Source organism: Apteryx rowi, unplaced genomic scaffold (assembly GCF_003343035.1).
Source record: "Apteryx rowi isolate R43461 unplaced genomic scaffold, aptRow1 scaffold_282, whole genome shotgun sequence".
Taxonomy (NCBI): Eukaryota; Metazoa; Chordata; class Aves; order Apterygiformes; family Apterygidae; genus Apteryx; species Apteryx rowi.
The window spans coordinates 680,190-752,278 of record NW_020449219.1 but is presented as its reverse complement, the minus strand read 5'-3'; positions in this window follow the sequence as shown (position 1 = coordinate 752,278).

Here is a 72,089-nt window from a genome sequence, read left to right as displayed (position 1 = left end):
TATTATAATACAGGCTCCTTCACTATTCCTATAATGATAGCAGAACAGAAAACTGCCTCCATCATATCCCCTCTAATATCTGTTTGCCTTCTTTCATGCAAACATATTTGGGAAAGATTTCTTGAATTTGTTCACCTCTATAACTATTTAGTCAATCATCCCAGAACCTACAGAAAAAGGATAATCTCATCCAAGAGACCTCAGCTGGAGATGATATCGAATAAACATGAATTATGTCAGTTATAAAAAAAGCAATATCATCCACCCTTTCTCTTGGGTATGTATTTATCATTAACCCCACTGTAATGGCCCAGACTTACTCAGTTTGTAAAAGGAAGGGTAGGAAGATTCAGATGCTGATGCTCACATCCAGTCAATCTGTACTTCCGTAGGACAACTTACATACAGGGAAGGATGGCTTGACATGGCTCTTTGCCATGTACAACATACATGACCCATTTATCTCCCTTAGTGCAGGCTGGGATGGCTCTAAGAGTCTTTTAACTGATGACCTGAAAGAAACCTGTAACTGCTGCAGCAGCTGTGGATTGCTGGACTAGGAGACTATGGCCAGGCCTCATTGACTTTGCTCTGCAAGTACCATACTAAGCCAGCTGTGATGGCTCTGTGCTGCTAGGAGTGTTGTCATCTAGCCATTTCAGCTAGCTTTCCATCACCGAAGAAGCAAATTTCAGGCCTTTCCAAAGCTCTGTTGTCTTTCTGTTTAGGAGTGAGCCAAAAAGAGTTGAAAACTTAGACTGGCCTTCTTCATCCCAACACAGTTTAATAGCATTTCACCTTATTAGTCCAGTATTCACCAACACACTGGCATGCTGAAAGGGAATTCTTCTTCCCCATATATCAAAGCAAGAACACTTCAGACAAAACAAAAGAAGCTTTAGAATTAGTAACATGTACTCCAGTTTGATTCCAAATTTGATTCCGCACAGATCTGTGAAGAATTTTCTACTGTCTCTCAAAGTAAAAAAATTAGAAATTATAGAAATACAGGATACAGGAAACCTCAAGAGGGACCATGGGTCTGTCCTTAGTGGTTAGGTACCACAGGATCACTTAGTCAGAAAGCAATGCTCTGACACAAAGAACAAATCTTTATGGAGGATAAGTAACATTACAGCAGTCATAACACCATGCTGTCTTCCACTTTTACAAACCTCACCCAAGCAATCAGACTCAAGATCAACAGTAAAAGGCTAAAAGCTACAACTGTGTGTCACAGGAAAAGATCAGAAGATATTGAAGGTATCTTCCTTTACCAGGATGGAATTTTTTAAATACAGCCCTGGGATGATCCAATAGTCCCTGTTTCTATAATCAAAGGGAAACAAAAAAATACTCTGAAACCCAAATCTGACAGCTATTTAATCTAGAGTACATCAGCAGGACATATGAAACGTGCTTCTATTATAGTTTAACTTACCAGAAGAACAAGAGTACCCTAATCACATCTTTTATCTTATTAAATTTCATCCTGTTTGAATCATTCCAGGAAAAACATCTAATTCTTTTTCTACAGTGACAGGTGCTCCCTCAATACTGGCAACAGTTCCAGTTTTTGTACCAACTGCCAATATGCATGTATTGTTTCTTACTCATCAGCCAAAAGTTAATTTATTAAGGAAGAGTGATTCTAGACTGTTTCCTAAGGAGCACAACAGATACACTATTTCAACCTGATATTTCAATTTACCTTAATACTTTATAGTTTCCTTTTTAGACGACTTATCTATTTTACAACTCTTTATTAAACAATCATTATAATTACTGGACTTAAAATGTCTTGCTTAAATCTAAATTGACTAAATTACTGCATTATCCATTTCTCAGAGTTTGCTGTCTATAAAAGACAAGAAATTAGTTTAACATGATCTATCTTTGACAAAATATGATGCTTTTCATTCAACTTCCTCTTTATTGTCTTGTCCTTTATTATTCTTTCCTTCACAAATTTATTCTAAGAGTTCTTCTGATACCACGATTAAATAAACAGCTCAACATTTGTTTTAATCATTTCCTCTCCTACACTCTCCTTCCCTCATAAAGAGGCATGAAATGTTAAAGATTAAAATGTCTAAACTCTTTGAAATGATGCACACCTTAAAAGAGTGAGAGTCCTGCTTCATATAATTAAGTTTCTTTCTACTCATACCTGTGTACCCCCAGGTATATTTCTATGTTATTCAGAATTCTGAAACAGTTAAAATAATTGAGGAACACTTGTAACCTATATTGATGAACACATCTACATCTCTAAGCAGTTGATATGAGCTCTAGAGACACCAGAGAAAGAGCTAAGCAGAACTATTCCAAGTGCATGACAGACTCCAAGCGCTGCGTGTCTAGAGCTTATACAGGCACTGTTTCCAAAACAGCTCTACCTTTGGTTTCTCTAAGCTCCACAGTGATCAGTCCCTGGGAATGAAGTGAGGTGAACCACATCTCTGAATGTGTAACTGGCTTAAAGCGGAAGAAGCACTGTTATTTGTAGAAAATGACAATGGAAATAGGAGACAAGGTTAACAGAACATAAATTCATTTGTATGATGATACAGTCTAAATAGCTGGCAGAGCAAGTCCTCAAAGCCACAGGTCAATGATGTGATATTGAGAAAGCCAGCATGACAGACAGGTGAGACAAGGCTGGTAGCACACCTATTTATGCTTTAGGAGTGCTGGAAAAGTGCAGTGTGATGGAGCAGGGAACAGTTCTGGTTCTTGGCAGATGTGTGAAATACTGTGTGCTCTATATGGAACCAGAGAATGCACAATGGACCTCTGAATTCTCTTAGACAGGGCCCAGACGCTCTCTGAAATAAAAACCGAGACATAGGTCTGTCTGCAAGCATTGGAACTAAGCTGAAAACACATGTGATTACTTGTGTAGGTAACAAGAGAAACTGGGGTATAAAATGTACTAGACAGCCAATAAACATGTCTTACAAACTTCCCTTTGTCCTCAGTCAAGAAAAAAAAGCTCAAATGTAGTTGAACATGGATGCCAAATGTTTAAGAAAAGACAGACAATTGTTGTTAGTTGTTTTCCTCCCCACAAGAAAGATAGTAAAAAAATATTCAAACTATCCAAAGAATTTTCCCAGCTCTACCCTAACTGTGCTTCCTATTGGCTCCTCTGGAAGTTAGCACATTAAAAGTTTCTTTATTTTTCACTACTGTCTATGTATTCTGTAAACTATGCTACAGGATTTGAGGGACCAGTCACACAGCTGTGTATTCCACCTTCTCTCCCGCAGGACAGAGTACTTCCCTACATGATCTTGGAAGGCTTACACAGCAGAGGAGTCCATTATCACTACAAGCATTCTGACACCAGATATAGGCATGAACTGTCTGAATGAAAACAGTTTAGAACAGGCCAGCCAACATTATTTTCAGCTACCAATGGAAAAGAAGTAAGAGAAAAAGGGAGAGAAATACAGGTAAACTGAATTTTTCACGGTCAACAAGTATTCCAGTTAAGACTATCAGAATGGTACCAGTGATTAGTGTTTGTGATGACCACAATGAAAATAAGAAGGGATCATTTCAAAGAGGCAGCTGGTAGTGCCTCTCTGCATCATGATCTCCATCAGCACCTTTTTCAACAAGGGAAATGATCTAAAACCATACCATATTCACTAAATTATAGTCACACAATGATTTGCAGGAGGACATGAGATACTTTCCACAAGGAATAATGCATTTCAGGTTTTAAAGCAGTTCTCTCAGCTTTTGTAGCAACACACTTTTCCAAAGCAGTAGGAATCTACGTAATATCTACAGGACATGAAATGACAAAATCACAGAATAGTTGAGGTTTGAGGGGACCTCTAGACATTGGCTTGTCGAACACTTCTGCTCGAAGCAGGATCATCTAGAGCAGGTTGCTCAGGGCAGTGTCCAATCAAGTTTTGAATATCTCCAAGGATGGAGACTCCACAGCCTCTCTGGGCAGCCTGTTCCAGTGTTCAGCCACCCTCACAGGAAAAAAAAAAATCTTATGTTTAAATGGAATTTCCTGTATTTCAATTTGTGATCATTGTCTCTTGCCTGGTCACTGGCCACCAGTGAGAAGGATTTGGCTCTGTTATCTTTATTTCCATGTTCAGGTATTTATACACACTGATAAGAGCCCACTTGAATCTTCTCTTCTCCAGGCTGAACAGTCCCAGTTCTCACAGCCTCTCCTTATATGGGAGATGCTCCAGTCCCTTTTTGGTCATATTTGCAGCCCTTTGCTGGACTTGCTCTGATAGGTCCATGTTTCTTGTACTGGGAGCCCAGAACTGGGCACACTGCTCCAGATGTGGCCTCACCAGGGCTGAGTAGAGGGGGAGGATCTCTTCCCTTGACCTACTGGCAACATTTTGTTTAATGCAGCCCAGGAGGCTTTTGGCTTTCTTTGTCACAAGGACATGTTGCTGGCCCATGGTCAACTTGTTGTCCATCAGCACTCCCAGGTCCTTCTCCACAGAGCTGCTTTCCAGCAGGTCAACCTCCAACCTGTACTGGTGCATGGGGTTATTCCTCCCCAGGTGAAGGACCCTGCACTTGCCTTTGTTGAACTTCATGAGGTTCCTCTCTGCCCAACTCTCCAGCCTGTTGAGGTCCCTCTGAATGGCAGCACAGCCCTCTGGTGTATCCGCCACTCCTCTCAGTTTTGTGTCATCAGCAAACTTGCTGAGGGTGCATTCTGTCCCTTCATCCAGGTCATTAATGAAGATGTTAAACAGTACTGGCCCCAGTATCAATCCTTGGAGTATACCACTAGCAACAGTCTTCCAGCTGGCCTTCATGTCTTTGATCACAACCCTCTAAGCCCAGCAATTTAGCCAGTTTTCAGGTCACCTCACAGTCCACTTATCTTGCCCATACTTCATAAGTTTGTTTATAAGGATGTTATGGGAGCCAGTGTCTAAAGCCTTGCTAAAGTCAAGACTGAGCTAGTCATCTTATTGTAGAAGGCTATAAGGTTTGCCAGGCATGGTTTCCCCTTCATAAATCCATGTTGACCCAATCACCTTTTTGTCCTTAGTATGTTTAGGAATAGTTTCTAGGAAGATTTGCTCCTTCACCTTCCTAGGGACCAAGATGAGGCTTACTGGTCTATAGTTCCCCAGATATGAGGAACTTGATTTGAACTTGCCTTTCTTGAAGATAAGAGTGTCATTTGCTTTCTTCCAGTCCTCAGGAACCTCTCCTGATCACCACGACCTTTCAAAGATAATTGAGAGTGACCTTTTAGTGACACTGGCCAGCTCCGTCAGTACACGTGAATGTATTCCATCAGGTCCCATGGACCTTTTGTATGTCCAGATTGTTTAAATGTTCCCTAACCTGATCCTCCTCCACTGAGGGTAAGTCTTCCTTTCACACTGGTTTCAGGGGCCTGAATTGCTGAAGATCAATCATACCAGTAAAGACTGAAGTGAAGAAAGCAATGAGTATCTTAGCCTTTTCCGTGTCCATTTGTCACCAGACATCCTGCCCCATTTAGCAGAGGGCCCACACTTTCCCAAGGCTTTCTTTAGCTGCTGATATACTTGTAGAAGCCTTTCTTCTTGTCCTTCATGTCCCTCAACAGATTCAACTCCAGACTGGGCTCTGGCTTTCCTAACCCCATCCCTACATACTCAGACAGTGTTTCTATATTGCACCCAGGACACTTGTCCTTGCTTCCACCTCCTGTATGCTCCCTTTTTGTGTTTGAGTTTCTCAGGAGTTCCTTGTTCATCCATGCAGACCTCCTGCCGCTCTTGCTTCACTTCCTGCTCATCAGAATGGTACATTCTTGACCTTGGAGCAGGTGATCCTTGAAAATCAACCAGCTGCTCTGGATCTCTCTTCTCTCCAGGGCTAATCTCTTGAAGCTGTAGGACCTCAGAGAAGATCCAGTCATTCTCTTTCTCATCGTCTCTGATGCTGTGAAGTCTGCTGGCCTCCCCCTGCAGGTTCATACTTGGCAACACAGATCCCCCACCAGTGCACACCTCCTGCGGGTGAGGAGTTCCTCTCCCCCAGCCCCAGCAACAGGCGTCCCTACAGCTCCAGGCCTGGACCACTGCATCTTCCCTTGAGAGCTTGGTCTAGTTCAAGGCCTCTGATGTTGCAGGGATAGTTGCTCCAATAGCTGCTGGGAACCTTGCCTTGTGCTGCATCTCCGCACCATGGCTAAGCACATTTACACTGTCCTTGGCCCTCCTGTACAAATTAATGCTTCCATCAGTTGTTTCCATGAACTGCACTCTAGGACAGCAGGCCTCTATAGGCCTCTCCCTGGCTGCAAGAGTGCCTGACCCTCCATTATCAGGAATAAGCTGAAACAAAAGCTCAAAGCATCCTTTGATGCAGAACTACTGACAAAGTTCTGTAAGTCATGGTCTCCTGGAAGGCCATTATCCTTTCCTAGCAGCAACAGGTGCCCTGAAGTTCCTTAAAGAGTTCCCAGAGCCCTCTGATAATCCCAGAAGTTCCCAGAAGATCTAGATCTCAAAGCAGGACCCAGAAACTGCTGCAATAACTGCTGTCTCTGTTGGTTGTGCTCTGATGAAGGAGGTGAAGGAGGAACCCAGTGGTAATCTGTAACCAAGGCTGCCATCTCTGGGATAGGAACTGACTTACAGATGCCTGAAGCTAGAAGTGAACTACTTTTGGATATGCTGGTAGATGCTCATCCACACTGTAAAATAACCACCAACTCTGACACAAATTTGCTTCTTTTCAGGCCAAGCGTTAGGAGCTGCTAAAAGATGAGTGTATCTTGCAAAATTTATGCCCAGACTTACAGTATTATTTGTCACACCTTTATACAAGTTCTAAAACTTACCACATTACAAATAATGCTTCTCACCTGGCAGTGAGGCATAGCTGGCCTGATTGGTTGAAGGCAGTCTGAGGACAGCAAAGGCAATTAAATAGATAGGCAATTATAGAAGAAATGAAGCAAAAACCCCCCAGCCTTGTAATAAATGGGTTCCCCAAAGAAAAACAGAGTGCTAAGAAGCTAAGGAAAATATCAGGATAAGAACTACATTCTCTACGGTAGGAACAAAACCTGGGCCACCTTTCGCTTCAGAAGTCCACATAGGATCTGTTGCACCTCCATGGTGATATTCTTCAGGTATTGTTCATGCTAAAGATCAACTCAGTATCGAAAATTAAGCAAGTTGCTTCAAACTTGCCAGATCATTGCCTGATCTTCCTAGATTTTGCAATGCTGTACAAATTAGTTTGCATGCCATAATATGTAAGCCTTGCTGTAACTACAAGCTGTTGTTTCCACTGTGAAAAGTAAATCCGTCAATGGACAAACATTTGCTCTCAAAGAGCACACTACAGAGCAAGGAGTGATTTCCGTACACCACATGTAGCAGCATATGAATGAGAGAGGAGTAATCATCTACTTTGATTTTGTGGATTCAGTTCAGACACTTAACATTAATGCTCCTTTGTATGTTCAGGCACAGTGCAGAAGAAAAATTCTAAGTATTGTGATAGAACAAGTATTGTGCATTGTGCAAAAACCAGCCCAGTGTGGTGTTAGTCATTAAAACATTGCCAAGCATCTCGCTCAATCTCACTTGCAAGTCTGAAAAGCTAAAAGACTTCTGCCATAAGGTCTATCAGAACTGCCAGTGCTCAGCTCCTACTATAATTCCAGGAGAAACAAAGAAGGAATATTGAGAGCAGGAGAAGCAATTGAAACTATGAAAGATTATTTATAGTTCCCCAGCATGGAAATGAAATTCAGACTGTCATAATGATTGAATTGTGCTTATTTTTTGTGTTGTTGCACTGATCTGGAATGGCAGCCTGCATATAGCTTAAAAAAAAAAAAAGTATTTTTCTTTTTGAATCCTGTGCTTTCAGCAATATAATATATGTATCTTTAAGACTCCTCAGTCCTTATAGGAATCCTGTTTATATTAGGATTGAAAGATTTGAAGCGCTTTCTGGATGAATGACTCAAGGGCAGCACTTCCTTTGCTCCTTTGTGCGGCTTCAAAGCAGGCTGGCAAGCCCAACTGCAGGGAGCATGTGGCAGTCTGCGAGGCGTGTGGGAGGGCTGGGGTGAGCAAGAGAGCAGTTGTTGCTGAAGGAGTGCCAGAAACGACTGAGTGTTTGCTGTTTGATGAGAGAAAAACCTCATCCTCAATTTTTGTGGATGAATAAGTGACATAACCATCTCCAAACTAAGGCAGTTTAACAGCAGCAGCTACCAGGTTTTTCTGACATACCTGAGCTGTACTCCTGCTGTGTTGAGGTACACAAAGTACAGCTAAACAAATTAAACCGGTCTCAAAGTCAGTCTGCTAAAAAACAATCTGCAGTATGGATACGCCCTTGGGTAAGGTCTCGATCCTCAACAAGACATATGTGCTGCGCTGGAAAATTTTGTTACAAAATTCTTTGGGCAAGTCATCCATGTATCCTCATACCATTTACCCATCTTCAGAGACGTTCATAGGCCTTTCTGCCCCATCCCAAGCAGAGACGGCTTCCCTCTCAGAAGTGCATGCAGCAGCTAATCCGCTCTACGGGGATACTAACTGCTACCACACTACAAATTAGTATTGAGTGCTGAGTATTCACATCTGCTGTTAACATCATTAGGAAATGCAGGCAAAATCATCTAACCATGAAAACTGTTTTGTAAGTTAAGGCCACCCAGGCTTGGAAAGTGTTGGCTGCTCTTTGCATCTATTTTTGTTTGCAGAATAATGTTGGATTCTCCTAACACGGGCTGTTAAATCTGTCTGAGATACTGAACTGCAGCCCACACTTCCCACTCTGGACTGTTGCGTTAGGGTTACTGTAGCAAAATGCTTTCAGCCTGAAGAAGGCTGCTGAAGGAATATGAATGAATATACATAATGCGCTTCTGAACGTAAATGACTTGCAGCACACTAAAGCCCACTTAAAGTATCCTTTGTGATCAACAGCAGCATTAAGTAGCTCAATAACAGAGAGTGCATTCAAGGGAAGAAAAACAGCTGCAAGAAGCAGAAGTTACTGAGGATCCATTAGTGAAGTTTAGACATAGGTCCAGAGGTACTTGGAATAAAGATGCCTTACAGTTTGTATAAAAGTAAAACCCATACAGAAAGCAGCTCTGCCCAGTAATGTGTGGATAATCAGGAGCACATAGGTTGTCTAGAGGGAAGCTTGGCACTCACCAAGGACTGCTGAATAAGATTATAAGAGACATTTCAGCTTCCTTCTCTCTTTTGCTCAGTTTAATAAAAAGAATTAGCCAAAGTAAAAGTACAAAATATTAAAAAAAAATACAAATATTATCTCCTTCCTAGCAACTACTGCTAGTTTCATCATAATTACAGATCTACTTAATCATCCCTCAGATGGTGCTCAAGAGTGCAATTCGGTTTGTGTGTATTGGGGGGGAGGGGGTTATGGGGTTGGGTTTTAAATATCAAAATATTTACTCTTTGAGAGTCCACATCAGGCTCACTGTAACTCACAGCTGCACAATAACTGGACCCATACTACCTAGGAACTTCAAGCCTGATGTGGGTATCACAGGCTATGATGCAATCACTGCAAAGCACCAGGGTTTTAATCATCTGTTCATTCTCATCCATGTCAAGTAATTAGTTACATTTGTTTGTAAAGGCCACCCCAGAGATAAGTGGTGCAAACAGAGGGTGCAAAACCATTTCAAGCTTAAAGAGACAGTCAGACTAAGCAGCAAACCTGTTTTCTAGGACAGCAGCAAATTAAGAGCTCAGAGGAAACTCCCTTTCCTAGAATTTCCTTCACTCTCATGCTAGAGGTAACCCACTTGGTTCACCAGTTTCCTGGACACAAGCTCCCTGTTTCTGTCCTAACCACTGTCTTCCTTTCGCCATTCAGGGAACCCCGGTTAACTTCAGTAACATGCAGCGGGTGTCTGGTGCTCGCCTCTCAACTCTGCCAGCTGCTGCATCACCAGCTCCTCCTCTCTCACCTCCAGCTTTCCCACAAGGCTCTTCAACTTTGTCCTCAGCATGGTACTTCCTTTCCTCACTTGCTTAATAGAGTTGCCTATGGGTAAGATATTGAACTTAAAGTGGTTTAGTGTGGTTTTTTGTTTGTTTGTTTTTGTGGGTTTTGGTTCTGTGGCCCTGCTTCACAAGTAGCAACAAACCACTGTTTGTGGTGCAAATTGAAGCTCACAGCTACTTACTTGGGGCTTCAGATAAGGGCTGAGTTGGCTCTGGCCGATGACCCTGAGCAAGTTTTTCTTGTATCCCTACTTGCAGTGCTCTTGGTGAGCTGCTCTAAGCCTAGTGCTGTGGTATTTTCAGTGGGGCAAGCTGATCTCTTCATTTTTTTTGTAAAAAAACTCTGTAATTACAGAATGAGCAGAGGCTTACTACTATTGCAGATTGCTGCTCCTGCCAAATGTAAGCAAATTTTGTATATATATTTGTTTATTATGTGACTCTAAGCTACAGATTTTTTATCTCACATCAAACAATTAAGGTAAAAATAGTGAGATTTATGTATGAGGTTGAGTTTTCAGGTGAAAACTGGGCAAGCAATCAAGGAATGCTCATATATTGGCTTAGAAGTGCATTCAAATTTCATTTCAGTCATTACCTCCTCCATATGTTATTTTCTCTGACATCTTTTTAATAAGCCATTTCTAAACTATCAATTAATACAGTAAGTTGAAACTCTTCTTAATTCAGGAAGGAAAAAAAAAATCCTGCTCCTGTTAATTTTATTTTAAATAATATTTGTTTGAACTATCATTGTCTTCTTCTGGATTGAGATCTAAGTTATGAGAAGCCTGTTTAGAAGAAATGAGATCAAAGTTGATTTCTAAAATATTCATTGTGATGAGTTTAGATGGAATTGTCTTCTTTCTCCCTCATCCCTCCAGGCTTCCACCAGACAAATGGATTTTCTAGGGGCCTTAAAGAGTTTCCCCATCCTCCCTTAACACCTCATTTCCTGTAATATGCATCTGTAACCTTTGAGTCTGAACCTTCAATGTTTTTAGTCCAAACAAATATGGAATTAGAGATTTTATTACCCAGAACTGACTGATAGCTAGGAATGAAAAGGAAGAAATACTCAAATCAATAATACTGTCATGGCCTTAATATTCATACCAGACCACATATAGAAATATATTTTTTTCTGTGAGCACAGCGCTCATATTAGAACAGTTAAAGCCCAAGTAGGTTAACAAAGTGGCATCAGCCAGGGTCAAGCTAGACTAAACACCTTGTATTGCCTCTGTCATTGCTGCTGTTGTTGGGAAGTTGGCTGCATGTTAACAGGGTTGGCAGTATCAGGCAGGAGATCTAGGAGACCTGACTGCCCAGAGGGAATACCGCAACACTCTGAACGCAGTGTACTAGTCAACATACCAAGATGAATTCACCGTAGGTGCAATATTATACTGATATTACTCATAGAGCTTCAACACCACAGTTGGCTTAAGCTAATCAAAGGCCACCGAAAGGTAATTACCCCATTTACCTCCCTTGTGCCAGTGCTAGAGCTTGTGCAGCCAGGTCAGTTCTAGGCAGAGACCGGCTGGGTCAGAAATTGCCCCCAGCAAAACAAAACAAAAGAAAAGAAAACAAAACAAAAGATGAGTTGTCAACAGAAAATGTTCTGTAGTGAGATGGTAGTGCAACCACAAGAGCTGAAGGGGCAGGAGGAAGAAGCAGGCTATAGTCAATACAGAAACCACCTTCTACTTCCCAAATCTCAGGCACGCAGGATGTTGTTGTCTCTGACTCCTTTGCAAGGAAGAAAAGCTGCCTCTGGGCTTCCCATATATTATGTGCTTCCCTCTCTCCTATCTGCTATATGTGACGTGTATGTGGAAACCTCAGTGCAGACAGAATCTGGGTAGAGTTCAACACTGGAATGGTCAGAAGAAGAAAAAAAAAGTGAAATTTCTTTAACTGAGACATTTAGGAAATGAAAGAGAACAGTCAGGAGTCAAGGGCTTGGGGAAGGTAACCAGACAGGCAGAAGATTTAGTGCCAGTTTCATATCTGGCTGTAATGTGCTATGTTTCCTCACATAAAAAGATAAAAATTGTTTAGATCCATAGCTGTGTAAGTCAGTATAACTGTCATTGGTAGGGAAAGGAAGTAAAGTTTATTTTTGTAAGGTGAAGATAAGTCTGTTTCAAATTCATGTACTTCCCAAAATGGGATGTTCCACACACCTGTGTAAATCTAACTTTTGGTGTAAGAACCATAATTTTGACAAATTTTCTCAGAATGGGTTCCAAAGCATATAGGGATTTGGGTTGGACTGATGCTTTAGGGGATCACAGTTGTATATTAAATACAAAGTCACCAAAGCTTTTTGGATCATTTGAAATGATATTTTTTTCCTTTCTTTTATTTAAAACTGAAGTTTTATTGTTGATCTATTTTTTTCAAGTAGAAGATGTAAATGATGAAGAAGGATAGAAAATTTGGCAAGTTAAAAGAAAGCTTTTGTAGATAGGTACAGTTTTCTATAAAAAGCCATTGATATGATAAATAGTGTTCCTTAAATTAGAAAGCAGTTTTGATTATTCAAAACAGTCAAACAATGATAGCACTAAGTACTACGTTATCTTCTCAGAAACATTACATATCTTCAGTCTGGTCTTGATCTGAGATTACTGGCAGTGAACACACTCACATTTTTAATTTTATTTTCTGTATATTCATTTTAATATCTTCACATTGATCTATTCACTATAGTTAAGGCTACCACATCATGAAAAAAAAATTTCTTCCTATTCTTTTAATTAATTCATGTATCAATGCTAATATGCTAGACAGCTAAAATCAAATTCAAAATTTGGGGAAAAAAAGAAAACCCAGCAAAGTTACTTTCTGCATTATTTGATTAATATCATGGACTAAATTCCTTTCTGCAGAACTCTCCTCCCCTCAGTTGCAGAGTGAAATTTGGAAGAGAATTTGGCCTATTATGGTTAATAAATGAGACAAGATTTTAAGACAAACATTTGCAGAAAATTCAGGCACCAGGTGTTCAATAACTATATATATAAACAATCAGGATTAGTGAAAATGACATTTAGTGCGAGAGAACCCTTTAGGAGGGGAAAAAAGCAGGGAAAAAATGCATTTAAGTCTCTGTTCAGCCTTCAGACAGCCACCATACATTTGTATCTCTGTATTCTTTTAAAATTTAGCCATCATTAGCTCTTGACCTTTTAGGGCCTTCACTTTAACTGGATGATTTAGAAAATTCCACATACACATAGCTATTAATTCACTGATAGTTTGATGCTTAACTTGAATAGTCCATTTGCCTAAGTGATTCTTTTTGATCCAAGGTGAGAGAAAGGCCTAGGAACAGAATTCAAGGCAGTTATGATCTAGAGAAATTAAGCATCTGTATGGATGACCTTCCAGACAGCTGGAAGTAAAATGTCAGAGGGTCAAGCAGCAGAGCAGAAGTTAATGAACTGAAAACCACAGTCATTAAAGCTATTACATTCAAGTAGGTTCATAGCTTTCCTTGCTGTGTGCAACCATGTCAAGCAATGTTAGAAAGGACGAAGAGCTGAGCTATATATATATTGGGTTCTCATTTCAGCCAGCCTACTAGAGGTGACCAGTAAGGTTTTGTGAGATACATTAGATATGAGCTTTGTTAAATACATTGAAAATGTGGCCTTCAACAGATTAATGTTTAAAGCAACTTTAAGTTGAGTGGGTGAGACATAAAAGATGCAAATGTTTTGAAAACACTTTAGGGATTGATCAGTTACGTGATTGTTTTCTGAGCAACATTAACTGAGATAAGATAATTTCCAAGTAAAACTTCTTTTTTTCTTCTTCTTTTTTTTTTTTTTTTTTAATAGCACTGCAATATATGTTGCAGATGAGTGAACAACCTTTCTTTTTTGGAAAATCAGGAAGATCTTAAGCCAGGCAGGAGATTATTTTTCAGGATCTGTCTAAGCAGCATTCAATAAGATTAGAGATTTCAGCCTGCTTACTGGTTAGTTTTTGGTTTACATTGCTAACACCCATTGCTGATTCTGAAGCCCAGCAGATAGAGCCCTCAGCTCAGAGAAGGGATTCCTGTGGTCCTAACTTAAGCTATTTTTGTCACTGTATTTGCTTGGATAGCACAGATGTTTCCTTAGGTTTCTGCATCATTGTTCAAACCTGTTATGAAGTGCTGGCAGTCTTTGCAGTAGGTCTGTGTGGCCCGCACCTACACTAAATCCAAGTCAGCTAGATGTGCTCAACGTCCACCCAGGAAGAGGGGCTGTGTGTTTCCTATACCCTCCTCATGTTCTTGAATCAAAGGTTTCAGCTTTTTTAAAAATAATACTTTTGCGGGGGGTGGAGGGGAGAAAGGCTTTAGGCATGCCAAACTTTCACCAGCATTCTTAGATCTTCAGATGCTGGTGGTTGAGCTGATTAATGAACACATCTGTAAGTTAAATTCTGAAATGCTGTTTTCAATCTGGCTGAAACCAGAAACTATTGGGAATCTAGTGTGAAAGTTTAAGATCCTCAGCTCAAAATCCAAAGCACACACATTTGTCTAAGTATCTAAATGGAAATACTTGAAACCGACAGATTGCCACCATCGGCCTTTTCATGTTTAGGGTAATAGAATTTATCAATTTAACATAGGCTTAATTCATGAGATAGAGCCACATTATGCACTGTACAGCCCAAACCACATGATAAGCATAAGGGATAGGGTTTTATTTTTATTTTATTCCTGAATGTGCCTTTAGTCTGCTTTCACTTTATGTGCAGCCTCATCACTTATGACGATCAAGAAATACGCAAACATTTGCAGTAGAATAAGTCAGTGGGTGGTTGGGGCATCAGATTATACTCCTGACAAATAAAGTAAAAGGAGTAATTGAAACTCCAAGTGATGCCAATATCTGAGCAGGGTTGATAAGTACTACACTATTGCAAAGAAGACGGATGAAAAGCTAACCCCGTTCCACTGGATAAAAACAAATTAAAAATATAATCATTTGCATTTTGTGCAATGATTTCATGGATACAATGACTTTAGAAATGTTAGGATAAAATGATTTTCCTTTTCAAATAAGCTTTTGGAAAAGTTACAAGAAAGACTGTTCTCTTCTAATTGACCTCGTTCCTTTTGCTGCATGTAATATTAAATAAAGTGGAAGTGTTACCTTCCCAAACAATTTAAGAGTATATAAATTAATACAGCTGCAATCTACAGTATAATCAGAGTCTTAAGGTAAGTTGATACATAAGTGTAAAGAAAGGAGACCACTTCTGATCATGTTTACTCACATACACGTGCACAGAATACCGCTCACCTAAGAGGATAATCTCTCAGGAAGATTCATATGAATAACACTAACAGAGCAGACTCCAAAAATTTATCTGAGCCAGTTGTGTTACCCCTAAATCTGTAATAAACTGCATGAAAAAAGACTTTGTGTGTTGGGAAGTGTAACTAGTTTCTCTCCATATGACCCTGACCGAACATTAGAAAGCACAGACAATCTGATGGAAGGATGGCACACTGGAATTTAAAAATATTTTCCCACGGTTGAACAGCTTATGAATCATAGGTTATCTTATCAAGTGCAGTTCTGCTTTTTAGCCTAGTTCAATACAAGATATGACTGGCTCCTGAGCTATGGACATCACCGGAAACATGCTCTCTCCAGAAGCTGTACTGTGTGTTTGATTGCACCAGACCTTTTTAAGTTTCATTTTTATCTAACTTCTTTCTTGCTACAAAAATCATGACAATATTTTCAGATCTCAGACTAAATGAATTACTCAAGAAAGATTTGTTTTTTCCCCTTGGAGTGCTGGCTAGCTTGTCCAGTGGCCAGATAAATCCAAACAGCCTGATAAATTGCCTAACTGCATGCTTTCCAGTCAGAAGCTTACCTTAACTTTCTTTAAATTCAAAACCTGCTTTTACAGTCTCTTTCAAGCTATAATGACAATCTCTAAAACTGAAAAAGGATCCAATTCTTATTCCCTCACTGAGATGAAGGTGATCTTTGCCTGTACAGTGGTGACTTCGGAGATAGGCATAAGTTTATCTAAACCACAAAATGAATCTGAGCAAAAAAATATGGACAAATTTATTAGAGAAAGCTTTACACAGGGAGCAAGCAGTATGTTATAGGTCTGAAAGTCCTTTTTTTACCTGCTCTGATCCTGTAGGACAGGAAATATATAGGAAATAAGTAGCAGCTATAGCTAATAAAGCTTGTCTTTAGACTGAAATGCAGGCCTTGATCTTTGCAAATGAAGGTTAATTCCAAAAGTTCATTTCCAAGTAAGGTTGTTCAGTGGTTTATACGATAGGATGCCTTATGTGGATCAGTAGTTTGAAGATCATGGTGTTACTCACCTTAATTCACTCTCATTTTCAACAAATGACGATGGCTGGTAACTTTAAGATTCTTATGCAAAGAATTTGCTATTTCTGAAGTCTGGTACTGCCAAACAAAAAAAGAAATAAAATAATACATATATATTTAGGAAAAACAAGCACTGGTCACAGATACATTGCTTGTGGGTTTTTTTGTTTCGTTGGTTTTTTTAACATCTTTCTGTAAAATTATCGTGAATCTTAGGCTTTTTTTCAGTACACTAAAGGGTTAATAGTGAATCCTAGATTGAAGTACAAAAATACTCGGTTAATGCCAACGTTTTACTCTAAGCATGTTTGTGTTTTGAGGAAACAGTTCAAATTTAGCTTTGATTTAACTTCACTGGTTTCTTTGGTACTATGGGAGAATTAAGTTACTAATTTAATTTACTAATTGGCACCTCTAATTACCACACTGCCAGATCCAGCATAACATTCCAGAATCTAATACCAGAGGACATTGAGATATACATTCATTTAGGGACTGGCACTGATTATTTATGGCTTGGATCTGATCCCATTATGGTTGATGGTAAAACTAAATTAAAGTGGATGCAATATTCAGGCTTTTATGTTGCAGCAGCCTCAAGTGTTACAGTGTCCCTCCATCTGACCACCAGGAGGATAAACAAAATCTAACATTGATAACAAGGTATAGATAGGTTCTCTTCTACACATGAAACTAAAAGAAAATTCTCCTTGTTTCTTCTATCAACTGCTTTTTTTTCAAAAACAGTTTTTTTTTTAATATATCGGTTGTTGAACATTAAAAACAAAGTAAAGAAAGAGTGTTCTTTTTTATGTGGTTGAAAGAAGTAATTTGCTTTCAACAATTTAGGTTTGTAAAAAATATAATTTACACTTTTAATAAACACTTTTCTCCATTAAAGCTTGAGATTAGAGCAATACACTGTAAAAGTCGCAGATAATTGAGAGAACATCTTTAGAAAGACAGTATAAATTTACATGTATAATGAAATACGACAGGTTATCAAGGTAATGCAATATGCACAGCTGAGGGAAAAGCTAAGAAGATGAAAGGAATACAATAGCTTGAAGAATGTGAGAGGTTATGTTGTTGGAAGCAGCAAGTAAGTCCAGCATGTTGTAAAAATACTTAACTAGAGAAAATGCAAGAAATATTTACTTAAACAGATGTAACAGTGATGTCTTGTCTATACTCAAATAACCTGGAATATAGTCACCTCCATGAAGATCTGCACTGTACTCTCTGGATACGCCACCATTTTACTATAAACACAGAATAAATTGTATCAAAGACTTAGATCAAAGACTTTGTAAAAAACTAGCTGTAATGTGGAGCTACTACTCAAACTTAGCTCTCCTGAAGCACTGTCCTCTAAACCACATTTCCTAGATAGTTTGTGTCATTAAGAGTTAGAAAGCTGAAAGGCAAGACATATGACAGTGAAAAGAGGTGTAACACCCACGCAGAAAGAATCTACTGAGGGTAGCAAATGATATGATGGTTCAATGTTTTGGTGGGTAGTAGGTGAATGGAGCAAGGGGGTTAGTTAGCCAACTGAAAGTAATGGAAAGGATGTTGAAGAAAAATATCAAAGGGTTCAGACTGTCAAGCTCAGTGTGGAGTGAAGCTCAGCTCAGCTGAAAAAAATGTAATCAAAAGAGGAAACACTTGGATAACAGAAAAAGGCAGAGAGAGCGCTGTTAAAGATAAAAAAGCTTTGTGATTCCATTACCATCTACTGTCATTCAAGTTTACTTCTAGAATTAAATTTTTGGTGGAGGAGGTTAATAAGTCTAAAAATTCAGAGTAAAACCTAGCCACAAATGGTTTCAGAGAGTTTGCAAATCCTCACTTGCACTATAAAGACACCAAAGTCTCATCCCTAGATTCTTTTTCACTGTTGCGACAAAATGATTTTGCATGGTATTAATATGTAAAGTCCAAAATAAATTTAAACTTCTTGGAAAATGAGAACATAGAATGAATTATGGTTACTCTAAAAGTGAGCAGGCAATATTTTTTTTTCATTGTGCATATTTTGACGCATGAAAAGTGCGTTACTTTTAATTTGTACTTATAATAACCACACTGACTTATTTTACTTTTTTTTTTTTTTTKCTTACTTTATTTTATCAACAGTGTGGAAGAGAATGAAGTGCTTCAAAATAAGAAATCATTCTCTGAAGTGCAAAGCAAAAGTTGGCTCACTTTGGTGCTCACTGTTCATGAACCATAGAGCCTTTCCAAGATACCTGCCTCAATTGACTCCCTTTAAGCATTAAGCATAGTCCATAAATTCTATTTCAAAGTTTAAATTTACAATGGATTCCATTCATAAAACTGTCATGGTAGGTTTTCTGAGGGTACTTTACACTAAAGTGCAGAATGCTTCCAAACTGAGTAAAAGCTGAACTGTTCATACATATCAAAGCTTTCTTCTTTATAGACAGATGGCCAACTTGCCATTGGACCCTTGAAGAGAAGGAGGGGGGAGAAGTGCTAGCTCAGAAGTGCCAGACTACAATGAAACTTGTTCATAAAAAGCTGATCTATGCTCTTTGCTGTCTGCCCAGAATCCATTTTAAGAACGTGACCTAACTCCCATCGAAGTCAACAGACTGCAGTGGGAGTGGGAACGTGCCATATGTCTGAAAAGGAGCACTTCTCTTCTCTGGCATGAGGCAACACTACTTGCGAGTGGGAGTTTAGAGCTCAGGGCAGAAGGGAAGACATTTCTGCCCTATTTAATTTTCTCTTTGCTATCGTATTGAAAAATGTAACCCATTTCATGCCTTGAAAAATGTTGCTGTTTGGCTAATTCTTAGCTGATATAAATTGGCATGGCTGTGCCATCTGTAGAGCTTTGGTGGGTCCTGGTTTGTTTGAACCCTGGTCCTTTACACTAAGCAGAGCAGGAGATGTACAGTGTACAGACAGGGTAAAGGTCATCACTAAACAGCTATATTCCAGTTCCCTTAGTGCACTGAATTTATTTTTTTTTCCTTGAGAAATTTCAGTCCATTTCCTGTGATTGTTTTAATGCTCCTTTTCTCTTTTTTGATGAAAATGTTACAAAAAATGATGACTAGAAGAAGAAAATACTAGCAGTAAACAAAACCAGCAATAATTGTAGAAATTGAAATTGAAATAAAACATGCAAATGTTTATATTAGAACCCAGATTTCCACTCATGTAATCACAGTGGAAATATGAGACTTGTATAATGTGGCTTACCAAATATTACCAACATAAATTAACTTTTGAAATTCTAGTGTAGGTCAAGATTGCTATTTTCCAACTTCTCTTTGATCAAGGAAAATTAAAGTGCCCCCTTTGAATAGACTACCCACATTGTCGGTCACAAACAGAGCTGGGAAAAAGCTTGGCTTAAATCAGTCTAAATATACTCTGATAAAATACAGTAGCTTAATAAATTTTATGTATTTTGCAGATGTAAACTGTATAAAACACTATCATTTTACTCTTACGAGGATTTGATAAGTACAAGAAGTTTCATAAAGTATAGCCATGCAGAGTTTATCTGCAAATAACGAGAACTTTATAGGAATATGTTCCTGGGAATGAGATCTTTGTAGGAACTTGCAGAATCCAAAATCAGAGGTCTGCAGTTGTATTAGGCATTCCCTTGCCAAGCCAGTGACATTTGAAAAATGATGTCAGGGCCCTCTGTTTCAAACAGGAATGAATGGCTCGCAGTGTTTTTTTTTCTACCTGTGCCTACTAAAACCCCCACTCCTTAAACACTTACTCATTTTTGCGTAAGGTCTGTAATAAAATCTTTTTTTTTTTTTGGGGGGGGGGGAAGCATATAATAGACTCTTGTCTCCGATGTCAAATGAATATCCTTGAGGAACACAAGCTGTGCATGCTCATACCAGCATACTTAACACTTAACACATATTTATTGTCCCCTCCTCTCCCATCAGGGCTTTCTAGATTTTGCTTTTTTAATTCTAATTCTGATGGGAAAGTTTTAGTCCTCATTTATGAGTAGTGCTATTGGGTTTTATCTTACATATTAATTAATAAAAGAAGGATCAAACTCCTCTGCTCTGCTCTGCTCTGTCCTGCTCTCCTCTCCTCAACTTCATCATCTTCTCCCATTATGTCTTCTAAGTATAGCTACTGAATCCAGGAGGAAAAAGACCTTGGCAGTGAAGAGAAATATCTTGTTGATGCTCTCTGTCTATATGGTAGACAAGATAATCAGTAGAAGGATGTACAAAGAGAAGAAGTAGAAGGATGCAAAAAGGAAGAAAAGTATCTACAGGAAGAAGTTTTGATGTAGATGTTTTGTAACACACTCTGCAAGGTATGTGTGCTAGAGAAGAAAGATAAATGCATCTACTTTGTTCTTAAATCAAGAAGTGATGACATTTCTGATGATCTTGAGGGTGTTTTGAGCCTTAAATCTCTGTGCATTGAATAGATAATCATTACTCCTAGATCTAGACTCAGAAGACCTGAAATCTCTCTGTTCCTGTACTCAATATTTTCTTTTGCTTACACATTACCTTCAAATTCTTTCACTTCTTTTTAAAACCATCTTTTACTGCTTTTAATTTTTTACATTCCCTTAAGTTTATAGTGTCTATCACATAATCATATTTTTAAATAATGCTGCAACTTAGGCTCTTGGGAGAAGTATGCAAGCCTTTTTTTTTTCTTTTTTTTAATGAGTATGAGTCAGTGTGCTTGTATATGTGCATGTGTTTTATTTAGTGTGTTGAATTAAAATGACATTATCACAGCAGTTACAGGAGGGAGACATCTATTCTGCTCAAGCCCTTCTCCCTAAAAGGCAATGTATTGTCCTCTAAATAGAGGGTAGATCAGACAGAAAGTTATTACGTTCCATCTGAACAAAAAAACTCATACAGATTTTTTCATATAAAATGCCATTCCTGCTTTTCCTAAATATCATCTTGGTTATGTCTCAACATCCAGTCATTTGTCATCTGCAGATGATTTTATTTACATGGAGAATATAAGAGGTTTTGTTATTTGAATTAGCGCATTAAGCTACATTAATGTTTTGCTGGCAGACTATCTTTAAATTCAGCATGTTTTTTCACTGAGCTATGCCTATCAGGCACAGATTTTCCCAGGCCATTGACAGACTTTTTAAAGAGCATTATGCAGTGTTGCTTTATTTGGGGCTTCACTGTAACTGTTATGCGTTCACTTTTCCTCTGATCCAGGTACAAAACCAGTCTAAACTTCTGGAGCGTTCCTGACTCAACAAAGCATGTAAGTACATGCTTAGTTGTAAGTAGGAGCTTTGGTTATACTATTTTTAATTATCCTTAAATAAATGCTTTGATTGAACAATGAGTGTCGAATGTAAGCAGTTTGCTGGTCCTAGACCAGGGGAGCAGAACTCTGCTCTAAAATTTTACCTTCTTAAATCAAAGCGGAAATATTCAGCTGAATTCTTGATTTGTTTGTTTTTAAATGATCTCTGGATTTGTCCCATGACAAATCTTAGTAAAAGGATAGGGACAACAAAATTACTTCAAAATGCTATGGTACATTTTACCTTTAAAGTATAAAATCCTGTAAATGCAAAATGGGTTATATATCTTACATATTTGGGAGCTTACTTGTCAATTAATGTATTGCCTGCTTATTCTAAAATGAAGCATAGTCTATAATACTGCACTCCATATAAGTTTTCAGTGAAAGAGTTCAAATTGCCAAACTATAATTTAGAACATGATACTGCTGTTGTTTAATCTACTAAATTTTTCACTCAGTCAAATGCAAAACTCTTCTCCTGAGACCAATCCTCTACATAAAAAAGAGTCCCCTCAAATGACAGAAGAACTATGGCTTCCATTCAGCACTGCAATAAAATGGACAGGTGCAAATTAATGCTTAGTTGATCCAAAATGAAGCAATATTTCAAAATTATTATTTTGAACTTTACATTGCACAAAAATATCTTGTATTTTGATTGTTTGTCCTGCCCTGAAGGAAATGAATTTGAAAACTGAGTGAGAATTCCACCTCGTCCTGAGTTCTAATTTTCGTTCTTCCCTGGTAAAGGCAGATCTCATGCAGGAGTTTTCCCTCTCTTGCCTTCCTCATCCATCATCAACTGTAGAAAATACAGAAGCGAACCATAACTCAAATGCCGCAGTCATTAATCACAGGCAATGCTTTAACTGAACACACATTTTGACACTTTAAGAGATAGATGGATTAACAAAATAGCCGAACTGTGATTGAAAACTACAAATCGAGAGCTCTGTAGCCCCGTAATCCCAGGATTTCACACACTGAAACGCCTTAACTTCATTAGAAATATTCACAGTTTACACTCCTGCACATGGAATAGAAAGAATTACGGAAAGTGACTGTACACTTAAGAGAAGCTTAAAGGACTGTGAGAAGAATGAAAAGCAGGAACATTTAAATATGAAAAATAGGAACATTTAAATATGTTTCTCAACAAGATTTGTTACTAAAGATTTCATGAAAGTGTTAAAAAAAAGTCCCGATAAGAGTTATTATGCTGAATTTGGAGACCAAATTCAGTCATTAAAAGATAGAGGGAGGATTTCAGTCCTGCTTTCTGTGTAAATCAGAATGTAACCTTAACTACTGAGTCACTGCTGACACCTCCATAATTTTTTAAGGATGCCAAACTCCACAGCTGCATTCACACTGAGTCTTTGTCTTCCTCCTAAATCGACAGGGTAAACTGAAGAACAGAGTGATTCTCTTTGCCATTGCATATCTCACTCCGAACTGGCTGTGGATTATTTTGATAAAAATGTCCATCTTAAGGACAATGTTTATTTTCCAGCCCATTTCCTCTGGATTTTTTTATTGATTTATAGGCTTTCTAACTGAACTTACGGCAAAGACATAGGTCATTTTATGACTTCAAGGAATATAGTTAAGGCTGTGCATTAAAATACTCTAAAATGAGACAAACCTTCTGTATCTCTGTTTTTCTTGGATTATCTCTTGCCTCGTGGGAGCCTAGTAAGAAAGCAACTTAAACACTGCATTGACTGCATATTATCACAATGCATAGGATATATTTTATTTTAAATTAAGCTGTAACAAATCCCATAGCTTACTTGATTTGGGAAAATCTTGAGGTTTGCCAATAAACTTCGCTTAGAAAGGGTGGATTCCCTTCCTTATCTAGGAGCCTGGAGCCGTATTTTTCATCATGTATATCCCAATAGCATTTGCAGTATCACATCAGGCTCTGAGCCTCAATGCGCTGGAGTGCACAACCCCTTTGGTAGATATGGGCTATGTCCAAGAAGTTCAGCGTCTAGTCGAAGCTGGTAGAACACATTTAAAGTAACAAGTCATGATTAGGAGCATAGAGAATAATGTCCCGAGATTAAGGAATGATAGATTTTTCAAATTCACAGGTCTGGATTAAGTCTGTACTTGTGGGAACTCCCTTCCAATGCGGTAGAAAGGGTTGATGTTGGCTCAGTAGGTGGCACTATTCCCTCAAAATCAATATGAAGCTGTTTCTTGGCCAGGTGTTTTGGGCGCAGAGGTAGTAAAAGAGTTTTCTGTTGATAACTGGTAAAATTTGGAGTCCAACCATTGTGATCCTTAAAGATACTGCGTGTTTAGGAAAAGATACAGAATTCTGCCTTGCTTTGCTGAGGAAATAGCAAAGCAGTACAATAATATTATTTCATTTTATTCTTTTTCTACATACGCTATTCCTTCTCATTTCCCATCCTAAATTTGCATGCATTCTTGCATCTCTGTGGGTTGATTTGGTTGAATAATCAAGGCTGATATTTCAATTTTATTGTAAAATATCCAATTTCTTTTTTTTCCACTAAAACCTGATGTTTCCAGTCTTTAATTAACAACAAACAAAAATCCTTTATGAAGTCAGAGCAAAACTCCCACAGCCTAGCAGGGTCTTGTTAAAAATAATTTGTGAAATAGAAGTAATAAAAAGATATCCATATACAACTAAGCCATCCATTACATTTCCAAAAACTTAACATCCACAAAGTACCTTAAAATGACAAATTCGCTAAGAAAGTATGATAACTGTAAATAACTGGTGAAAATATATATACTTGAAAGCATCATTGGTAGATACCAGTTGTTCCAGGACTGCCAACTTTGCATGGTTAAACTTTCATCAGGTATCTGGATTAAGTATTAGAGTTTTATTAACAAACCAAGTATTTGGAAGCACCTTTTGTAGCTTTCTTTGCAGTGCACAGTGTTTCACACTACAATCAAGTAATATTTTTAATGTTAAAAATAACATCTATAACAAGGTCTTCCTGAATGAATAGTCAGTGTACAGTGTAGTATAAACTTAAGATACCTGTTGTCCCTAACTTAATAGATACTTTCAGAACCTAAAAAGCTCAAAAAATGTATCTATTTTAATTTACAATAACTAACTTAAGCTAAAGTTTTATGTACATAATACACCTTCAGATAAAGAAAACTACAGAGGATTCTTAAATTTCTTTGAAAAATAAAATAATGAATAATTAAACCAAATAGGTGATTTCAATAGTTAAACTTTTATTTGAAGGTTACAAACAACTCAGGAAAGATTTCCCAGAAAATGCTCTCTGTAATCAACCTGTTAACACTGCTTTGCTCAGTAGAATATCCATATATCCTCTATCATTCCAGAAGAGATTAAAATTTTTAATTTGGCACATTTTTCTCTGACGTGCTTTTAAGAAAATAAAGTTGCATGATAAAATAGGAGCAACCTTGGAATGCTTGATCCTTTAATTACAACTGTTTATTTTTCCATTTTGTAATCCAAGTATTCAGGCACTTTACAGCTTACATGCAGATTTTGCTTGTAAAATAAACCATCACATGTGCAACCTATCACACTGAAAGTGAATGAAACTTTATGGTAACTTTGAGGAGTTTTTTTGTGACAGAGAAAAGCCCACAACTACGCTGGTGTTATAGATTGTTAACGGTTGCCATTTGAATTCTTCTTAATGGATAGCACCCAATAATTGTTTTGCTTTCCACTGTGCCTGCAATCCGATATCTGTAAGAAATCTTTAATCTAACAGTCATCTTAAAATTCTCACTAAAATATTAAAGAAGAGAAAGAATAATAAAGCATCTAATGTTTCTTAAAGCCATATACCTTTATTTTTAATGTCCTATATTTCAAGGTAGCTCCAGTTTACAAGTAGCATTAACTGCTTGAGCCCAGCTTTGGCTTAACTGTATAAATACGGCAAAATATGGCATGTTTCACATACATCAAGTGTGTTAAATTCATAGCTATTTATTTTTGTGACAAAATGGCAACTTCAGCCTAAGGATAGAATTTTCAAAAATTGTTCAACTCTGGCCTACCTCCCTTCCCATTAAATCAAATGGTTCTGAGCTTAATGTTTGCTAAAGAAATGTAACAAAGAACCCAGACAAACAAAATCTAATGATTTTAATTGATTTTTACTTTCCATATTAATTTTCTGAACCTCAGGTAGCTTTGTGAGGAGAAGGGAATCATTTCCCAGTTGAAAGGGGAAATTTGCCATCAGTTTTAATCTTCCAAACCACTCTTCTCATACAGTTTAGGACAGCATGGAGTGTATCTATCTCCTTGGCAATGCGCATTTACTCTCTAAAACATGTACTGTTTGGCTAATTTGAAATCCTCAGAAAATCTTTGTAAAACAAAGCAAAAACTGAGTAACATAAAAAAGAAGCAGTGTATGTCTGAGGAACAGGATATTCTATCTGTCCCATTTTTTTACTTTCATCCTGCTGTGTTTACTTATTATGTTCACTTACCATTCAATAAAGTCTCTCCTTTCTTATGTTTTCTCTAATTTTCCATCTCTCTCTGGTAATCTCTGTGATGAGTAGTTGTTACTTGCTGTTTTACTGCCACTTCTCAGCCCTGCATCTCATGGTAATGTTTGTTGCCTTTTTCCAAAAGTGTTTATGTTATCACTATCATTACGGTAATGAACTTGTTGATGTCTCTAGCTGCTATATTTCTTTCTACTTCCAAAATTCATTGAGAAGTTTCTATAGTTACTGCAAAGATTGCTTGATAATGCTGCATATATTATTTTTTCCCCACACTTCCTATTATAAAACAGTACAATACTTATAATTTTGCCAAATGGTAATAGGTTGATCTGAAATGTTTCACTCTGGGGTCTAAAATGTGCTGGTCCCTAGTCTGTGCTTGAATTCCAGAATGTTTCAGGTGCTTCCAAGAGCTGTGCCAGGAGAAATATATTGTTTTGCTGGTATAGTGATTCCATTGATTTCCATTCCATTAGTTTTTACTATGAAAAGCTCTAGTATTTTCATCCTTGCCACGAGTACATGGCATCTGGCAGAGAGCTATACTTAGTGTCAGCACATATTTCGACTTTATCAGGTAAAATTTTTGAAATATCACATACAGTCTGAGCATGTTTCAGCTCTTTGTGGTTTCCATTTGGGATCAGTTTATAGATGCACTGACCCAGAGTGATTAGGCATCAAGATCTCAAGGATGAGACATGAAGCAGTTGCTTCCACTGTGTGTGTGATGAAGACTTACCTGGAAAAATGTTGAAAGGGGAAAATCTGTATATAATGCTAACCAGAGTTTTCTAAAAAATAATAATAATAATAATAATAAAGACACACATAATTATTCAACCAAATCAAATTCTGAATGTGCAGATACTTTTGTCTCTGAAAAGAAGTTAAATGAAGAACATAGTTTCTTCTGCTCTATCATATAAAAAGCACAACATAATAAAGGAACGTTACAGGGAGGGAAACTTCACTTTGGGCTTCTGTGCTATATGTCTGATTCTTGTGGAAACTATGTTTTTTTCTCTGAAAAAGGATGGCTTTTGCTCATTTGGGGTTTTAGAAGTCTACCATATAGAAAAGTAGCCAATAGCAATTTAAAGCAAATGCTGCCTTCAAAATGAGTACTTTTGCCATTTGACCATTCCACATTACCTGCAGGGACCGAGTTCACTTTTGGGTGGACTGAGAGATGCCTGTTTTTGTTGACTACGTAAGAGAAAAAGTTATGCTCATGTTGGACCCAGTTATTCAGCTTCTACATCATCCCTCTCAAAAACCTCTCAGGTCCTCTAGGGTAACCAGAAAGGCCTATTAAATAAAAACAGTTCCTCTGCTGGCACAACAGTGCTCGGGAAATGAGTAGTCTTAGAGGGTTTCCAGGCAGCTAGCCTTGGCAGAGGAGAAAACTGGCCTTAGTCTGATTTTCATATTCCGAAAAGTAACCAAAAGTAAGTGCAGGTTCAAAAGGCACATAATGGAGAACAGTTGGGTGAAACTGTGTGCTTCCTATTACAATTCTTTCACACCAAGTGAATCCACACATTTGAAGAGGAAACTAACTGATATTTTAAGAAAATGTAACAAAATGTCTTATTTTTTCCCTCTTACTTCACAAAATTAAATTTAAATTATGTGGGGTTCCAGAAGTTGCTAAATGTAAGTACTATCTGATTAAAAAGGTCCATAATATTAAACAATCCTCTAAATTTATTTTCGCAGATTTTTTTGACCTCTTCCACATTTCTCAATAATTATTCTGACATTTCTCCATCAAAACAGAAGTGGGTAAAAAGGTATTAGACAGGGAGGAACTAAATAAACATGAAGCTGTCCATAGCCTTGGCCCACTCAGTCTATCCATGACTGGCAGAATGGACTTGCAAGTTCGTTCATCTTGTACTTTGGTTATCTATCATTATTACAGGAAATTCCCCATCAGACTGATCTGGAAAGAGATATTTTACACTTTGGTCCCTGGAATTTTGCCATATCTTCCAAATTAGACATTCAAAAATCAAAGTATGAGATTGTATTTAAATGTACCAGTTATAAATTGCTTTTTTGTAGAGTAACCAGGAATGTTAGCTATTGTATTATTCGGAACTAGCATATAATAAGCATATAATATTGTTCTCAGTAAAACAATGCCATTCATGTCTGACTGACAGTACATGTGGTTCAGTTTTGCAAACTATGGATGCTATTTTGAATTAAAAAGAGCCTGTTTCTCCATTTGCAAACATAAGTTTAGTGTCTTACAAAGGACAGGGAGACATGATTTTTTCCACCTGATGAGTGAATCAGTCCAGCTCTGACTGATATATTATGATTGTAATTTGGCTTCCATGAATTTTGGAAACTTACTCTTTTTTTCCCCAAAGAATTAATACAGTGGTAAGCACCTCTGTTTTGTGTATGCTATGTCTCTTCCCTAACTTCAAACCAACAGACAGCTGCATTCATATGCACTGGGGATTTTAAGCAGAACACTACTTAATTTTCTCAAATTTTGTACATGAGTATTATAAAAACTAATATGCTGTTGGACTGCAAAACAGAGCTATGCAATAAGCCTCTGGGAATATCTTAAAACGTCATAGACATTGACAAAAACTCAGGAGAAAACTCTGCTCCAATTGAAAATATCTTGTTGAAAACACACGTCTCATCTTATGTCTGAGGATAAAGGTCTTTGCTAAAGGGTATGTAATTTATGCACTGATTGTTACAAATAGCGTGTGTAATGCCATGTGCTGTGCTTTATAAAACTTATGCAAACTACCCGGCTATAGTAGACAGTGGAAACTCTGTTAGAATGAAATGTGCTATGAATGGAGTTCAGTGTTGGAAGCCAGTTCAAAGAACTTTATCTAAGCAAACCGGAATGGCAGATTTCCTTGTAGTTTTACAGTACTTATTAGGCATATGCCAAGCTGCTCAAGAAAACCTGTAGTACCTTTGATATGAGGTAACACAAATATCAGTCTCCTTTATTTGGGAAGGTTTAGTAGTATGAAAATATTTTTTTTGTATGCCAAACCTTTCTCTAAAACCTTTTTCCACATAATCGCTCTTTGCCCTTAGGCAGAAACTTTGAATATTCCTAAATTTAAACACTCTAGTTGGCCTGTTAACAAAAGAGAAAAAATAGAAAAAAAGAGAAGTTTATCAAGTGCCCATCATTATAAGCCTTAATAAATCCTATGGAATTGCATTCTTAGAATCATTACTTCGAAAAACAACAAACAAAAAAAAACCAAGCAAAACACTGTATCAATTGGGTTTAAAAAAAGAAAAAGAAAACACAAACTTAATAAATCCTTTTTTTGGTGAAGTTGTTATGAACCATGACTGAATATATATGTGGGTGATATTTACCACTTTTATATAATAATCCATGTTGAAGTGTTCCATAAGAATTAACAAATTGCCAAAACAACCTTGTAAGTAAAAAACGTCTATACTGATACTTCTGTTTCTCCCCCATGCTGAGGGGTGAACAGGGATGATTTATCCAGTCCCACACAGGGAGCAATGGCAAACTACTTTTAGACTATTGAACCTAATTCTACATTCCATCAACACACTGAATTTCCTAAAACAAAAGAGCACATCCTACCAGTATCTGCCTCCCGACTCATTGTAGGATCCACAATACATATCGCCTCTTTTGGAGCACCTGTACATCTCATCTAGAATAAATGGAAACAAATTGTGGCAATTTTAAAAGAAGTTTTGCAATTTTCTCTCCTGATCAAAGACAAATGAGGCCAGACTGGGAAGACAGCTATCTGTTAATGTGTACAGGGATCACTACCAACCAAGAGGTAAGCAATAAGCATTCTCCTCCCAGGAGAGACTGAGTGAGGTTTGTAGGTCCAAACATTAACTACAGGATTTCAGTGCTACATCTCATGTGAGTTGGATATTCCAAACATTAAAGAATGTTGAAAAATAATGTTTTAAAGGAGCCATTTCTTCACTAAGACTGTAGGAATGGTTAAACAGAATTCAGCAATTCTCTTCCCATCTTAAATCAAAACTGGATTTGTGGATCTGTGGATGAGCAAAAACAAAACAAAACAATATGTGACATCTCAGTTCTGTAGATCAGAAAATTAAGCTTACAGTCTCAATGAGTGGGACTAATATCACCTAGTTGTGGATGTCTGTCTTTGAACACATTAAGTCCAAGTTACAGTAGACTCCTTTTATAGCCTGTGGAGGGAAATGGATACCTTGAAGAGCAATCCTAACATGTCAGGTCACAAGTCCCCTTTTGAAGGTGTCTTTTTTTCTCTCCATTGATTACAAATGATGAACATAACATTTAGCTCAGACTTAGGCATCTAACTTCTGGATGCTCAAGTTAAGTCCTGAGCAGGTGAATTCTGCTCAATGTCCATATGTTTTTCCATAACATCCCTTCTTGCTTAAGTGAATTGTGCTGCCTCTGCCAGCCACCCAACAACTGTTAGTAGTAAATCTGTTTTAAACATGTAACAGATCCATGGAAGAATGATAAACACATGAAGAAATTTGCAAATAGACCTAAACAGGCCCTTATCTGTATTCTTCAGATATCAGCTACTTCCTAAGCTGGAGGAATCTCTGCACGGTATTACACAAAGACAATGCTAGCTCACCCTTCCTGTCTCAGGTGAAGAGCTAAACTTCAGAATCTGGATAATATTTTCTGGGCACATTCTAAAGGATTTGGACTCATAATTAAATAAGCCTATCTCATGATGAATTAATTCCAGTACAGTGGCCTTAGTATTTTAATATATTCCATTACCTTCTCCTTCTTAATAAATCATTTGAATCATGGAAAACTTTTGTAAGATATCTCTACAGACTCTTCAAAATAGGAAAAATGAGAAATTTTATTACTTCTATAATGTATTGTATTTTCCCATTAAGAATCACATTTTGTGATGGTAAAAGCAGACAGAACTCCTCTGAAGTCAATAGACAAGTATCAATTCATCTCTGCTCAGACTTCGGCCTCACAGTCCTAACAAAGCTCTGTAAATCATAGTGAGTAAAGCTATACTGTTTGATATGATAGTGCCCTCTTAGTATTTACATTGTCTTTCATGCAGATGTTCTTGCTCCTACAATTTAATATCAGCTCCAGTTTTCTCTCTGAGTTATTCAGGCCTTTCAGACTTAATGCAGCACAGCCCAATTGCAAACATACACATGTCTTGTAGTATATAAAAAATGTTTTATTAAGTCACGTAATGTTTGTAGACAAGCAAGCCAGTCTCTTTAAGAGCCTCATACCTGATAATTCATGCAGTCAGCACATACGCAACATCTGCTCCTGTAAAGATTTAATACCTCATCCTCACAGAATTTGGATCTCATTGTTCCTAAAGGAAGTTAAAAACAGGGAAGTAGAAAACTGTGTAAGTGCAGAAAATAAAAGCATGTGGGTTTTATAAATAACAGATCTTTGTTGGTGAACTTTACAGAGTCGGGTCTTAATTAGACCAGGCAGGTTTATAAAGCCAGAGTAACTCTTTTGTAGAACCCTTATGCAGAAGGCAGAAACACCAAGAAGTGCATCTCTTGATATATTCCCTTAGGATTTTCCTCCTTATGCAAATAAATAAATAAATAAATAAATAAATAAATAAAATTTCCTCTATCTGCAATTTTTAGTTCCTTTAAAAAAGAGAAAAATGAGTACAGAGACCCTTGCACATTTACATTGCTTACTGACACTGTTTTTGCCACATGCACGTGGCTGCAAACCTCTCTCCTAGCTCATGCCTCTGCCATTATGTTATTTGACAACATAAAGGCAGTTGCATCCTAACCTACAGCAATTTCATCAGCATCAGTGTGCATGACACGAGAAAGTTTAGCAGTCAAGAAAGTGAGGAAAAATGATCTCTCCCAGGTCAGCTGTTCCCACTTTGTTCCTTCCCAATAAGCACATCAGAGATTTACAGAAATCATAATAACAGGTGCTGTAGAGCTGCTACTCACTGCTTTCATGGCCTGGCTTCTTAGAGGTCCACCACCTTCTTCTGTTTCTTCTGTCTCGAGGTAAGCTTGACTGATGACTAATTTCCTTCTGTTAAACAAAATTTAAATTCACTTCAGATGATTCCATTTACAAAGAGCAATGAGCAATCATGAAAGTTCAGGACCTATTGTGGAATTCCTAGTACCACATAAAAAAAAATATGAAAATGTGAAACATATTTTGCTATGTTTCCTAACGTTAAGATTCCCACAACCAGAACTTTTCAGGCTTTGCAGAACACTGTTACTCAGTAGAAAGAATTGCAATGGAAAGCCTAATTCCACAATAAAAAACTATTGCAGGCGGGTCAGATTCCTTATCCCTCATTCCATTTCTTCATCATCCCTCCTTTTGACAAGTTTCTGCAAGCTCACAAGTCTACAGCTACAGTGCTGTGTGCTTTAAACATCCTCAGAAAAAACTGGGCTCCATGCAACCAATATGTGGTTGATGATGAAGTACAATTTCAGCAGATTCATTATCAGTGGATCACTAAAAGGTGGGATACAGTGAATTAGAGTGATTTGAAAGATTGTACCTGTAAAGCCAACTGGGTTTGTTTCCATCTAATGCCTATTTTCACCTATGTTTCTACTGTCATCAGCTCTAGGTTAGTGCTGCCCTTTATTTCTGTTTTATCCAGTGGCTTGGTCTCTTGCTAAATGTATAATACTGTCGCTATACACTTATTTTGGATAACACTGCAGTGGTAAGTGGTTTGAAATTCTGAAACAGAAAGTGATCAAGACATGGACTGGACATTTCTGAAAGTATTCTGGGATCTTTGAAAGCAAACAATCAGGACAATTTGTGTGGACCTTTCATCCAAAATGCAGCAAACTGAGATCATCAACTAATGCAAATCAACAGAACCCTATTGAATTCAGTAGAGCTCTGCTGATTCACATCTGTGGACAATCTGCATAATCATGTTGTCACACATAATAGTTATATTATGTTCTCATAATTATTCCTATAGCTGGACAAAAATGGCTTTCCTGTCCCACAAAAATGTTAGTGCATTTGGAATTGTTAGAACAAGCCTAAGACTAGGGCTGTATGTATAGCATTTTTGTTTGGTTCAGATACAATTGGCAAATGAAAGTAATTTTTGTCGCATTTTCAGACAATCATAACAATTTGTTTTGGGTTGAATGAAATGTTTCCTTCAACTTGAAACAAATTGTTCTGTTCAGTCTTAACCCATTTTAAATAAAAACAAATGAAAGCCAAGAGGGCTGTTCCTTAGGACACTCACTCATTAGGGTCCTATATTCCCTGTCCAGCTCTGGCAGACAGAGGCCACATGTCAGAGCCATGTGTCCTGCTCTCCCAGGAGAATCCCAATCATGTTCTGAGACTGGTGATCTCTAGCTCAGCAAACAGTTTTATATGACATATAATGATTTCATAGTTTCACTGCCCTCCTCCCTTACTCCTTGAAAAATTTCCTTATCCTGTGATGCAGGGCCTTGTATGAAGGACAGGAGACCTGAATTTTATCCCTTACTCAAAGTCAGGACCAGATGGCACATGAACACTGGGTTCCTGCATCTGAGTTCCCTAAGCACTGGATTCTTTGGCTTTTAAGAAATCAATGATATTTGTTAGAGAGTATGTAAAAAAAAAAAAAAAAGGAGATATAGAGATATCTTGGAATCTCTACATTTCTAGCTATTTACACTATGTAACAAACAACCTCTAAAGGAAAGAGAGTTGGTCAGTGGGTCATAAAACCTACTTGTGGTGGGCAGATTCAAGTTCAAGTCTTTGTTGTCGTACTGGTTTCCTCATTTTTATACAAAGGGGAATAGCTCCATTAAAAGAGTCTTTTAAAATAAAAGGCTTCATTAAAAGAAGCTGAGCAGTTAATAGTCATCATAGACTTTATTGGATAAATATCCTTAGTGATTTGCTAGCACTTTTATAATCTGGAAAAAGAGTTCCTTACAGTATTGACACACATAGCTAAAACAGAGTCAGAATATCAACATGACTTTGCTTCAAAATCCTCTGCTATTTCCTACATATTACATTAAATCAAAGTCTGGCACAGCTGGAAAGTTTTCTGTGCCTTGTGCACTAGACAATAACTGGCCATCCATGTTTTTTTTTCCAGCAAAAAAGTAATTGGCAAACCAGGCTGGCAACCTTTCAGATCATGACAACTATCCCTAAAGGAGCAATGATCCTCATGCCTGCAATCCCAGAAAACTAGGGTAGACTTGCTGCAAAAATTCAAAAAAATCTGTGAATACTTTACGGTAATTACCAACCATTCCAGAGCTGTCTCTTGAAATGGTTCTATCATTTGGCACTTGAAGATCCCAGAAATGCCATTGCTCCTGGTCACTGAATATTAACTGGGCAAATCAGCCCTGTGGGGTCAATGAAGTCCAGCAGACAGAAAAGGATCATGTTCCTTTTTATTCTAAAACTGGTTAATGATGTTGGAATGCTTGTACAAGATCTATACTTTTAGAAGAATAAAAAAAATGAACAGAAAGATTTTCTTAAAACAGCTGAATTAGAGGATGGGGGGAAAAAAAGGAGGAAAAAAACCCCCACAAAGCTTGGGATGCTCAGTTCCTATTGCTCCCTGATTGCTATGCTGATATCTCTTAATTCTCTACAAAATTGTTCCAGAAGGCAGTGCTGAGCATACCTGGAGTTAAGACCCATTACAGTGACTCCCTCCCGGAACCCTGGCTCTCCGTGAGGTCACATGCCCTCTGTAAAGCAGCAGCGTTCAAGCTGACACACCAAGATAGGCAGTAAATGCACCGTTTTCTGCCATAGCCATGGCTTAATTACAAGAGGAGAAAAGAATTTAAATTTTTTAGAAAAATCTTTATATGAGCCTTACTGATTTCCCTTCTTGATGTTATCATAATATTTTGATTGAACTCCCAGTTCTCACATTCTTTCCTCTCTATTTCATCAGTGCTATGCGATACACTGGCATTTTCTCTGCTGAGAGAAGCGTCGGCTTGCCTGCTTGAAGAACTTTGTGAAACTGAGTTAGTGCTGATTGATCTCGCGCTTCGTTGTTTGAAAAAATACTGAGCTTTCCCAAAATGGGAAAACTGGATTTTGTCTTTGAAGTTTGATTCTCCTATTTGCCTGAGGCTCAAAGCCTACTGGTTTTAAGGCACAATATGACATGAATAGTTTTAAAGCTATTAAGAGAGGAAGTATGTATAGACTAACGCTGCAGAGGGAATTAAAAAGTGTTTGCTTTATACCTGGGATTAGATTCATATTAGGTAATTTTAGCTTTCAAATTCTAGGATGGCTGTTTAAGTTTGCTGAACAGTCTGCAGTGCAACAGATTGGCACCACTGGGGGTGAGCCATTCTCCTTGTATCAGACTACTCACTTTAGATATCTCTTTTTCAGGCAAGTATAGCTTGATGTTTTAGATGATTTCTGTATATACTTTGTATTTTTAACAACTATTGCCCTCAACAGATGCTTATAGAAAACAGTTTTATAAAAATAATATATTAAGAATGAATTAAGAATCTTGAAACAATGCTGTGGATGCTTAACTGTGACTGTAAAAACTTCTAGTGACAGATCAGCTTCTTCTAAGACCTTTATGAATATCAGTCATCTTAAAGTGTTTTTTGACTTTATAAGTAGAATTTTCATAATATACTTAAGTTGACTTTGATGTTTATAATTTCATATCATAATTCATTTCATAATTTCAATCCATAAGTTATGGAACACTCAGTGAATTTACTCATTTAATCAGCAGCTGGAAATCTATATACTGTTCAGCGTGTGTGTGCATGTCTGGCTTTTCACATCTATAACCTGCTACATATTTTTATATACATTCTTCTTATATGAAAAGTAAATGACACAGTGACCACTTTTCTTTGATTCTAACTGCTGCAGAAGTTTGGAAGGAGATTAATTTCTGTTTAATTTCTCTAATGTTGTGATCCACTATTCCAGCTTCATCTATAAGAAATGAAAAGCAAGATCATTTAATGCGTGTTGCAAATTTTTTGGTGATAGCCTTCGGATTGAGCTCAGGGAAAGTGTTTTGCCTTCCAGTGTGTTACAGGAACTTTAATATTAGGAATACTTTGGATGCATGGTGTTCTAAGATTATAAGGACTGCAATATAATCATAGCATTTTTTCCTTCTGACTGTATTTACTTAGGTATGTGGTGCTTAAGGAGAATGGTCCTTGGAGGCATTTGCTGATATCTGGAGTTACTGCTCTTTTGAACTCTGCCCTTGTTGGAATACGTGCATTTGAATTACAGTAGCAGTAGCTAACTATAGCACAGCTGATAACTCACTGATTTGAAAATACCATAATGTTCCAGATTTTGTAGTAGTAACACAAAAGACAATTACAGGCAGTCAGTGGTGTCTTTGCCTCTCTGCTATTTAGGCCAATAGATTGTGAGAAATGGATGAGGAGAAATAGCTATTTCATTATAATTGACCTTAAGAAATCTTTAAAATGGGGAAAGAGTATGGATATAAATACTTCCCAGGAAAATAGAATTTGTAATAAATAAATAAATAAATCATATTGCTCAGAATGTTTCATTTAATCTTAAGCTTTTGCAGCTTTGGGGAAAATTAATTTTGACTTGGGCATTTTGACCTGTAATTTTATACAGTCACCACTCCTACTTGATCGTAATTTGTGAAGAAAAATAGAATGGGGTTACTTGCAGTTTGATTTTTCCCTCATGCTGTAGTTTAAGAGCCCCTCTCCTCTATTTGAAATGAAAACTTTGCAGTACCAGTTTAACATATTCTCAATATTCTTCAGTAATTGGCACTGAGACTCAGCTCTGGGGAGTTCACTATGGTGAACTATGTTTCTAATCTGTTACGGTTATACATTTCACTATGATACAATGTATTATAAAAAAAATTACAATTTAATATGGGGAGGGAAAATTTTTTTTAAAAAAGATTTTAAACAGCAGACCAAAAAAATTAATCACAGTTGTCTAATTTGCATATTTAGAGAGTTATATTTATGATCCACATATTTCTTGCAATGAGGTATATTATTTTGGTTGGGAAATGAAAAAGAAATATTGAATTCTACGATTCTGGTTTATTCATAAAATTAAAGGGTTCTCATCTACATCCCATATCCTACTATATAGTCTTGGGGAAAAAAAAGGAAAAACATTTTCTTTCCATAATTATTTTCACTCTATCAAGGCCATAGAACTAGCAATATACAGGTGAGAGTTCTTATCCCTTCACTCAGCACTCTCTCTACCACTTCTGATGTTCACCAGCATTTTCTAACCTATTTTCCTAAACCTTTATTTTTATTCCATGTAACCTCCTATGTCCTTTTCTGTATAAAACCTTTACCAACTGTTCATTCCTCACCATAACCTATTTCTAACATAATGGCTAAAACAAACAAAGCAAAAATATCAATCAAATATATTGAAAGGTTAGACCATGCTGTCAGTTCGTGAGATCCACCAGCATCATCAGATCTGAATGCTGTGGATACAGTCCACCCTACCTCAGATCTAATACACATACACTGTGCAGCTGATCTGTGTGTGCATAGCAGTCAGATCAACTCCTGTCGACAGCTGTCAACATACAGGGCATCAAATGACTGCCAACATTACCAGTATTGGCAAGAATGAAGCCAGCACAGTGTTTTTGGCTTAAACAGATGTTTCATCAGGCTGCAATTATACAATCTCATTGATTAAACACCTAACCTATGCATCCCTCCTAAGATTTTAATCCTGTCCTTGACTGCAGTGTTGGCTAAATTAGATTATAATCTCTGTAGGGCAGAAAAGGAAGACCAGATAGATTGCTAGGCCTGCTAAACTATTAAATGTTCATCATAATTGTACAGAGAAAGTAGATAATGAGGTCATCGTTAGCCATGTCAGCAAAAGTCCTAGCAATCTTTACTCATGTCCTGCGGTAGATTCTCTCCTGGCTCAAAGCTGGGGAAAGCATCAAGAAACCTAATTCTGTCTAATTTAAAATGTTTCGAAGCAGTACCCCATGAATGGTTTGTTCTACTGCGCTTATCCATCTGGATTTCAGCACTTCATGACCTCCAAGACACAGTGGGGATGGAAATGTTAAGAAGCTGAATTTTCCAGCTATTTTTTTCTCTGATTAGATACTTTGCCAATGATGGAACACAAGCACCTGTTCCCATTTCATAGGTTAATGGGAATGGGCAAGAGTAAAAAGGAAAGCCAACACTTACAAGGATTTATTTGTAGATTAACATACCATAATAATTTATTTGTCATTCCTAAATATTTTCCCTCAAGAAATTATTACTGATCTGCCTATAGTTAGGCATAACTCCCTCAGAAGTTTGTGATCAGTGATGAAAATTATACTTCAGTGAATATTCAACCCTTTTTAGTCTCTATAGTTATAAGTGCATTCTTTATACAAGGATCTCAGTGGGGGAGGAATGCTGGAATTTTCTGCTGGAGTGCTTTTAAAGCAAATATGCCTTGAGCTGTTATGGATAAAAGGTGTTTGTTAAATTACTTGATGTTACAAATATCTGAAGACTGAGCAAATGATTGATTTAATTGCAGTTGTCACATTGGTTTTAAAAGCGTGTTTTTCTTTTTGTTCTGTGTCTCAGGTTTTCAGAACAGTTGGATTCCAAACATAAAGAAAAGTGTCTGAATGTACTAATCACAAAACAGAGTTTCTGGCTAAGCCAAGGCATATAGTCTAGACAAAGTGCTGCATAATTTTCTGAACACTTGGTTTGGCCAATGCGCCTCAATTCTAAATAGCAGCACCCTTGTTTCAGTCCTACGTTTTGAACAGAAACATCTAAAGTGTGGCACACTGTGTTGCTTTCATACGTAAGGCTAATATAAATAGGAAAAACAGCGAAGGGCTTGGTATTGCAAGTGTTGAGCTGAGCATCCTCTCCCTAGTCTCTAAATCCTACCGGCTTCAGGGGGCCCGTCACACTCACTGCGGCGTGGTTTCATTGTAGCTCGCTGTTCTAGAGGAAAAGCATTTAGATCAGCACTTTGAATATGGCTTGCTTAAACGTGAGTTTGTGTTGAAGCACGCAAATCAACACAGCTATGTCATCAGAGTGCCAAAGTCCTGCTGCTCTCCTTGATTTAAACCTGCATCGTTCAGGGTTTTTCAGTTAAGTAATGCTAATGTGCACAGTGCCGCTCTAAGCACTCATATAACAAGTCAGGCAGCTACAGAGATTTCTGCTAGTAAAACATGCTAGGTACTGAAATTTCTGCTTAAAGATATCGAGGCATAGCTAGGCACTTGTTTCATTATTTGAACTTCTCTGTCTCTTCTGTTGAAGCTGTGCCAATTGTCTATTGTGTACAATATTTTCAGATTTAATGAGCCGGAGAAAGTCTGGATCTTTAGGCAACTTACTATGAAGAGTCCTGTTCTGTTTCTCTTTCCAGTGAAGGCTGTAGCATTTTAAAGAAAGCAGGGCAGCTGTAATTGAAGAGTCCATGAAAAAACCTACACCAATAGCACAGAATACCCTTTAGCTGTAAATATGAATATTTCAGAAAGCTACATATGAGTGAGATGAATCCTTAAACAAAGTGTCATGAGCAGGTAATCTTCCACAAGTCATTGAGTCATGATGTCTAAAAATGAATTAAATTAACTTTTTCCTGTGCTTTGATAATAAATTAAGACCGTGCACTGTCAATTGCAGTGGCTGTACTGATGAGTGGTTACTCATTAACTGATTGGTTATTTTATTTTTTTATTTTATTTTTTTTCTCATCTGCCCATCTCCTAAATTTCTTCCCTGACCCCTTTGAAAATGCTGGCCTTGCATCACAAATCTCCTAAACCCTGTTTTTAAACACTCACTAAAATGAAAGTTCCCTATTGATTTTAATGGGCTTTGGATCAGTCCCATTAATAATAAGGAAAAGCTGTAATGTCTTTCATATGGTTTATCACTGGGAAGCAAAGGCAGTTGCCTTCATACACAGAGTGCTTGTGTTGCTTGGTCTTTAGCCCTCAGTTAGATGATATTGTTGTTTGGCATCAAAACGGAGTTCAGAAGAAGAGAAATAAAGCAAAATGAAAAAGTTCACAGGAAAACATTTACTGAAGCACAATTTAATCTTAGATTTGCTTTTGTTACACCACGTAGGCTTGTATCAGCAGGAATGAGTGTATTGGCTAAGTCCCGAGCTGACAGGTCTTTCTAGGTTTCTCATAAAATGACAAGGAGATGCCAGGAAACAACAGACACTTCTACTGCTTTAGGTATCATTAAATAGCACTGCCTGTAATGGGTAGGGCTCAGAACAGCTCTCTGGTTAACTTTCCCAGAAATGAAAACGGTAAGTTTTGCTCTCCAGAGGTCTGCCCCAGAAGTTACTGAAGGACTCGTTCCGACTTCAGTGAGATCTGGATTAACTTGTGAGAAACAGTTTTAATTATGCAGTGAACAGCTAGCAGCATGCTTGCTGTACCTGTTCTGGAAACAGCCTTATGGATGTGCCCTGCTGTCATTGCTTAAATACAGTTATAACACAAGGGACAGGGAAATTTGTCTTTAATATTATACGTGGGGATATAAAAATGGTTGTCATTCATATATAGTGGTGATTTCTGAGTCTGTCTCTTACAGGGCAATAAAAATGATGCTAATCGGTAAGAAAAAATGGTAAATGCATACAAAACCCCACTAATTAATTACATCCCTAGAAAAGTTCTAATAAAAGAAAGAGGAAAAATACATATTTCACTCAAATTCATAATAGGTACAAATTCAGACAGAACTTATTTATATTATTCTTTATTTCTATTTAAAAGCTTTATTATTTAAAACAAATTTAAAGCAGGGGTTTATGTACCATCTGTCGTATTATCACATTTGAATCAGCATCAGAACATGCTGTACCGTGTTTCTGATGTCAGGGGTTATTCCTGACTCCCATCTGGACCTTTCCTAAGGTTTTCATGAAGTACTTGATTGTCAGAAGTAATCACTAATTTCAGTGTTTCTGTACCATAGTCATTAGATTACAGGCCCAGAAATTCTGGACTCTTCCTAACGAGGCTCACTTTACTTTATCTGCCTGGTGAAGTGCCCGGCAGAACTGCTGCATTCTCTGCTAGCAGTGAAGGAGTTCAAAGAGTACAGAGAAAAGCTGGAAAATATTTTTTGAAGTATGAAGAAAATTTTGTGGTAGAAAACAGCAAAAGGAGAGAAGAAAAGAGCAAAGAAAGGCAGTATAAAATCTAAGCCCAGTGTAAATCGTTTTCCCCCCCAAAAGAAGGGAAAAAACGTTTTGAAAGTATTTATATTTTGAATTGAAAGGAAGGAATTTTCCTATTAAACTTTTTTTTTTTTTCATCCAAACATTTTAAAGGTGAGTTTCTCTCCAGCTCGAATGTCTATTCATTTATAACTGAATAAGCATATGGTAGGGTGGAAAAGTGAAAGACCATTGAACTCTCTTGGTGTCAATGATGCTGGCTTTCTCTCCTCCCCAAGGTGAAGAGGGCAGTCCCTCTCTCCCCATGCAGATGGTTTTCTAAACCTAGGTCTTGTAATCTGACCACTGGCCTTGAAAACCAAGCTAGCCTGCATAATGTGCCCATTGCTGCAGATATTATGGGCTAGTAACAGGCCTCGTGAGCTGTCTGCCTGGGGTCAAACAGCACGTTGCCTTCAAAGGTACCTGAGTGAGTATATACAGAGCAATTCTACAAAGAGTAAGAAAAGGAAATTAAATGCTTATGGAAATATTTGCTTCTGGCTGTCACAGCACACATGAGGTATTTCACCATGTGATTTGATTGCCAGATTGCAGGGGAATGGTAATACTGAGATCAGGGCAGAAGCCTGCTGACAGCTTCCTGCACGGGACCTGAAATGCTGAAAATTTGCCCACGTTTGCTCCCATTCACATGTACTGACAGCCCTCCATGAAGGCACAGGAAACAGTACTCAATAAATACAAACAGGGAAGGAATCCCCCTATAAAACATGACTGGCCTTGAGCCTGATGAAACTCATGAGACTGGAGGAAGCTCAGGGCTGTGGGGAACCAGCCTTGCTTGCCTTGGGAGGAACTTTCAGTCTTCATTAACTGAATGCTATATCTTTCTTAACTTTGCTTTATAGGCTTTAAAACATACAGATGTTTGATGATAAATTATTCATGAAGGATTAGTAAAGTTCTCCATCTGGACCTTTCCACAGCATAGAAATCTGGATCCAACACACCAGCTGCAGGAGTTAGTTTCTTGAGGCTGAGTAAGTGGCAATCACATCTTTCTTAGGCCTCTGTAGGCCTTTCTAGGGACTCCTGTCTCTCAGTAGGAGCAAGGCTATCCTGCTGAGCACCACAATACCCCTGGAATGAGTGCTGAGCTCCCTGCCCCAGTGAGAGCACACACTTTCTCTGAGCTTCAACCTCTTGAGTATTTTGGGTTTGTAACTCATCTTTCACAGGGAGGTAGTTGAGCTGATGTAAGTTAAAAGACACATAGGATGTATCCATATCTATGCTAATAAAATAAAAGGGATGAGGGCATAGAAAGGTGACCTGACCTAGGAAAATTCAGCCTTATAAATTGTTATTGAGGTCCCAAGCATGGTCTTTGTCTCCAGCCAACTCTCCCAGGCAATGTTTGGGTATGACTGGGGGGATAGCACAAGGCAGACACTGTTCCCAATAACCTCTCTCTTTTGAGAGGCAAGGTTATTCATCCATGTGGACAAGAACCATCTCACACCATGTCAATCATATTAATGAATGGTCCTCTTTATTTTCTGACATTGATGTCGCCACAAGATCATTATCTCTTGTTCTGCTTTCTCACTTGACTTCTAGTCAGCCTTGTCAATTAATCAAAGCCTATGATGCAAGTCCAGAAAGTATGTTTAAAAGGTTAAAAAAAAAAAAAAAAAAAAAAAAGAGAGAGAGAGAGACAAAACAAAACAAAACAGCCAGGCTGTTGTCCTGTAAGACCCAGAGAAGCTTAAAAGTACAGATGCAGTACAGAAGAAGCCAGTCCCTAATAGCTCAGTTAGTGCCCATCAGGGAAGCTCTGTGAAGACAAAATTAATAGAAAAAGGCTTTCTGTAACAATTATAGTTATAATGTTAATCACCCATAACCTTGAAGGTTTTTTAAAGTTATTTATTAAAGCTATTATTAAAGTTAAGTTTTGACTTAGCTGTGTACTAAACTTCACTTTCCTAATAGTAATCTGCACTGGAAGATAGCTATGTCAGGATTCAAGGCTCTCAATACAATCAATGGAGAGAGACAAGTGCCTCTAGAGGCCAACCTGGAGAACCTGAATTAGGAGCCTAACTACTGCCAAAATGAAGTATGGTGATCACCCTCTACAGAGCCTTGCAATGGTCTCTACAGAGTAAGAATTCTTCCCCACTTTGTGTCCATCCATCAAGGGCTCCATTTTTTTCTTTTTAAATCATATATGTTTTTAATGTCTCGTTTAAAATATACCTCATAGAAAAGTTTCAACTTTTGCAAGCACATTTATTACAGGGAAACAATTATTGGCCCCAGATCTAATTTCTGATTCATTTGAAGTATGTAGAGAATTTTTTTCAAGAATTGAAGCTTTTCTGTAGTTTTTAATGGAATTTGTTCTTCACAAATCAAGACAGTAAAGTATCTGGTGAGGACAGAAACCTGAAAAAAGACAATCAATAATATTTCTTGAGACATTGTTATTGTATTTTCAGTCAAATGTTCAAGGGGTTCTACAGATCAATTAAACATAAGAAACCTTCAAAATCCTCTTGTAGTATAGAGAATTTATAATTTACAGTGTAATATTCCTGAAAAACAAAGACATCTTTGTGTGGTTAAAGGTTAAAATCTTTGTCAGACCAAAAAGTTCATGACTGGGCTATATGTGATACAATCTTTTTGTGTCTGAATTTTCTCAGGGATGGGAATGGAATGTCTTAGGCAATGAAAACAGAATATTAACAGAAAATATTTAAAGGATATTATGAAATTTCATATTTTTCCCTTGGCTTTTTTGATGAGGGCTTTCTAAATCTAGCTGTATATGCTAGCACAAAAAAATATGGCTTCTTTTTTGGTCAAGAGACAGAGATGAGAGTCATGGAAAGCAAGATTTATTGATCTATCAGAAACTTTCGGTTTAAATTTTCTCTTGACAAATTCTTTCAAAGTAACTGAATCTGCGTGTAATTGCACATAGCCATGAAAGGTGCGGCTTAGTCTTTGACTAATTTAATTCACTGCCTTTGTGCCAAGATTCTGGTGTGCGGCTTTGCTGTAATAAACACAAATCTTGTGTTGTCTTATCCCAGTCTCTCCTGTTTGATTTACTATTTTAATGTATCAGTGACAAACATCAATAATATAATCCTTGCAAAACTTGAGCATACTGTCCAATTATTGACATAACAGTTCACGCAATCATTGACACATAGCCTCTTTTAAAAAATGTCCACTGAACTGTACATTCCAATAAAATATGTTTCATAAAACATAAAAAAAAAAAAAGATTTAAATAATTAAATAGGCAGCTGGTCTGTGAAACTGGCACTCACATCAGCTGAGCTCAAGTGGGCAAGAGTGCCAGTGTCACTGAACAGCAAGAGACACTCCCAAGGTCTGGCTCCCTGCCACAGGGGCAACCCCATATCCAAATGCACCATCCTTGGAGCTCTGGCTTCACAAAACAGAGTTTGAGAACTCTGACATCCAGAGTTCAGGCAGGATTGGGTTTTTTGTTACGGGAACCCACCTGTAGGGTCAGGAGCTAAGCCCCAGCTGGAGCAAGACTCACCCTGCTCCAAGGAAAAGAATCGTGAAAACTCTAGCGAGCTCTGGAGCTACAGATCTTATAAAGCCTGGTCCCTGACTCTGGGGCAGACTGATTGATTGTTTTGGCTCAGTAGATTGCCCCTATTTTCCAAATGGGTCTGCCAAATAGGCTAGGCATTTCAGCTCTAAGGATTTATAAGATTTTCTTGATGAATGAGGCTTTGTCTCCATCTAAAAGGGTCTGGCAATATGATGCCTTCTGTGGAGGCATTCAGTCTGCCAGGGAAGTGTTCATTTAGGCACATAAACTCGGTGAATTTAGACATTAGCACTTAACAGCTTAACTTAGTAATACCCTGCCTAACATCTTTATTTGATCAATAAGGCCTTAGATTTCAGAAAACGACTTCTCCCGCAACCTAAAGTTGTGCTAATGAGTGTGTTCAGTAGTATCCTCGCTGAGCTACACCCATACAGGCCTATCTCCGGCCTCATCCCCGACCGAATCCTTGGTGGAAGCTAAATATTCCTAGACATACTAAGAGCATGAGTGATTTGCTTTGCTGCATGTTTGCAGTGATGGTATCACTGTGGCTAGAACTTTTCCCTCAGAAGTAGAAGAGCTGAATTCTAGACCTTCCTCAGCCCGTGAAGTTTTCAATCCGAAAATTTCGCTTAGGAAAATGTTATAATCACCAGATTACAGAGTATAAGAGGCCAGTACGTGTGGAGGAATGGTTAAGCGAGAGAGGGCATGATCTGATTGGGATGAGCAATCCTGTCTTCAGGGTAGAGGAAGGAATCTAGGCCAAGGCAAGCGAGCCTGAAAGCGGCCTTCTAGTGGCCTTGAGCACTACAAAAGAAGGTATTCACGAAACTGGTAAACAAGTCTAGATGGAACTAGGTTCCATATATGAAAGCGGACCCCTCCTCGTGGACAGCAACCTTGCACCAATCATATATCTGCTTTACGCGCGTGGACAGAAACTGTAGCCAATCATGTAACTATTGCTAGCGCATGCTTATTGCTTGTCTATATATACTTTGTGTAAGCTCTAATAAAGGGAGAACGACCATACTCATACTGAGACTCCGTCGTTACTCCAGGTCCGCCTCCCACTCCTGCGTCCTCCGACAAGTACAACCTTACACCAAGTCCTACACTCAAAAAGAGGGAATGGTTAAAAGATGCCTGGATCCAGTATGGAGGTCAGAGCACTCAGGTGGGAGCGGGGTGGCAAAGGGTTCAGCAGACGAGATTATTATTCAGAATGGCCTGAAATAAAATATATGAGTGGCATATAAAGTAGAATTTCAGGACACACTACTGAGAACTGAGTACCTCAAACCCAGTGCTGGAGAGCCTGGGTTCCCTCTGGGTTACTTTCTCTACTTCATGGCCCTTTTTTTTGCCAAAACGATAATTATTCTGCTGTTGATAGAGTTTCCCAATTGGAGTAAATTATACTAAAAAGACCATTTTTGTTAGCATACTAATGCTTTCACTCAGGCTTTTGCTGAAGGGATCAGAATGAAGAAGAGATCAGAGTTCTGCTCAATATAACAATGCTATAATAAAACCTTATGATTTGGACAACCTCTGAATTTTTCTTTTGTTTTGAGCTTTGAGTTCTTTAACACTATCGTTTTATTTAAGGTACTGTGTTCTCCCTTTCTGATCCTTAACCTCAGACAGACTTTACAAATATTCACACACATACCTGTTTGCATGAGTGTTCACAGTATTTTCACATTCTGGAAATATCCTTGTGAACAAATATTTGCTTTTACAACAATTCTCAAAAGGTGAATAAAAGAAGTTATAAGCGTTATCAAAGCAAATACATGTGGCGCCTGGTACATGAATGTTTATGATCACATTTTTGCAGGACAGAGCCAAGGCTAACAGGGTTTCAGTACAATGCACAAGTCTCCGCTGCTACAGAATCAAAGATATGCATTACTTCGACAGGCAAGTCGAAGGCAAAATATCATTATTCCTGCAGTTTTCTGGATGACATCCTAGTCCTGCTAAATGTAGTGGCAACTCTCCTACTTTCTGCCATCAGGACTGATTTCATATATCCACGTATTATTCCGTTCTTTATTGACACCTTATTCTCAGGACAGATGTCCTCATGTTTGCTTGGAGAGTTTGTTGAAAATAAACAAACAAAAAATTAAAACTGGCGTAGACTTTTTCAAGCCACGTTCCAGTTCAAAGCCGCCGAAGTCAAGAGAACAACTTGTCCTGACTGAGAGGGCTTTCAGCCAGCCACTGAAGGTCTCCACTGTATCTGAAAGCGATTAGCAGTGTAAGAACTAGGCCAGTTTTATTTTTTATTTTTTTAATAAAGTTGAGTGTTCCCAGAGGAAATGTTCAAATTCAGATATTAAGTTTCATCCAGACTACAGGTAAAGAGCTGAGAGCTTGCTCTTGAAATCGCATACCTAGCCAGTACAGTTAGAAACACACTTAATGGATCATGATGTAGTCTATCCCTGATAATGTCTGCAGCATTAGGAACCAACCTACGCATATGGACACTCTTCTCTGGCAGCAGAGGGAGTGTTTCAACCAGTTACGCCTCTGTGCTCCCATCTGTCCTCATCTAGATTCTGCCAAAAATAAAATACATTACCAAACCCAAATATCTCTAATCAGGCAGGTAGCATGTGGTCAAATAGCTATAAAACAGAGTGTGCTTCCTGGAAAATCACACAATTTAGGAAGATCAGAAAGTATTAATGATGGAGATCAGCAACCATTCACCCTTTCTTTTTTTCTTGAGAGATTATTTCCAGACAAGTAAGAATCCAAATTAGTGAAAGAAAATATTTTTCCCTATGGGAAAAAGGAGCATGGGGGTAAAGAAATTGGCAAAAATTTAAAAAAGACAGAAAAGAAGAGACTCCAAAGCCCAACTTTCCTCTGTAAATTTTATTAAGATCTGGCTCCCCACAACTCCCATTGAGTGGTGGGGATTTTTTTGGTTTTGTTTTGTTTTGTTTTCAGACATGTCTATGCTGAAAACCAGGCTCCTGTGCTGCTGCATCCAGGCTTTCAGCAGCTGCGCATGGACTTTGAGGGACCAGGTGACAACTTCAGACTCAAAGTCTACACAATAGCAAGAGCATCGCAGACCCAGCCTGAGCCTGCGGCAGGGCAATGGTCACATGGAGCACTGACAGAAGGCAAATTGTATTAGCTCTCATCAGATGCTAAGGTGACGTAGTAATTACCCTTTATGGTAGTTACCTGAGGAGATAGTTCTCACTTTTTCACCATCCTGATGTCCTTTTCTCCAGCCACATCTGTTCAGAAAAATAATTACAGGTCACATGAGCAAATGTACCCTTTATGTTGCAAGCTGTACAGCATTGGCAATATTAGCTTTTATATGAGCTTTACTCATTGGATAATTTATTGATTAGTTGGGTGATGTTTGTTTAGTAGAATATATATATATATTTTTTTCCTTAGCCTTTACTCAGGCAATCTCTGATACTTCAAAAGAATTTTATTGAATGAAGAATATTTACCTCTAGGTGAAACTAATAATTTTGATCCAGCTACCACATGGCCTGATTAAAACAAGGCTTCATTCATATATCAAGGTTAAACCAGGAGATACAAACATGAACAAACATCCCACTAAGGTTGGTGGAAATTTTACCTTCTCAAAGAGGAGATCACAAATGGGAAAATAATCTTAGCTGTTCATTAACTGAGACTGTGGCCAAGTCAGAGTCAGGCAAGATTCTGAGCAAAACTTCCCACTCAAATGTCATTTATAACACAGCACATCTTCAAGGGCTGCATAGTCTTTCTGATTACACAGTGAGCCATGGAGGCATAGGGTTTGATGGTTATTAAAATACATTCTTTGGGTTTTAAAAGCTAGGTGCTTGACCACAAACAAGTTGGCAGCAGTGTCAAAGCAGAAGCCTGCTCTGAGTTGTTACAGTTTGGCTGCAAACCCCGTTTGGTGCTGAGGGACTGTCTCTTACTGGTGACCTTCCTTGTGCAAGCAGGCTGCTTGCTCAGCAAGGCTAAGGATGCAGTTGTAGATGGGCTGTCACTGATAACCCCAAACCTCTCCATTGTTTTTTTATACTCCCTCCTCCCTTTAACCTGCAGCAATTTTGCTGTTCATTTTTCATGCTACCCCATTTTTCAGTGAATATTTTCTCCCTGTTCCTCTTTGTGCTTGAATCAACTTTTCCAGATGGCTGGCCAGGAACAGATCTGAAATAAGGTGAATATATCCGCATAAATATTGCAAATAGTCTCAGTCTAGGTTGCACAAGCATGTTGCAATGCCAGAACAGTGTGATTTCTGAAGAGATGCCCTTTCTTCTATACCATGAATACAACTGCTTCCTAGAGCCACTAACCTAAATATCCATGATTTTACATTAAGCCAGTGCTCTAAATACAATGTACTATGCTCCTGACAGTGACTGGAAATAACAGAACAAAATAAGTACTAAAAATTGCCTAAAAGACAAATGTGGAAAAATCTACACACACACACACACACACACACACACACATACCAGCACTGTGTTTGGATATTTGTTACTTGTATTTTACAGGCATTTTTAGGACCCCTATGGCCAACCTTTAATTCCATATTTGTCCATCTCTACTTAAAATGAAGTGTGGAGAAGAGCTCTTTTGTTTTTAGCAGGCAATGTGCAGACCCTTAAATTTGCGGCAGGCACATGCTGGGCTATTTTTATTAAAGAAACAGCAGAATCCATGGCATGCAATGATAAATGCTTATTCTTGCACATTCTTACAGCAGAAATTAAAAGAAACAGGACAACAAAACCAGCAGCTAATCCACCTGACTAGAAAGAAGGCTACAACTTTCAGCAAACAGTAGAAACACGTCCAAGTTCTGCCCTCCCTTACACCTATTTGGGTTAATGAGATTACATTTGTGTAAATGAGAGCAAAACTTGGCTTGTAAGCTTCAAAAGGCTCACAATAGCAAACAGGATAAAAAGAAGAAATGAAAAAGCAAACAATACCATGTGGAATGAATCTGAGACATCCCTTCGCAGTAAGAAAACTCAGCAGTCCATTTTATTTATTCAGATCAAATGCAGATTGTGAGATATATAGACTATGTGAAGATAGGGTGGGAAAGTAAAAATGTTCAAATAAAAGCATTACTTTGGCACTGCTGCCGAGATTAACATGGGTTATGAAAAGAGCGCATTTGAGACTGGCACTAAAACTCTTATTAACTAAGCAGGTTCACAGGGATGAGCTTATTATGACAACCCTCATATTGAGGGAAAGAAAATATAAAATCAGGACTTATATTTTCATATGAAATAATCAAACATTTTACTGAAAGCACTTAATTCAGAGAGAACACTGAGTTTTGAAACAGAACAGGAATCTGTCTGTTAAAATCACCAATAATAGTAATAATTAAAAAAGCAAAATACAAATATAGCAAGGAAAATAACTTGGATTTTTCAGTTGTCTCTCAAGTACTTCATGGATTATAAGCGGTTAAATCCTACAGCAGCTATATAGGACACGGAAGTAAGGCAGTCCAGACTCATACATATATTTATTTTTAACTGTGAAAACCATGGCTCAGTAAGGTTTCTCAAGGTTAAAAGGAATTTGTAGATGAAACATATGCAGAAAATCCAAATCTGCTTGCTTGGTACAGTGCTGTTCTGAAATCACAGAATCGTTTCCTAATTGCCCGATTGACGAAGGGCAATTTCTACTTCTGAAAATCTCCTCAGAGGTAGCAGAACTCTCCAATTGCTGCTTCATTGATTAAACTGTAAAAATCAGTTCTAGGTACGAGGAGAAGAGCTCAGAGGGGAAGGCAGGCTACCTGGACAGAACAGTGCTCAAGGAAAGCTCAACTCTGCAGAAGCATGCAACAGTACTACAACCACCAGCAGTATTACTTCAGGAGCTAACTGAGTATACTTTCAAGCAAAAATGTTAGCAAGGGCATTTCTGCTGTCTCTGGGTGCTGTCCTACCTTCCGACTGGATTATGATTAATAACAGGAAAATTCACAATGGGCAACTTATTTGCCAGCTCTTTCCTCTTTACTCGTTCATTAATTGTGAGAAAATTGCGCATTCGATACTCTTCCTTTCTGCATATATGAATATTCAGTGATGAGTTTTAGTAGTTTTGGATAGACAAATCATTCACAAAAATTTTAGTGGAATTTAGGGGATACACTTCTTTCACTAAAACATCAGTCATGTTGGATTTCTTTGTACAATAGCCTAATTATCCTATTACTGCAGCTGCTTGGAGTAGGACCTCCCTGCTCCAGATTAAGCCTTTGAATGTCCAGCTTCTGTGTTTCAGCTGGTTCCCTTAGTCATTTTTAGTTAAAGGAAAGAAATAGGCACTGCTGGAGAGCTAGTCATCACATCTGTAGCAATATCTTTATAGGTCTGATGATTCACCCTTTGAGGTGCTTATTTCATGCTCGTTGATTGCAGAGGCAGTGTGGGGTGAGTAGCTCAGACACAGCCACCTCTTAGACATTTTAAAGAGGAGGAAGGCACAGTTTTGACTTCAGTTACTAAGAACGCTTCTCCAGATCATACTTAAAATTTATTATTTTACTATTACTTTCCAAGGAAAGAACACAGAAGAGTAGCTGAACTGAGTTATTCGAAAAGTGTGAGTACTTACATCAGTTTGGCATTATTTTCCCAGTTCTAATTAATTTCCAAGCACAAAATTAATCCAGAGAAAGTGGATGATAAGCACCAAAAGGGAGGTGAAATTATGTCATGAAATTCATAGCAATTCCAGGAAGAAAGGAGAACCTCCAAAAAGACCATAGAGATAATCCTCCTTATGACTCACAAGAAAGTTGCTTAGTCTGAGGAAATATATAGCATATGTAGAACCTATTTATGTTAGCATCATCCTGTAAATATTTTTGAAGTTGTTTCAGCTAACTGAACTTTAAACCATTTAGAGCGTCTCTGCCAAACTACAGAGTTAGAGAAAAGTTATGTTTGCTTGAGAGGAGAAATAATAATAAAAAAAGATTTTCTCTTCCTGAATCTTAAGTCTGCCAACAGAATATGATTTCGCTAGTCCATCAAAATTAGGGCTTCACAGTTAGCAATTTGAGATAAGACTGTTCTCTGTAAGCTCTGATTCATAATTGGAAAAGCATGACATAACCTGGCTTGACTTTCATAAGGTTGTAAACTTGGGGGGAGGGCAGAGATTCAATACAAAAAATTGCAAAAGAACTGGATACAGAATTTTTAATGTCTGTGGGCATGCAGGAGATTTTAAACTGTTTGGAACCATTTTTTTTCTTATCTATTTTATTATCACTTGTGATAATAAAGGTTGATCACTGATATTTTTGTACCTCATTTTCATAAGTTGAACACTTGATTTGGCAACCAGTTTTTGTGTTCTGTTATAATTTCATAATGTTGTCAAATTCTTTTACATTTCTCAACCCATGAGAGCATGACTTCCATTAGAACCAGGCACATTCCTTCCTTCTTGAAGGGCACTAGTGCCAAAATACTGGGAACATCTGAATTATCTCAATATGGTACACAAGCTCTTTTTTAACATTTTGATTTGGAAATGCTTTATTTACTTATTCAGTGTTCTTCTAAATGGTGCTAAAAGACTTCTCCCTGCTGCCTCATTCTCAAAAAATCTATCTGTTTCTGTTACAGCAAAGTATCTTTTTCCTTAAATTAAGCAGCTACTAACCTTGAGAAAACACTGAAGGGGATAACTATTTGGAAAGTCTTAAGACAAATCAAGATGTAATATAAGTTCAAAATGTATTATAAGTTAGTACAAGATACATTAATTTAGGTTCCCTATATTTAGTCTCCAGAACTCAAGTACAAATTAAAGATAATCCAGGGGGAATTTTCTTATTTAGGGGCTATCTGCCACAGTAAATTAAAGTAGAAGGGAAGGTTTAGCTAAGTCTAAGAGCACGAATAAATTATTTAAAGATATATTCTCTATTGAGAAAATGAAGTAAATATAATCAAAGAAATTAAATATTGTCCCTGTAGTAATCTCAGAATGACTTGGCCTCTAAATGATGCAAGATTAGACACACCATCCATCACCTTGGCATGAACTTGAAGGAAAATGTTTGCAAAATATATATGGATTTGCGTTCTTGCTGATAATAAAAATGGAGCTGTAGAATTCTATACCACTGCTACCCTCTACTTCATTAAGACTCATTTTACATATTACTCTTTAGATTTATATAATTATGCAGAGTTCTGAAGCCAGGAGGCACTGCCAGGAGTTATAGAAGGTATTTCCTCTGTATTCCACGTTTTTTTCCACAAAACACAATGGTAACATTTTTGCAAGGTACTGTATGTATACAATGGCTAAATTGGTATTTGTGTCAGAGTTGTACCATTAACTCTTAATTTTCTGCCTTGTTAGCTTTTAATCAATTTTAATTTTTTTAATTAACACTTTCATGTATAGCTTTCATTGTAGTTCTCTCTTTTAAAATTAAATCCAGCTAAGCTTTTCTGAAGTGTCTGAGAGACTATATACTAAAAAGATCTTTCTTTTTGCAAGGATTAAAGCAGATACTTCTACAACTGCATGCATATTAACACTTACTGATGATATGGATTGGTAGGAATAAACATGCCTCTATAAATAAGTTTGAATTGTCTTAGCTTCTAGGACAAAAGACGTTCTGTAGACATTGTAAAATTCATCAGGATTATTAAATCTAATGTCTCATCCTGACATCTACCCGTTATTTATGGTTGTAACATCATCAGGATTAAGAATAAAATTGGAATTTATCACTTTGCCATCTAGGTACTGAAAGTACAAAATGTCCCTTTTAACTTAAAGGATAAATGATGCAGTGCTCATCATTGCAAAACCCATGCCCCATGATAGTAACTATGGTTGGGATGTCATCTTCAAACACTTTGGAAAGTGCAGGAACTATGGGTTTAGGGATTTTGGGGGGTATTTATTTTACATGTGATCAAGCTAAAGCAATACAGACAAACACATGGTGATCTCTGATCATTCCAAACTGGTTTGACACATCGTTTTCCTGGTTATATAACATTGATTGGAAAATTAATCAGTATCAGTAATCAGAAAAAAATTCAAAGCCAGGCACAGAAGAAATGTTTTGTTTACTGTGAGAATCAACAAATATTTTGAGATCAAACATGAATGGAAAAACACCAAAGTATTTTTCAGAAATCTAGCATTGGAGATACAGAAATTATCTGAAGTGATTTTCCCATCACCACACAAGGGCTTTGTCTTTCTTGAAAGCAGGTAGTTTGGTTGCCGGGTCTTTACTTAACGAAACTCAGTGAGAAAGGTCAGCAGGAAAATAGCATTCAGGTACAAGATTATCTGCAAATCATATTTTATCATTGAATTAAGCTAGCTGAAGCCGTACTGTACTACGAGTTTGAGTGCTGGAGCTTCAGTGAACACCTCACCTACCAGGGGAAGTGGCTCAGGTTTAAAGCATTCCCACATCCAGGAAGTCCTTCAAGGCAGACAGTTGAGTAAACAAGTAGGAGTCTGGTTAGGAGCCACATTTGACTCGTACTAAGAGTGTATTGAAGGAGAGCACAGTGAGTCAGAGGAAAAGATGAGAATAGAACAAGGATCTCCATCCAGGACTGTATCTCATGGATGATATAATTCTCCTTACTCAAGTATACTGACAGCAATACTGCAAAATTATGTGTACACACTGATTTACATGCAATGAAATTAATGTATGATTATTTACCAAGGTGTCTTCTCAGGAAATGTTTAAAATTGTTAAATGCCAATATATTGTTAGAATATGTTATAAGGATATTGGTATGAATCAATGAGGATAACAAGATTATTTTCTTCCTTGCTTACTCTTCTTTTTTTTTCAAATATAAAATGAAGTAATCATTTTCAAAAATTGTTGAAAAAGGTCATAAGGATATATGTGCATTTTCTGATTTTATATATTCTAACTATAATTGAGAAAGTGACAATGTGTTAATAAAAATGGATTTTCATGAGGGTATTGAATGGCAGATATTCCTACTCCCAAATAATAGGAAGCAATGCATGTTGACCTTGAAAGTTAGACACCTCGTATGTGTTTCATTTTCCTGGGTGACCATTCTTCAGTGGCTGTCAGCTGCAATTTGAAAACCTCAAAGAATAAGGTAAAAACAAAGAACACTGCTCACGTTCAAGCCGTCAGATCTGGAGTCAGCATATTTCCTTTTTGCATTCAACTATCTAGTCAAATACCTGAGAAGATATCTTTCATAGCCAAAAACATCACAAAATGGTTTGGCAAACTACTAAAATCCTGTCAAAAAGTGCATATTTCAAAAATCAAATATTAGTCTCAGAGTACCACAATTTTTTTATCCTAATGTTAAATAAAAACATCATGTAGGAGCAAGATTTCTTCCAAGAGTTAATACACTAAACTCACCTTGAGCTGACATGCATTAGATCATAAAATTCTCTACCATAAACAAAGGGAGAAGGGGGCATTTTACTGAATATTATGGAGTAAACGTTTTTCTTTCAAACCCGCATATAATTTTTTAGAGCAGCAACACTTTATTAAATTGAAAAGATCCAATAAACAATGATGTCCATGTCTCATAAAATCTGAAACATTTAAAAATATGCTGGGAGTGGTTCTCATCTTGTAAGCATTGCTTTATATGGATTTTGCAGTTTTAATGCCAGTGACGTCTGCTGTACTGTAGGGCCAGCTTGCAGAAAGAGGAGATAAAGAAAAATACAACTTCTCATTTTTATGCACTTAAGATCAGATTTCTAAAAAACTGTGTGATTAGTATGTGGCTCATTGACCAAATTGAAAAAACTTGTCCTCTAAAGGAGGCTAAGAACTAGTGTGAACATGCACGTCCTTTTCTGCAGTCTGTGTGGGCTTGCTAATACAAACGACATTTGTGGCCTGCATGTGTTGAAGGCAACGTTCGTCGTTTGATAAATGACATCAGTGAAATTTTGGGAGGGCAAACCAGATGCTTAGGTAGTTTGGAACAAAGGTCTTTTGTGTGCATGGCCAAGGCGCAAGGAAGGTATGCTGATAAAAGCTTTTAGTTTGTCCCATGATCTCTGTTAGATCAGAGCAGACTGCATACAGCTTTGGTGTGGTAATCAGATCTTGGCATTTCAAAACTTAAATAATGTCCCTAATAATTCAGTGCTAGCACCCATATATTATATTCAGGAATCCATTTTAAGTGAAAAACAGAGTGTTTCACAAAGGAGGTAAATGTGCATGCATAATAGATTTTTCTGTATTAATATCCATTAGTAGCAGGTTATTTTGAAATATGGATTTAAGACTAATTGTGACTACAGATCAAACAGGAGAGGAGTACATCATATAACCTGGAAAACTTCCTGGTCTTCCTCCAGTTAAATTTAGTCCCCTGTTGTAGACAGGAATAACAGCCCCAGCAGTTCCATGAGCTGATCTACCTCCATGTTAAAAGTTAGATTTTTGACCACGCAGCTGTGCTGGAAGTCAAAGACTGTTTTGATGATTATAAAGCTTTGTTTTTCCTATGTCCTTTGGCTTGTGCCAGTGTGTGCTTTAGCTTAAATAAATCTCCTATCTCCTTAATATAGTCTTCTTTTTATATATTTATAGGTAGAAATCATTTCCTTTATTGTCTTTTTTTTCTGTTAAGAATCTACACTCCTTTACTCCCCTCTGCTATGACGAGCTCCCTTTCTTCCTCCATATCCCAGGAGACGATGTTTGCATCTCCTCTAGTTAGAATTCATTTTCTTGAAGAGAGTTACCAGATCGGCCCACAGAGATGTTTTTGGTCATCATAGTCATCTAGCTATTGGATGACAGCTCCACTCTTTCTCTAAAAAGGTGATGATTCCCAGTACTGACTGGGTTACATCAATATGCTCTTAATGAGGTTTGAAGTTTCTCATAAGAACTTTAAATAAGATTCTTCTAGAGACTATAAACTGAGAATTCCTTTAATAGTCTTTTTCCAGCCTGATACCATCTCCCTCAATCGCTGTCTTCCTTGCGCCATCTCTCGTTCAACGTTCAGCCCCTCTGTTAATCCCCATCTTCTCCAGTTTCATAAGTAATTTCCGTGGTGCCATTGTATCAAATCCCCTACCAAAGTACAGATAGACAAAATCTGCAACATTTCCTTTAGCTTGTAAATGAGTTTCCTTATCAATGAAGTTACCTTTTCAAAAATCTCTGACAAAATCTATCTTTGGTAAACAAAAGTTGCATTTTATTCCATTTATCATGGTCACATGTCTTTAATTAGTCCCTTCCTCCACAGTTCATTCTAATGTCTGTGGGTGATTGAGAAATAGGAATAAATTGCTCTTTTTCTCTTTTACTACTCCCATTAGACATTATAATTTTTGATATGACTGTTTCATAAACAGACCTTGGTATTGGACCTGTGATTTCATGTGGCAGTCATTTTAGGATTCTGGAATGGAGTTTATTCTGGCTTCTTAGTTTGAGATTGTTTTACCTCTTGCTGCCACTCATATGTTGTTTTCATTTCCATATTCTCATTTGTACTTGCCTTTGACTCTGTACACAAACATCATCTTTCTCTGCCAAAACCTCAGGTCAAGTATTCCTTTATCTCTGAGTGCATAACTAGGTTATGGTGATTCTCTGCCTCAGTGTGCTATAGCTCTTCTTCCCTTTTGCTCCTTCTCTATTTCGATGACAGCAAAATAGAAGTTGTTTTAATTTAATGTAACAATATGAAACACAATGAAGTACAAGCTAATCTCTGACTAGTGCTGGCTGTGAATAATGAGACACTTCACATTACCTTTCATTCTTTCCTTCTTCCTTAATTCTAGTAATTACAAATGTTCCCTGTCACTCAGACGTCCAGGCTTAGCATTAACTTCAGATATTCTCTTTCCTTTTTCCTGTTCTCATCACTGAGTTCTGCCAGTTTTACTCCTGTCTGTAAGATTTTATCCATTACTATTAAATCTTTTTCTCATGATATAATCATTTGCCATCTCTATTATTTCCATCTCCACTTCTCTTGCTGTCTAGTCTTGTCTCCCTATAATTGTAATCAACTGTTAGCTAAATAAGGCCTTTTCCCTCCTAAAGGAAGGGTGTTAACTGACCCTTTCTAGCCATATTTCACAGTTGTTCCTTTGCCTTTCACATCCCATTTTTGCCTTCAACTCTGCATAGTTTACCCGACATCATCTCCACATTTCACTTCCTTTTTTTTGACTCGTCCTTTCCTTTTCTTGCTGCCTTATGTTTGTTGTCTTTACAGCAACTGCTTGTTTTTAACCTGCTCTTTTTGTCCCAAGACCTTACTTTCTCCTTTTTCACATTTTCTCTACAAATGCAGAGGTTCTCTTCCAGATCATTCTCCTAACTGTAGTTGGGAGATCTATAGAAGATCTCGGCTACTTTTGGGGGGTAATAGTACCAGCAAAACTGTGGTAGCATGGACTTCAGTACAGGCTAGTTGCCTTAGTGCATGTCTGAATCACAGGTGGGTTTATGAAGTCTGCACTAAGGTCTATGCTGCTGTGTCTAACTTCAACCACTGTCTAAATTAGCTATATTAGAGCATCTATAGACAGCCTTATCTGGAATTACACCAGACCAAAATAAAATAATTTGCTGCTCTCTACATCTATTACAGACAAAGGAAAAACATCATGTAATTTCTCTAACCAGTATTTTCCCTTCCTCTTCTTCTTTAAGTGTTCTTAAATATCACTCTTCAGGTTATGACATTAAGTGAAATAATGTCAAATTTTAGAGTATGAACCTGCAATTCTCCTGTATATGAGTAATCCTTACAAGAATTGGGTGTGAAAATGTTTCTGTACTACACACACATTTTTTGTATTTAAAAAATATTCATATTTAACAAATGAACCTATAGACATTTCCCAGATGAAAACTAGTTCTTAACCTGGAATAGGTACAATAATTAGGAATATCGTTGGGAGCCAGAGGTTTGTATCTCCACTCTGCATGAAATAGGTGAGAGACTTGAATATGAGGTGTCCATAGACCAGGTGAATGTTCTGGCCACCGGGTTATGGACTAGTGAGGAATAAATTCTGTTCCAGCACTGAACAATGAAAGCAATACAAACTATTCAATAGCATTTAATGAGCTCTCCCATTCAGTCTTGAGTCTAATTTTCTGTAGTCTGGATGAATGCCCTCACCACATGTCTATAGAGTAAGCAAACATTTCCTTCCTCTTCTTCCTTCACCCTGCCTCTGGGAATATTAAATTATTTATGAAAAATGGGACAGCACCAACAACATAAACTACAGGAAACTCATCCATGAAAAGTCCCAGATCTTGTGGTTAGGACTCACTCTGATTCAAGTCCTTTGTCTGAAATAGGCCAGGCAATCTTCCATGTAAGTCCTTAGTCACTTAATCAACAGATCACTGTCAATTCCTTCTCCTCTATTTCTCTCTCCTTCACTTCCTTCTTCCTTATCTTACTCTGGTACTTGCTTGGCCAGAAATTACCTCTTAGCTCAAGGAAAATTTTCCCAATAGAAATTTTATAATTTTATTGACATTGTTATGTTTCCTTAGGATGGTTCAAATTTAACTAATCGGCATTTTATGTTTTATATTAAAAAATTGTTTTGGTGGAAAATTGTTGGCCAGAAATAGTTTGATTAACCAAATGGGGCTATTATTGTCCGTGAAATTTACTTACATGAATTAGAATTGGCAGGCTTGGGCTGTTTGGTGCTTGCTGACTTCAGGCTGTACTCTGAAAAATATTCATATTCAACTATAACTAATTGAATTAATTAGTTAAGTGAATATCATTAATTTAAAATAAGTAACTTTATATAGTAAACCACTCATATTAGAAAAGGTCAAAATCATAGTCGCATGCACTATTTTGTTCTGGTTATTCTATATGTATTCAATATTATGCAGTCTTTAATTACATGATCTTATGCTATTTACTCTATACCTCTCTTTGTGCAAAGAATGGGGTTTGTTCATAATAAGCAGCTAATCATCATTATGCATATTGTATGCAGTGTTTACGACATAGCCAAAGTTGTTTGTGCAAGTTTGATGCACAATACTTAGGAGCTTCAATGAAGGCCAAATTATTAAATTCAGTATGTGTTTTGCCATGGCATTCCTCACTTTGGTATCTGAGTACTTTAGATTTATTTACTAATTTTCACAACATCCCTGGACAGTAGGTCAAACAAATCTATAAATATGAGGTGTCTCTTAGCTGATTAGCTCATTTTTGGAGCACATGCCATGATACAGCACTCTAGCTGTTCAAAGCACACTAAGAAAACTCTGCAAATTGCATACCAGAAAATAAGAGATGAGCACACAGCAATGTAAAGAACACAGTCGATGACATCTGAGACAAGTCTGAGTGAAGTAGGATTCTGACATTAATGTCTCTGTGGCAAATGCAGACAACAAGTTTCAAGGCAAAGTTCAACTGTGCTTTGTTTTCCTGCAATTAATCTTTGTCATTCACTACTCATCTTCCTCATCTGCAGGAAATGAAGTCAGGATCCAACATCAGTACTGAGCCCTGACTTATTTTTTTAATGAGATTCATTCAGTTCATTGAATAAGGCATGACAACTTTGGAAAACTTAGTATGTGATTACATACATAAGGCTGTGTCGTACAGAGTTTCATAGGCAATACAAACACTCGAATTTCCTAACTTGGTATTTCCTTATTTTAGAGCCCTAAGAATGGTCAATAGAATAGGACAAAAGGTCTTCAAATTGATAATGAACTGCCTAGAAGATAGAAAACTGAAGAACAGGTAGGCACTTTTCACAGTAATAGGAGATCACCAGTGAAATCCTTCAGAGATCTCTGAAAAAGCCAGTATTGTTCAATATAAATGATTTGCAATGGAGGACGAATGGCAAGGCGACAGAATTTGTGTATGTTTAGGGCACTTAAGGTGAAAGCTGACTGTGAAGCTTTGCAGAAAATCCTCACAACCCTAGGTATCTGGGGGAAGAAATGGGAAATGAAATGAAATATAGATAAATGTAAACAAACATACATAAAAAAACAGTCCTGACTTTACAAGTTCCAAGAGTGGATATGATCTGTTACATGAAAAAGGGAAGCTGAATTACAACCAATAGAAGATATTCTGCAGTTAATAGGTTGAAAGCAAACAGAAGATTATTATATTATTATATATTGTGCCTCTGCACAGATCCTTGCTGCATCAAAATTTAGTGAAACTGGGAAAAGTACAGCAGGTAGAGAATAGTTTCTGGATGAGAACTGTATTAATAGATAACTCTCCAGCCTTACAAGGAGATGACTGAAGGAGATATGATAGAAATTTGTACAGTCATGAGCAGAAGAGAGGGTGAACTGGAAATATTTGTTCACTGTCTGTTCTGTTTCAAGAACCAAAGATCTTCAAATGAAAATGGGGTGGGGGAAGGTTCAAAATACAAAAGGAAGAGATTTATCCATATGACACAGAGTAAAGCATTGGAACTTGCTGCACAACTCTGTGAATGTTAAAAGTTTACACAGCTTCAAGGTAAATTTCGACAAGTTCATGGAAGAGAAATCCCTTGAAGGCTACAGTAGGGTACAGAGGCATCACTTCTGGCTCATAAAATCCCCAAACCACAACAGTTAGACCCTGGGAGAGTCCTAGCGGGAAGTGCCATATATACTTCTGTTCTTCTACTCTTTCATGCTTTGAGAAACAGCATATTGAGCTAGAGGAACAGAACAAATATTTTTCTTTTGTTCCTGACGTGTTTTTCTGTGTGCGTTTATATATACATCATAGAGAACACACAGACACACAAACATTTGCATATACAGAAAATGGGTAAGAGTCTTGAAAAGTCTTAAGGTGTTTAGATGCTGAATTTTTGTTTAAAAATCAGCCATAATTCATAGGTATCCAACCCTGATTTGAAAAAATAAAATCAGGTTACTATTCTAAACATACTGCCTAGCTGAAGTTTGCCATTGTTGTTCAGTTTTAAGACAGAGATAGTTTCATGACCAAAAAATCACTCCCTTCCATGAGTCAAACAACATATCTGTCAAGGGTCCTATGTAGAGATGTATGTTTTGGTACAAGGGCATAGTTTTTATATGACCTTCTAACTTTCAACTGTATTTAGCCTTTGACGTAAATTTTGACCTTTCAGCCGTCTGTTAGGTCCTAAATTTGTGCCATTGCTGGCCCTTCACCTACTTGACCTATAGTCTCATAAATTACAGTAGGGCATTTGCAAAATCTTGGAACAAATAGAGAAGTGGAAGTAGCTCCACCAAAACAGCTCCCAGGAAGAGCAGCTTTGTGCTGTATTTTGTCACCTACACAGGAAATAAGATACGGACTGGATATTGCAGAGTACGTTTTGGCAACCAAATTCAGGGGTCCATTGTGATTATCCCAGCAGGTGCCAAAAGAAACCCAGATTAAGTGCCTCTGAACCTTGTTCTTTGTAAAAACAGTTGAAACAGCTTTGGGACTAGAAAATTCCTAGATAAGATCCTTAACCCATGTAAACTAGTGGATACATTCTGATCAATAACATTACTTCAAATTCTAGCAGCTGAAAATCTGACTATTTCAATTTAGAGCAACAATTTCCAGTGCTGTAATAGAAGCCTATTTTATTGAGGCTCTGAATTTGATTTCCTGCCTCTGATTTCAGAGACTAAGGGGGAGATGAGATACTATTCTCTGGATGCTTTTAGAGAAGGCAAGAAGTAACTAGGCTAGAAGTAACCAAATCATAAACTCTAATTCTGCATATTCACATCAGCAGGATCCTACCCAAGAGGAAGCTGTGATTTCCACTCTACAAGAAGTCATTTTCAATCTAGCTCAGAACTCGTAATATGAGACAGTTATTGCATAGCTTTTGGAAATGAATCACATAGCTTTTGGAAATGAATTATTGTTTTGCATCAAGAGATAGCTTCAACATGTAGCAAATGTTTAGATGCATGTAGATATTTATTTACCTAAAATAGCCCATCCTGACCAAGGCTGAAACACTTTAAGGAAAGCACGTGGAAAATTATTTTTGTCTATATATGCCCTTCTTCAGGGCTAAAATTCAGCCATGTGGAGAAAGGGTCATAAATTTTCATGCAAAGTTTTTGCCTCTGCAAAGATGGAGTTCATGTTAGCTTAAGTAAACAATTCTGTATAACGGGTAGGTAAAGGGCTTGTAGGTACTGGGGATTTGAGTTTTGACAGATATGAGCATGGCATCTTGCAAATCCCTTTCTCAGAGATCAGCTAGCTTTTTAAAAAAATGTACACATATTCTCTCTACTTTTTCAGATACTCCTCACATTTTCATTATGGTTTTTATTTTCATTTCAGTTTCCATGTTTAACTTTTTAAATGGAAAGAAAAAAGAAACCAAATGAAAATGTTTCTCTGCTACAATAACATGGAAACTAAGCATTGTGTTTTGTGCAATAAGCAGCAAAAGGCATCACGTGCATTTTATGATGAGTTAATTACTATTTAAAGATCCACACTGAAATTAAAATAAAGTCATTTGAAAAGATCCATACATCTCATGTGAGGAAAAAAGTCTGCTATTAACTATCTCATTTTAATAGCTATTTCTTCTGTCACCTTGGTATAAAGCTTGGCTTGCAAGTAATCTTGCTTATGTTCTTTCATTTTTTTGCTAACAGGCTTTCAGTAACATTACCTCTTTTTATTTAGTAAAGTCTATCTGTAAATTCAAGATATTAGCTTAAGAAGTTCTGGTTTATTATAGAGCATTATATGTGTTTAAGCTACCTTGTAAGGAGTCCTAGAAGCCTGCTGACCTTCCTGACTGTGTAACTTCACACATCACCAGAAGCCATACTTCATATATTGTGAAAATTTGTGAGCCTGGTACACCCAGCATTTAGTTTTCTGTCATAAATACAGTCACTCCATGGTCAGTCTAGGAGTCCCTTGGCCGGCTTCACTCAGGTTCTCTGCAGACCTCCTGCAAGGTCTCTGAATGGCCAATAGGTGAACAGATCTGGGAGCAAAGCAGCCTGTTGACCACACACATAGAAGATTTTGTAAATAGCTGAAAACATTCATTTGCATGTTATTTTTTTCCCTTAAAGTCACTTTATGATGTCACATCATCTAGATAATAGGGATTGTTCATGAGTTAGTACTATAATTTGTAGGCAGACAGATAAATGATAGGGCTGGTCAACACACTAATGCCTGGCCGTTATTTGAAAATGTACATTGCTCTACAGTTGCTCAATATTATAGGCCTCTGCAGCAGTGAGATCGTTTGTCTGTTCAGATTTAAAGCTGGATTAAGTTGTCATTTGTGGTGCCTATGCCAGAAAATAATTCTTGTTTGATACAATCAGTATACGCTCTTCCTTCTGCTATACCCTGTTGGCCAGCAAGCACAGTACTGCCATTGTAACCGGGCATGGGCTCTGCATTAAGCTAACGCTGGTCTTGGCCCTGGGGCTGTCAGACTTGCTTTGTCCGGGCTTCACTTGCTTTGTTTTAGCTTGTTCAGCTGTAACAGCAGCTGACTAATGACCAAGTGGCTATGATTCAATTTTAGCTTATTTAAGTTTGTATAATTACATGGTGTAATGCCTATTGCTAATAATTCTGAATTAGATAGGAATGACAAGTCATTATGCTACGCAAGAGTGAATTATTTCTGCGGTGTGACTATGATGCATCTTGAAGGAAGACATGTCTGGGGCCACAGGATAGGCCTTGGAAATTTGGGCATAGGATGATACCAGTCATCCCAGGGCTATCAATAACTCACCAGTTACTAATAGCCATGCAACCTTAGGAGCTGGACAAAACTGGATTTAGGGAGGGAAAAAAGCATAAGGAACAAGAATCTAACATATGCAAAGCGTATATGTTACATATTGAGTAAATTCAGATGTAATGTGGAGCTGTAGACCAGTGAAGAATGGGCAGGGTGTAAAGCATGTTAGAAAACATAAAAATGGCCTCAGTAGACAGGAAGAAACCGTCAACATTAACATTGTGCCCCTTCTGTTAAAAATAAGGAAGAACTCCCCATCATTAACATCACACTCCTCCCAGAAAAGATCTCAGGGTGCTGACAAGTCTTTGCAATCCCCCCTAGATTGAGCTGTTGACCTTAGGATCCAGAGGAACAGTGGAAGGGTAAGCTTAAGACTAGAAATAAAAAGGGGTCGATACTAGAAGGTTTTTTTCTGTATAACAACTTTTGAAATGCACTATTGTTAACAAGATTTGTTTTTTATTTAGATGGTATTAGTATAGTGTAACTGGACTAGTAATAATAGTTATAACTGTTTGTTGTATTTTGGTTATACTGTTAGAACTTTTAATTTGACTGACAATAAATTCTTGGCTTTACTTATGAGGTGTGGTCCCCTCTAGCCCATAACAAGATTTTGAGTGTAACATGGTCCAGACAGAGGGGATTGACCACTGTTTTTTATACTACTAGTTCCCAGCCTCTGGGAATTCCCCAGCTGGGAACTCGTGCAGCTGGGGCAGTCCAGCATAGCTTTAATTTGCTGTGAATTGCTTATAAGACCAGACCAACGTTGATCATCTACAGATCCGAACTGGAATACAAGCTTATTTCTAAAGCCACTTCATTCCCTCATGCACATTAGCTTCAGGTAACCAATCCTAAAACATACTAGGTGATAAGTAGCATCGATGAAGCAAGTTCTTATAAAGAACCACCTCTTTTCTTTTCTCCCATCTCAAAACTCAAAGTTCTGAATGAGGAAAGGTTCTTGAAACATTTGCATCCTGCTCCCAAAAATGAACAGAGAACTGAAGGAAATTTTGCTCCTAAATACTTTATATACTTAATGAGCTATACAGTGGAAACTTGAAAGACTTTAATGATTTCTGTTCACCAGTTCCTATAGGATAAGTACAATTATTCCCATTTTACAGACAAAGACCGGAGGTACCCAACTACCTGTGTACAGCAAGAAGCTGAACTGCAGTGTACAGATCACTAAGTAATTTCGTCTGGTATTTATTTTCATCACCTGATTAGGTTGCAGTTGTTCTGGCTTGGCTTCTGTTTTCCAAGACACAAGTCATGCACGGTGTTGGGGAAAAAAAAGGCCTTATCTATCTAAAAAAAAAAAAGGAAGCTTAGGAGAATCACTTTTTAACTTGGGCACTTCAATTAAATGTTAAAAGTTAGGTGGGATAGCTTCATGCCAAAAACTGGGATCCCAGTTTCCTTTTCACACACACTGATCATGAAATTTCCCTTTTCAGTCACTGACTCTACATACTGCTTTTCTTTCAAATCACTTTATCCAGCTTTTGCTGTGTATCCATAAGTAACTTGCTCACCTACCATTTGGATAAAGCACAAAAAAAAAAAAAAGACAAAAAAAAAAGACTGTGTTACTATAAATTAGCATTTCCTGTGTGAGGAATTTTTTTCCAAGTAAAAGCCCAGAATGCATGCTGAAAGTTAATTACTAAATAATAATTGCACTTCATAGAAAAAAAAATAAGTTAAATAGAACTGTCTTCTCTGTAGACTAATTACACTAGAATTTACAATACCCTGACACAATTTGCTGTAACATGGGAATCTATTCATTTTGATATATTGCCTATATTGTGAAATTGCTTTGAGATGTTCACCAGACCCTCCTGGGGGGGGGGAATCAATCTTTCTATGTTATCATTAATATAATTTTTTTAAAAAAATATGATCCCATAATTGCACATATATGCTTTACATCTAAAACTAGTATGAGATACTCTACTCAGAACAGTATTATACCTTCTTCATAATAAATTGTATTGAACAAGTATGATACTGAAATATACTCTCAGTCATTTTAAGAGATATTATTGAAGTTATAGGACATGAACAGTCTCTTGATTAGCAATACCATCTTGCCTTGTTAGTGTCTTAATAATTTTATTTCAAGTAACAACAGGTAAATTAGTACCTGTGGTCTTTTGCAAGGAAGTTTATGTGACTTTTCAAGAATTCTACATTAGAACATTGTTTTTAAAGGGGACAATAATGACTTCATTGAACTTCTTAAAGTATTATAGCCCATGGTATTTGATAAACACCTGATGGTGGTTTAATTTGCTCTGGAGGTATTCTCTTACTTAAACATTAATTTTGTGGGGAATTTTAAGAGATTATTGACTTTGGTGTTTTACATACTTTGACTTTACAATAAATGCTTTTAAGAGATATCTATACGCTGCCTGATAAGTGCAATAGTTATGATTCTGACCTTGCAATGCTGAATTTTTTTTTCTATTGACTTGAATAAGCTCATTAGCAGTTGCAAAGTTCACAAGGAAGAATACATTCAGGTTACATATGTATGGGTTTATTCAAGTGAGTCTAAAATCAGTATATCTAAGTTTTCCTTACAATGTGTAGGAATAAGGAATGAAGAGAATATAATTGCAGAGCAAAAACAAAGCTTCAGAAATGGCAGGTTATTTGTGAAAACAGAAGAAAAGAAAATTCAGTGGAGAAATATCACTCCCTTTATCATCAGGATCTTAAGTGGAGTCAGCAGCCCACTCTTCAAAAAGCTAGACTTAAAGAAATTTGGCTTTACTTGACATAATAAAAAGTAATGAGGCAAAAATAAAGAAAATAAAATTCCAGATTGAATATCCAAAATCAAATTCCTTGACAGTGGACTTGAGGTTTTCATTGTGTGGCACTTGGTCAAGTTTTTACTCACTGTTAAGAGTTTCTTAGGGGAAGTCTGTCAATAGGAGGTTACTCTGAGTTAAGAAAGAGCAGATTGCAGCTGGCTTACACCACACCCTGCTTGCATGAGAGGAAAGCAAAATCAGTAATGGTCTCCAGCCTATAAACTGCCCCTTTATGGCAAAGATAATTGCATGGTATGTAGTTTTAAGTTTTTTTGAGCGTGGCCCCTCAGTTTCTGTTTTGAGATAGCTTCCTCTTGAGTATGGTAAGCAGTACTGAGATGACGGTGTACTCTACATAAACAAGAAGAGTGTTAGCAGGGCAAGCTGAAGGAGTTAATATGACTTAATTGTTTTGATTAGGATGTAGTACTGTATTAATGATAAATTTTGGAAAGTTTAACCAGATATGAGGATATCTATGAAGACTAATGGGTGCCACTCTCTGTTCTAATCCCAATTTGAGACTACTCACTTGGTGTGAAGAGCACAACCCAATTCAGTATTTTTAAAAACATTAAGGTCAAACTGATCTGTTTTGATATTGGTTTACACACTAGAAACTTCTTCTTTATAAGAAAATAGTGATTGTGTTCCCTGAAATAAAACAGGCAGCTCTATTAAATGTTTCTGCGGAGAAGTTTATAAGACATCTCTTGTTTTGTTCAGTAAGGTGTGGAGACATTTTTTGCTTTACTGATAAAAAGGTAAACAGAGAGCATGGTGCTTTCTGGCTTTGGTTTCAACATGTGTGTTAAGAGTTATTTTTCCTAGATTCAACACAATTGTCTAAAGAAGAAAAATATGAAATGAGAACCTACACTGTTTTAGTGGACTGATTTTTTTCAGCCATCCTTATTATCCCCTGGCATGCTTACTTCTTTGATCTTTTAAAAATATTCTTTTAACCAGTACTGCTTTTCCCATCTTTTTTTTTTTTTTTTTGGCTAAAATGCAGATAATTGAAGCAGCACCATTCTTGCTAGGAAAATCTGGCAATGAGCCAAATGAGTTGTTGAAACCATTGCTTTTGATTGCTTGACAGGAGAGAAGGAGCATTGGTTACATCTGTCATTTATTCTGCACGATACTGCATCACTCAAAGATAGAAGCACTAGAAAAGAAGCAGTAATGGAAGACCTTTAATTGAATTCTATTCTTTTTTACTGATGTTTTCAGGAGTGGTTTCTCTGTGGGTAAAGAGAGTTATAGTCCCTCAGCTGAAATGCCCTGATTCAGTGCTCTGTCCATGATACATGAGTGGAGGCAAACTGAATCTTGTATAGCACTTCTCCTTCCCCATCAACTGGATAAATCAAAAAATAGAAACTTGGACAATTATTATCTTGAATTTCCTGACTGTGCTGCAGAAAGACACTCAGGCCAAAATCAGGCCTCAAGCTCAATTTGCCCCTGCATAAATCTGTGAACTCCAAGTGTACAGACTAAGTTTACTGTAACTGGTATTAATGGTTTATAAAAGTTGTAGCTTGTGTTCTTTAGCTCCTTCTGCTTAATCAACCCAACTGGTGATTGATCTATTGAACGTATGTAATCTAGGTCTGCTTTTTTAGATTTGTAATACATTTTTATTGCAATGGTTTGTAGAAATATAAAATAAGAGAAGTATGTAAAACGATCTCTGTAATGCCACTTTGTTATACTCTCCTTTGAACACACTAAAAGGTCACCAAGGAGCATGATGGAAAAGAGGCCCGTAATTCACAGAGGGTATGATTGATGTATCATATCTAGAATGTAACCTGAAGTACACAAGATTTAATTTTTTCCATGACATACAGCCCAAAAGTTTGTTTTCAGTTTGATCTGAAGTAATGAAAATACATTTGAGTATGTTTCCCTTTGCAGCTGCCATTGATTACTGTAATCCACAATGAAATTAAAAGGCACACTGGATCAAATCACAATATTGGAAAGATAGTTCATTTACAGTAGAGAAGTACAGGCTAGCATATACATGAGAAATATGTTAACTATGCCGACTTATTCCCCCATGCTGCTAGAAAGGAGAGGTTATGATTAATAGCTTAAATACCAACGTTAGGCCTACTCGCCATTCTATCTTATCTCACTGTCTGAAATGGCATGTGGTGTTAATGTGTTAAATATGATATCTTATTTTTCCTATGACCTGTTTTTTTAAGAAGTGACATGTGTATGTGCACACAGATATGCAATGCAGGCAGTCTGCTATTTTCTCACACAAAGCCTAATACCTTGGGCGGGTGGGGTTCTTTTCTTCTAGAACAAAGCTGGGATGTGTGTGTAGCCTATAATTTTTCTTGCTCCCCTGGCTATTTTTTCCCTTAGAACTTCTTTGTCTGTTCTTATAATTATATACTTAGATCAGTTTGGACTATGAAACTGCCATTGTATCATGAGGTGTTTTGGAGGTGGAAGCAATAGGAATGGGGAAGCCTCAAACCATGTTCACTCTCTGTTCTGTGAAATAGAATTTTTTTTATTGGGTTGACAGGGAGAGACATAGGATTAAATGTGCTTTTAAACTTCTGTAGAATCACAGTATGTGTTTAAAGGTAGGATAAATACAGAACATTGCAGCATTTAATTGCTAGCCTTCAGTCAGGCAAAACTGCCACTGAATCCCATTTCTGTTAAGGCAGAAATCCCATTTCTTTATCAGGACTTAAGTATTCAGCCTCAAATATTATTTGCTGCTATTAATTAAGAAATATTCTATTAAGTTTCTTTTTCCTGAATAGTTTTGTGGTGAAGGCATGTTGCTTGGGAGAATTTGCGAAGAACAGGAAAGTGAAATCTCTAGGATCATGTAAACTTTAGCTTAGGCTGGTGGGGTAGCCATTGCTGTGTGATCCCCCTGGCACTAAGCGTGGTGAGTTATCAGTTTAGCATGCTACAATACCACTCATTTGCTTGAAAGCATTCAGTTTTCCTGATGCTTTCTGGGTCATATTTTAAATGGTTACTTGAAAAAGATATTTTCTATAAAGATCAGTTAGCCATGGATTTATTGCTACAGAGCTCACGGTGGGTTTTTTGATGCCATTTGATGGATAGATTGGCTTTCAGTCTCCTACGTTGGTCACACCAAGAACTGGAGAACAGAACGAATATTCTACCACAAAAAGCTTGTCTTTCTCAGGGCTGCTCCAGATGTATGACTATGGAGTGATCTTCTGCCATAAGCATACTGGTGCCTCCAGCATAAAAGCTTTTCTTCATCAGACAGACTTTTCTCACTTCTCTGGGTCCCCTATTCTATAGCTAGTTTTCTGCAGGATGACTGGAAACAACTGAGAAATCTTTGTTCTCCCCACAAAGTGCTACTGAACACATTGCTGAAATAGCACTACAGAAAGCAATATTGCCAGGCCAAATATTCAAAAATCCAGTTATTCACCAAAATCACTATGGATTTTAAAATATGTCATTTTACATTGGAAATGAGTTCCAGAACAATATTCTCTTAGCTTACCTTCTATTTACTGAACCCTTTGGATGGATGGCAAAATTTCATGCTTTCATGTTTTACGTTGTGATTATGACAGATAAAACCAGCGATAGAATGGACTGTTGTGTTCAGAAAGATGGTTTAACATCTCATTGGTGGCCAGTATTAAGCTGTATACTCTGAAGTTGATACTGGGGCCCATATTTTTCAGCATTTCCTCAACAGCCTGGATGATAAGATAGGTTGAACCCTCAGTGAAAGTATGGATGATACCAAATTGTGGTAGTAGTTTTGTCAACCCACAAGGACTTTGAGGACTGAACCAACATAAACTTCATGAAGTTTGTCACAGAGAAGTGCAAAGCCCTGCACCCAGGGCAGCATAATACTTTGTATTAGTACATGGGAATGAGCAGGCTGAGAAGCAGCTCTGCTGAAAAGTACCTGAGTTTTATGGTGAAGGCCAGGCTGAATATGAGTCACAAATGAGGCAAATGGCATACTGGACTACATTTAAGAAAGGCTAACAAGCAGATTGAGAGAAAGTAGTATTTCTTTTGATGATGATGAGAACACTCCTGGGATGCTGTGTCCAGTCTGGGGCCCTCCAGTTCCAGAAGGATGCCAAGAAACTGGAGAGGGTCCAGTGCAGGGCTACCTTGTTGAGGGGCCAAGAGAACATGACCTACAAGGAGAAGTGGAGAAAAGTGTGCTTGTTTAGTCTGGTGAAGAGGAGG